This window comes from Thermobia domestica, unplaced genomic scaffold (assembly GCF_964235325.1).
Source record: "Thermobia domestica unplaced genomic scaffold, izTheDome1.hap1.1 HAP1_SCAFFOLD_850, whole genome shotgun sequence".
Lineage (NCBI taxonomy): Eukaryota > Metazoa > Arthropoda > Insecta > Zygentoma > Lepismatidae > Thermobia > Thermobia domestica.
Genome location: NW_027656560.1, coordinates 19,991 through 81,005, shown reverse-complemented (window position 1 = coordinate 81,005; position 61,015 = coordinate 19,991). Strand labels below are relative to the sequence as shown.

At 35.8% G+C, this 61,015-nt stretch overlaps 1 protein-coding gene across 1 annotated transcript; it reads right to left on the bottom strand.

Annotated features, from left to right (window-relative positions):
* Positions 1-330: 330 nt before the first annotated feature.
* Positions 331-30,390, bottom strand: LOC145677414 (alpha-1-antitrypsin-like; the record flags this gene model as incomplete). The annotated part of the gene is made up of 3 exons (XM_081747912.1): positions 30,208-30,390; positions 2,656-2,969; positions 331-516 (listed from the first exon to the last, which is right to left on the bottom strand). Coding segments are annotated over exons 1-3 (561 nt in total), but the record flags the coding sequence as incomplete, so codon positions are not given.
* Positions 30,391-61,015: the final 30,625 nt, after the last annotated feature.

Below are 61,015 nucleotides of genomic sequence, written 5' to 3'. Positions count from 1 at the left end.
CTGGCGTACAAACATTCGGTATAGAATCTCTGGTGCAGTTATGTATCATGCGTTTAACATGTCAAGTGAAGATAACTTTTAAGTATTTATGAACTAACTCCCTAGCTCCTATCAATATTCCTCTGGCAAGTGTGAAATTCTTTCCCCCCCACATTCGAAGCTATCTAGCTCCGCCCCGGACTATAGATCATATAAAGGTTTTTTTCTTGTTTTGTTGCCCGGACTCTGTGGCTTCATTTTTACTATTACTTTTGGAACATCCTATATATATATTCATTAATATCTACATTGCTATCTTTTCCTATAAAATAATATTTCTGGAATACTTACATGTAATATGTCGATTAGTTTTTGATAATTCGCGGCAACGACATTTTTGTCCATGTCTAGCGTGAGTCCATCAGCCAATTCTGTTGCTGTTTTCCTGTCAGCACCCATATACAACAATGCCAAGAGTAGTCTTACGTTAAATGGCGAGACGAAAATATTTACTGTGTCATCCTGCTTCCTCAAAGCCTATTGAAATATTACGCAGGTAAGTTTGTTTATGCATCAGTCATAATTTTTTTTTCAATCAATAAAGCAAATTGAAATTAGTAACCATTTAATTTTGCTTTAACAATAAAACCTTGTTCAACCGAACGTAATTGAAGGGCTCTCTGCAATAACAAGGTGAGTTACGAAGCTTATAAAACTAAAGTGCGACGTGATACAGTGGGTGGCAATTTTAAATGCACCACCCCGGATATATATACTGTATATACGCATCACTTTATAATTACATAGAGAATTTTGTTGTATTCTTTGTTGATAAATGTTCCAAAACTCGGAACTGTGTACGAATAAATTACTTGCAAACTGTATGCTCACTGGGTTGTTAACGACCCACCCCGAAAACCCGGGAAAATATTTTTTTTTTTTAGTAAATGAAGCATATTTCTTTTCTGTATGCCATATTTGAAATATTCACTCAAAATATGTACAAAATTGGGGACAAAAAATTATTCTGGGCATATATGGGTTAATAACGAAAGCGAACCCCTTCCGGCATTATGCTTGTCAATTTCCATGTCCATTTGGCTTAATCTTGGACTTAAATTACATGAGGATTTTCACCAATCAGGTTGAAGATCTCGAAAACTCTCGATCACAATATCAGTATCTTTATATGTTATTTTTGACCTCCCTTCCATAATGACGATGTGGGCTAAAGTTGAACTTGAACAGCATCGGGCATACTAATATTCAGCTCAGCAATCCGGAAGCATTGGATTTGACATTAATATCGCCGGAAGCTCCCTCATGGCTATGCAACTAGCATATGCATCTATCATATGGAGATCTGGGTTCGATTCCGTTTTGAGCTGCTTATATGATTCGAAACGAACGTTGGTTAAGCTACAGCTCTACGCAGCATATAGTTTTGCTGCTGAGAAGGACACTAAAGTCCAATCCACTACCATCCATAGCCATGGTCTCTGGTATTCATCCTCTTCTTCTATGCGTACATTTTCCTCTTTCCAGTATCCCTTCCACGAGCTGAAAATTTAAAAAAAAATCGAATCTATCAATATACAAACTTTCGTGCCTCTTAATAACTTTTCCTGTGCTAAAATTTAGCCAAATATACACATACCCACATGTTATTTTATATGCAAATATCGAATGCTCTTCAATTTTTTGGTGATGAAGAAACGTAAATATCCAACCAACAAGCAAGCAGAAAAGTTTACAATAAGTAAATCCTAATATGTAGTTTGAGGTTTAAGACCGTTGACCTCTACCTGTATATGCTTCGAATATGGATGCTGATGAATCAGAAGTGAAAAGAGTATAATAACAGAAGACATATATTGTCTCATGAGATTATAGACACCGCCTTATTATAGTCTTTATGCACATCATTATATTCATGTCACATGGTTATTTGCCTTCAGATAGGATGTGAAATTCCGCGCATCATTTCAGGAGTGATCACAACAAATGCATTTTCAGTAGTTTCTTCATGATCATCATTTAAGGAATACTGGCAACTTCTTTTTCATATATGCTCACGATAAATGATAGTATGATACGAGATTGGGACTTCTTGGAGGCCAGTTGAAAGTTGTTGGTAACTGTGCAGATCCCTGATCAACTCATTTATTGGGAAATATTTCATTGAAAAATTCTTTCACTGCAGACTACTAACATGCTGGTGCTTCATATTGTTGGAATCGTAGTAAATCGGTACATCCTCGAGTTTACAGTTAAAGAACAAACCAGTCTTATAGGAGTTTGCCTCACCTTGTACTAATCTTAAAGGATTCAAATAGGAAATAAAGATTTGAATCTAAGAACCAAAACATATCTTGGTAACAATCGATAATTGAGTCGTCCAGTTCAAAACGGTTCTTTGTTCTTTTCCAGAAAACTTAAAAATAATTTATGATCTGCATGTTTTATAAACCTGTTAATGCTTCAGTGTGTTTATGTGAAAAACCTGAATATCCTCAAATATTGCCAGTTTTACAAAACGCATTTGTCCTATATTTTTCTTGGTTTTCTGGATTGTTTTTTGTAAATGGACAAGAGCCCTTTTGGAGCTGGACGGATGAATTACAATGTTTAGCGAAAAAGGAAACTTAACCATGAAACGTTTTATCATGTATTTACCTCATAAAGCCTAATAGAGAAACGAGCATTCCCATCATTTGTTAATGGTTCGTCTTCTTCACTTTCACTGAGGTCTTCGTATTTGAGATACGAAGGTACTTGTTGAGCTCTATATTGAGTTGGGGTTCTGCGCCGAATTATCCCATATCTACTATTATATCCTACCGGTATTGCATATGGAGGTATAATTCTGTATGAATTAGGTTGTTTGTATACTGCCTGGAATTTCGGTGCTGCCCTGCTTGCATAGACTCTTCTGCATATGCCGAATGGTTTGTACGAAGACGATGCTGTTATGATGAGTAAAATAATTCCTAAGAAAGGAAATAAAAAATAATATTAAATAAAATATAAGTGAGATTAATAACAATTCTGTTCAAACAGAACTTCATGGTGTTTGAAACATATCGATCAGTCAGGATCATTTCCATTATAGAACAACATAGTAATATTATTTTTGAAGAGTAAAACTGGCTTATACAAACAAAAAAATTGTTGGTTATACGTATACACGAAATGAACAAAACCATTTTTTTAGAAACTTCTGTATGGATGTTTCTTGGAGATGTCTCGAGTATATTGGGTTATTTTAGTTTTGATAAATGGAACTGAAGTAACTTGAAATAATTGTATATTTTCATTTTATAGGATATGTTAGTCGGTTTCGAATATCCAATATTCTTCCCGTTTCACCTTACATTTCTTAGTAACGTTTCTGTTGTATAGGTTTTGTTCTTATTCTTATAAAGTACAACCCCTCAAATCCGAACCCCGGAAATCCGAAAACCCGGCAAATCCGAACACGTTCTCAGGAGGAAAAAAACTACAGCTGGAAAATGAAAAAAATAGATTTAATCACACAAATTTAGTTTTTTTTAAGGTTTTAACATTTTTAGACTTAATGCTTATTCTAAATCATTATCTAATTATATTCTTACAAGAAGACAGTTATAGATATGTGACAATCATTTTGGACATGAGTGTACACCCGCCAGTCAAGGTCACTGCCCTTTCGACCACTGGGCCACCCTGTCTTACCTCATTCATTGTTTTACCGCCAATTCAGTGACGAAATAAGTACGTAATTTATTTCCCGGGTAATCCGAACCGCCCGAAATCCGAACAAGCTTCAGCCCCAATTAGTTCAGATTTGAGGGGTTGTACTGTACTTCGTGCAGCACATTGTAACGTCCTCTTCGCTAGACGATATAGTATATAAAAGCGACGGGCATGAATAAAGGGAGAATTCGCGGCATTAACAATGTATTACTTTCATCGTTACACGACTATGTACTGATAAAGGATTTCAAACATAACCAAGTGTAGTCGGATCTACCAACCTATGAACTGTTCATAGAATAGATATGTGCTTCACATGTCAACTTCTCACATCCTCCGCGTAATTTACGAAATCTTTCACGCAGTAGAAAATGTGACACATGTATCACTTTTGAAAAGTTTGTGTATCACTCTACTAAATTCAAAACTTCTATAAGCTCAGTTTTGAAAAACTTTCACGTAACAAATATGCTGATTGACTTTGAAGCCGTTTATTTCTATATGAAATAGGAATCACTAATTTATTAAAATCAAAAGTGTATTGTTATATTTTTAATACTCCCATGCGCATTGATGGGCTACTCACATACACCCACATCGAATAAAGAATTTGAATATTGTTTATACGGTTTATTTGCCTGTTTGCATCAGTTTCTTTTTAGCGTATAATTTTAGTACGATTTGAAACCTCCTCAAGTCTATGGCAATATCTATGGGTGGAATATCAATTTCTATGTTGCCAGAAATAAGTTATTTGTCAGTACATGATTGTATTCACGATCAGTGTCGACAATCCCCACACTGCATACTTAAATGTTGTGCAATATGGGTTACGCGCTTTTGAAAATAGTGCTTTTCATTTTTTTTACAAGTACACTTGTTTCGCTACACACTTTACAGAATGTTTTCTACACTTCAACGAACTTGTAAATTCGTTCCATTCAGTTTGTGACAGGTATACAATGTTACTATGCACAAGCATTGCAATTTTCTTAATTAGTGATACTATTTTACCTAATATCGTAAGTAGCACTACTTGATTGTCTGTGCATGTTTTCACAAATGTTACATCCACTTCATTATTGAGGTGAACTGGTGTAAATAAGTCATGTCCAACTGCACACCAAACAATTCTGTTTTCCTAGGCTTATTGAAGGTTCAAACGATGTAGCACTCATACCAACAATCACAGTTGTGCATTAGACGTATTTTCTGGATAGTAGTGGACATACAGGAATTCTTCTTAAGTTTTAACGTTAGCGGAACACATCTTTCCAGTCAGAATGATCTTACTCGAGTGACTACATCATAGATAGTTATTGCTTTAATATTGATTATATCATATTGATGAGAAATTACAGTCATTGCCATTTAAATGACAGTTTGATGGCCAGGTGCCTTATGATGAGGAATTCTTTTTCTGAAAACTGTTGCCACATTTCTTTCAGTTAAAATATTCCAGTTCTTCTTTTACTCTTGTGATACATTTCCAGTCAGCTAAAAATATTCAGATACACAAAAGCTTTAAAACACAATTTCGAACTGAAAGAACTTGGAACGTTTTCAAAAAGTTCATACAATTTTCAGACAAATATTTAGTCAAAAAATTTCAATAAGTGCAAAAATTTTGCAACTTCAAAGTATAAAGGAAGAAGTTGAAGCAAAACATTTGAAACAAAAATACGAAATATTAATCAAACTTGTCAAACCAAAATTTTCTAATTAAAAAATTCAAATCAAAACTATATAAGTAACGTTTTCAGAGCTAGACGTTCTCACTTTTGTTACATGAAAACGTTCAACCAACAAGTTTTAAACTAAAGATTTCAAAAAATCAAACAAGTAATCAAAATATAACCAATATTTTTTAACTTAAAGGATTTAAGCAAGTTTTAAAATAGATCATTTAATGAATTTACTACAAGAATAACTTTCCACTGATCAGCCAATCAGATTTCACCAAGAATAACTTTAGATACGTGGTGTTGTTTTAAGAGTGGTACATACATTACCAAGGTTCAGAAACTTTCAAACTAAAGTTTACAAAAATATTAAACGGCAATACAAGAAAATAAACCAAAGCATTAAGAAACTTTTGAAAAAACAAATAAACAATTGAAAGTGATTAGTAAATTAAATTGCGTGATGGATAACTTTTCACCAATGATCTTAGGCTTATGAGTTGTAAATAAATTTCAAAGTGCAAAAATGTTGTTGTAGCCAATCAATCGATATTAGTAATTATCTATCAGGTACTACAAAATATTTGGTTCTAAAATCTCAAGGACTTTCTTTACAAAAACAAACATTTACCAGGAGAAATATTGTAGAGAAATATTTCACCGTTAATTGTCACATTTTATCCGGTTGTCAACTATTAGAGGAGACAATAAACGATTTTCAATTCTTCAGCTACATCTGCGATCTTAGACCATCAGTCAAGGTTGCAAATCCTAAGATTAAAAGTGTGAAATTTTTGTTGTATACCAATAAAATTTAATAATTATCTATTACGATACAAGTCTTAACAATTCCAATTGAAGATCATAGACTATGAGGCTGTAACCTTCCGAGACGTACTAAGATTTAAAATGTTTAATCAAAAAAGATTTTGATACAGTGATCGAAAAACATTGAAAGAAAATTTTCAGAAACTTTGAAGAAAAATAAACAAAGATTTGAAAGTGATTGCTAATCAATTGAAACTTGGCACGAAATTCACCGAATCGATTCTTTTTCTTTTTTTTTTTTCTTTTTTTCTTTTTCTTTTTCTTTTTTTTGTAGAAAGATTGAATCGATTCAATTTTGTTTGGTAAACCAACTTAGCTTTCCCAGCTCAGGAAAAAATAGTCACCTCTGAAACGCTTTACGACCCTGCACATAGGTGCTCATGTGTCTTCTGTTGTAAACAACTGAAAACTCGTATAGAAAATTGGAATTATCCGGTACACTTGGCACTCAATACACTAAAACACATGAACATGTTTTTCAATCTAAGAATTTCAAACCTAAAATCTCCAGAATGATACAAAATGTACCTGGCACTGTTTACGTTTATAACCTATAATGTTATCAATTAGATTTCATATATGTATGTGGCGGTAGAAAACGTTTCTAACTATAGACCATCCGTCTATATGTTTAAAAATATATAGTATATATCTTTTTGAACTATTTCTTGTTGTCGCATATCAGTTACGCATTGACGCGTTTCGGTTAATTGCGTACCAATTTTTTGTCGATTTTTCTCGAAATAATTACAGCTGATGGCGTCATAGAATCCCTATGTAATTACACACCTCTAAGTGAATGGTAAATATTACAATTATAACCACTGGGTTTCTTGACGTACAGAACTTAAATTTCAAAACCTAAACGTTGATTCAATTCGACAAATTTCATGCTAAGTTCGAAATTTTATCTCGTTTTTGTGAAAAATAAATGCACACTGATGACATAATGTTTTGTTTTGGCAAAAATCTACTTGCAAATATTTCGCAACAGCTATTTTCTTCCAAAGTCAATCATCCTCTATCAGTATACCAAGTGGTAATTGCACCCTAAGAATGGGAGTTTGGGAGTTTTTTCCCTATTGGTTCACAATCTATTTGTATAGAATTCACTGTTTACAAAACATAGCTATTTTTCTTACATATGTCTATTTCAAAACTCTGATTTGATTCTCGATACTTCAGTTTTTGTGTTTTATGGCTTCTTCTCTGCAAAGAAGTTATGGGCCATTTGGTAGGTACGGGCCACTATTAACATGAAAGTTTGCACCAGCCGCAGTTGGCGAGTGTACTTGCTATAATGTAAGTTTAACTTCCATACTAAATATCATTCCCAACCTTAATACGTCTGCCACAAGATTGGTGAATTGCAAAGTCAGGCTACTTGTAGCAGCTTTTTTTCCCTGATAGTAACATTCCAAACACACATTTGATCAGGTATCACACACAAGGTTGATATTTTGCTGCTCAGAGGGATTTCAACCCGCTTTTTAGTTGCACGATCTAGGTATTTAACTTACAGCTACTAAAATATTAACTTCGAATGATATAAGAAGTTAAATTGTTCACACACACAAACACAACCATGCACAAAATAAACTGTTGATACGTTTCTAAATAAAAAATAAAAATTACGCACTACAACCATGATGATACTTCATGAGCACCAGCAGCAAAATTATAAAACTTGGTAGTATCTCTATCAAATCACACTTTTTACAGTACTTTTAAACTTCCAATTTTAATTGTTTAAACCTGGTATTAACATGGTTCGCTTACTTAATGGTTCACTATATCAAAGATTTTATTTAAACAGTTTTAATAGTTAAACACACGATTAAACAACAATTAAAAATTTTTAACTTATCATTTATTTGTTTTATGGAGAATTTATATAGGTGCTTTAATATGCAAAAGTACTTTAAAATCTAACACTCCATTATGTTTAATAACCAGTTCTTTCTAAGTGTGTGTTTATATGTATGGAATAAAAAAGCAATTAAATATCTTCTCTTCTATGTAAAATTCATTATGCGGCAAGTTTTACTAATATACATATATATATATATATATATATATATATATATATATATATATATATATATATATATATATATATATATATATATATTGCCAAACAGTAAAAATATTTAAAATTATTATTCTCCCTCTCTATTTTTGCTCTATACGTTCGACGTAACTTGCGTAATGTTGGGCTTCATTTTCAGATCTACGTATTTGCAAATATGTATGAACATATTTTATAAAGTAGATGAAAATATTAGTTTTAATCGCAAAGAATCTGTTTTATATCCTCATTTTGGAAATAAAACAAAATAAAATTATATTTGTTATTGTGAATAATAAAACTCCATAAATTATGACTTTTTATAACGCTTATACATATCAGTATTTATATTGCTGACACAATAATTTTATTTATTTATTTATTTATTTTTTTGCTAGGTGAAAAGTAATTCTCTTTAATCCATATGCTATACGGACAAGAATTTTTATTACTTTAAAATATTCTTTTTTTAAAAAAAAAAACTACACTTAAATATTATAAAGTGACGTGGTGAATTGAGATATTTTTCCTTAGAAAGACCTTCAATGAGTAATTTAATATAAAATGTTTCAACTATATTTTTCAACTTTTTAATTACATTTTAATACTATCAATTTCATTTGCACTACTTCTTCTTTTTTATCAGATCCAACTTGTTATTCATCATAACGATAAATCCTACTTACGTTTTTGTTCGCATAAAAGATTCACTCTGTTAAAGGAATAACTCCAAAACTAGGATGCGTTTTAAACATCAATAGGTAGATTTTGAAAGAAATTCAATTAGTTTTTTCTCCTTATTACATTGTACTGTTTGGTTATTTTGTGCTTTCTTGCTGAAAGCTAATAACACCATTCCGCACAGCAAAAAACAAATGTTAATACAAATGTGTTGTAATATAGGCATTCAATTATGGTTGTTGCATGACTACTCTTTTACTATGTTATTCCAACACGAAGGGTAGTTATTTGAACATTATTTTAAAACATATGACATCGTAAACATATACAAGACTATAAATATAGCATGCTTATTTTTAATAATCATCGGGTTTACTTATTGAATAATTTTCAAACGACTTATCCTAGTTTAAGAAATCGAATATTTAGAATACGATAATATTAAATGATATACATTTAAATATACATTTAGAATTTTCCTAAATATATGTATTACAACTAGTAACTAAATTATTATTAATATCACTACACCCAAATATAAGCTACTCATGTCACAACATGAACGACTAATTGCTGTAAACGAAAAGTTAGTGAAATTGCATAAATACTATTGATAAAGGAAATTTACAAAAAATTACGTTGATATAATAACACTAGGAAATATAAATAGGACTCCTTCATAGTTTGCTCAATCCTTCTAACCAAATGACACACATTCTTTATATTACTACATGTAGAAACTTTAATTCTTGATGTATTTAATATTATCAGTATAATATTGGATTACCATTAATCATCTAGTCGATATATATCAGATTCTCTTACCTTTATATTGACATTTTCAATTTTCTTTCTCATTTTAATACATTTTCGTTTATATGTCTTACGTTTTTAAGTTCCTTTGCGCAAAGATACCGGAGCCTTGCAAGAGTGTCAAGGCATTAATGCCCTTATTTGTTACATAATGAACAATAGTGTTATCTTTTATACTGAGTAATTTAGTATACTAGTTGGTTTACTTTAAAACATTTTCAAGTTTGGTTTGATTTGCTTAGATTACCTTTGCAACTTATTGTGCAGTCTAAAACTTTGATTCGTTCTTGGAGTAAATTAACTTCAGCTCACATCTGTTTGAGGCAGAGCTGATAGCTGTATGCACTTGTGGGAGAGAATTCTATAACTGTCAGTTTCTGCTGAAAGAAAGTAGCTATGCTGAGAAGAAACAGGTATTTCCACTGTGTGTTTTGCTTATTTTAGAGGAAAATTAGTTCCGAATGTGATAAGACATGTACCGAATTAAACCTGTCATTTTAAAATTAATGTAGTAACTTTATTACGCATTGTACAAGTTTATGTTTTTCATGTATTGATAGCACGTATATTAACTTAGAAATTGATAAACTTTTCATTGTTTTAGGTTGAAGGGTACAGGTACAGCAACGAATGAAAGAGATCGCCGTCAACGAGTCGTCGACAAATGTCTCCAAAATCCATGTCGCTCGTGGAGTTTGATTGCGAAGGATCTGAAGATGTCGCACAGAACTGTTCAAACCATACTGACATAGTACATTACAACTCAGTCGATCGAGCGACAACCACATTATGGAAATCCTTACGGCCCACGCGACCCTCGACTTCACAAAGGATCGTGAGTGACATAAAGAAGGATCCCAGTGCTTCGGTCAGGGATGTTTCCAGGAAGTGCAACACAAGCGTCAGCATAGTGCAGAGATTGAAGCAACGCGAAGGTATGAGGACATACACAAAACAGAAGGTGCCAAGAGTTTCAGAAAATCAGCGCACCGTCATCACATTACATGCTCGCAAACTCTATGACTACCTCGGACGCAAAAATCGCCACATCATTATGGACGACGAAACCTACGTCGATGCCTACTTTTCAGCTCTTTCTAGCCAACAATTCTATACTGTCCCACCTGGAGAGCATCTCAGCGAGCAGGAGTTTCAGCGAAAGTGGATTGCTGCTGCCAGGACAATCAAGAATGTGCCTGTCGAAATCCTCATGAAGGGAATCCGCAAGAAGCTGCGCCATGAATACAATCCATGAACTCTTTGCATTGTTTCTTTGAGCATACTTTATATCATTGTACTTGCTCTCAATAAATGTAAAACAGAAACTTGTATAATGCGTAATAAAGGTACTACATCAATTTAAAAATTTCAGATTTAATTCGGTACATGCCTTACATTAGTAAGCATTTAAAAGTGAGAAGGAAATTTAAATATATAACCGTTCATTTCTGTCCAAAGGTTTGACGACTGTAACTAATAGGATTTCTATTAGAGATATACTCAGTCTAACATTTGATTGTTCAGGTGGTAATCTGGATACTGTCCTCAACTTGCATTTAATTAATATTCATACCTTGTCACTAAAACATAAGGTATTAAGATACACTGCGCACAAGGAAGGAAGTGAAGGTTGAATAGAATCAATCCTTCTGGCCGTGTTAAGAATGAAAACTGCATTCTAGTATGAGGCTTATGGCTTCGGGATAGAGACTTAATAAATCATAACTTCGTTAAAATTATCATTTTTGCGGCAACGACAAGAAACAAATTTGCAATTAAGAAAAAATAAAATATATTCTCTAGCTACAAGTACTGCAGATTCGTCAATAAACCTTTCAATATGGCACGATAGAACAACTAGTGTGCTGGGAGAAGTTGACTTTACTATATACAGGGTGGTTCAACCCAACACCAGTAACGTTTGGGAGATGATTACTGACACCAACATAACACTAAAAGTATAGACCAGTTTGGGTGCTGAAATGCTTCCTTTCGGAGTTATAAGCAGCTGAATCTTGAAAAAAAGGCAATTTAAAGGTCCAAAGTTACAAAACTATAGAATCTATCGTAGTCGGGTCAAGACTTCACTTACTAGGGATGATTCCATACCGGGACCAAGTACCTGGAGGAAACCTATATATCGTCTGAATGTTCTTGCCATGCGAAGTACGAAACCGTTTTCAAATCACGGGCAAACCGCAACTTGACCTTATAACGGTCCGCTTTGTTGGTTTTTGTGACCCTATGTATGACATATTCGACAGAATAAAAATAAATGTTTAGATGTATCACTCGTAAGCGCCTGAGCCCATCATGTTCTTTTTTGGCTTATTTCTAGAACGTGACTTGGGCAAAGGTTTGATAATATCACTTTGCACCCTGACGTACCCATTTGGTCAGTGTTGCCAATGAACTGTAAATGTGGAAGATGGTTTCTGTATCACTGGATGTATATCCAAGAAACGTGGCATAAACATCATTTGATGTTGGAGAAAATATTCTGTGGACGTATTCCTCTCCCAAGTACTCCACTTTGTCAGTGTTGCCAATCAATTTTTCTAACAATGATTAGTTGTAAATCAGGATCCGTACAATGAAAAGTTTATACGCCAAGCTTGGCAGAAACATCACACGACACTGTAGCAAGAATACCTTGTATTTTACCGTCTTCCAGCCATCCTAGGTTGTCAGTGTTGCCAACAAGGTGTAAACATCATAATGTTGCAAAAAGTGTGCCATTGAACGAATATAAAACAAATGTGACAGATGCAGTATTGGACAATAGAAAACATAGTGTGAATGAATGTCTCCCTCTCTTCCCCCAAAAAAACAGTTTGGCAGTGTTGCCAACCAATGCGAAAATTCAAGTTTTTCGCATGAAGTCGACAGCATTGGCGGGCATAATTAGACTGCAACCCATACTAGTAGTTTGAAATATTTTAGTATAAACCCATAAGCATTCATAGTGTCAGTGTTTCCAACCATTTTAAAAAACATTTTCTTAAAAGGTTGCCTGACCATTGCATGCATAGAAAGAAAACTTGAAATAAACATCATTTGACACAACAGCAAACATACTGTGGTTGGTATCATTTCCCAAGCACCTGTATGTCTGTATTGCCAACATTTTCAATATGAAAGTTCTTCAAATAGCAGTATACGAGCTTGGCGGTATTTTTATATTGTCTAATAATGTGACCATGTGGCTGAACATATATCATGGAACATGACTGTTGACCATGTAGCAACGAACGGTACTGGTTAGAAGCTCATGTAGAAAGAAAGGATTGGATGAGTCATGCATACATCTGGTCATAGGAGCTTCATTATGATATGGTGAGGCAACCTTTGGAGAAAATGTATTTTAGAATGGTTGAAAACACTGGTAAGCTAGGATGGTTGGGACGTCTTTTTGCTATAGTGTCATCTGATGGTGTATAAACGTCTGATTGTACGGAACCTGTTTTACAACTAATCATTTTTACAATTGGTTGGCAACACTGACAAACTGGGGTACTTGAAAGAGGAATAAACCCACAGAATATTTTCCCCAATGATAACGATGTTTATGCCACGTTTCATGGATATACATCCAATGCTACAGAAACCTTCTTCCATATTGTATTTACAGTTCGTTGGCAACACTGACCAAATTGGTACTTCAGGGTGCAAAATGATATTATCAAATCCTTGCCCAAGTCACGTTATAGCAATGAGATAAAAGAAAAGAACATGATGTGCTCACGTTCTTACGAGTGATACATCTTAACATTCATTTCTATTCTACCGAATGTGCCCACAAACCTGAGGGCACATTACATAGGGTCACAAACACCAACAAATCAGCCCCTTATAGGGTCAAGTTGCAGGTTTGCCGTGATTTGAAAACGGTTTCGTACTCCTCATGACAAGAGCTATCAGACGATATATAAGGTTTTCTTCAGGTACTTGGTTCCGGTATGGAATCATCCATAGTTAGGAACTAATATGTGCCCTATCCAGAAATACATGTTTCAGAATCCTAAGATACTCATGCAGCACTCCTCATATAGGCAGTTTGGCTGCGTGCGTATAATTTGAAGTACTCGCCAATTACCTCTATAAAAACTGCTGCGGAAGTACCAGAGGATTCTGAATCATGGATATTTGGATAGGCCACGTAATAATTCCTAAATAAAGTCTTGACGCGACTACGTTAGGTCCTATAGTATTCGGGCTATGTCCGTTTAAAATTCAATTTTTCATGTTTTCGGCAGTATATAACTTCGAAAGGAAGCATTTGTGCACCCATGTTGGTCCATACTTTTGTCCTATCTTGGTGTCAGGAATCAACTCAGGACTCAGGAGTGTCGCTTATTTTGGGTAATTCCGTGTTACGATACGCACACACACCAAATATATTCTATGTGACCGTAAACACGCATTAATGAAATACCAGCTCTCTACGAGAACGTTAACCCTTGCCGACTTGTCGACAAAATCATGAAAAGACGTTTCCACATTATAATATAATTTAGAATTTCCAAGCGTGATAACAGACAAAATAAAAGAGAAAGAGAAACGAAACTGCGCAAAGCAAGTACAGAAAGGACATCTGCCCGTGTATTGACAAACATCGCCGGATGAACAGTGTTGAAAGTATATCATCATTGCAAGCAACAATAAAAATAAAGACAAAATAGATGATAAACGCAGATCAGTGCAGCAAACTTTTCGAGAAATAACGTGAAATATATGTTAAATTCCAACACCGTTTGCGCACACAGGAAGTGAGATACTAACGTTTTGTACACCTTAAATCAGATATTGACAAGAACTATTTACGCTGACTCTAAATCTAGAAGGATCCGCTGTAGTGTTACTATTAACAGAAGAGAAAATTGACTTTGGAAAAGGTACAAAAACTCGAAAAATGTAAGTACTAATGTATTGTTCAAAACCTATAATACAAAGCCGTAGAGCATGAAGAGTAGTACCGTGGTTATGTGAGATCGATTAGTCACGTACTGACCGGTAAGATATTCGGTATCTTGTTATAGCTAACAAGTAAGGTTTGTAAAAAGTGGCAACATTGCACAACGAGTTGGAATCCCAACAACCTGGTTAAAATATGAAAACAGCGTGCAATTTGCATGGGTTTATGTATTCGTGGAGTTTTGAGGTCGCTGATAACGATGATGACGTACAAGAGAAAAAAAGCCTCTGTGGAGCGTTGTCATCTTGTACAAACCTTACTTCTTTGCTTTAACAATATACCGAATATCTTTGTCAGTACGTGAATTATCGAGCTCACATCCGTTACTACTTCTCATGCTCTAATGTCTTGTATTATAGGTTTAAAACCATACAGCACTAGTGACTTTTTCTGAGTTATTGTACCTTATCCAAACTCGACTTTTCTCTTCTATTGATGGAAACGCTGTATAGCGGACCCTTCTAGATTTAGAACCGGCGTAAACAGTTTTTGTTACTATTTAATTCAGAGTGTACATAACGTTAGTGTCTCAATCTCTTTGTGCGCCAACGGTGTTTACATTTAACACATGTTTCAAGTTATTTCTAGAAAAGTTTGAAATACTGATCTTTGTTTACCATATCTTTTGTCTTTATTTTCATTGTTGCTTCCAATGATGATATCCAATTAAGATCATTCGATTTACAAAAACAAAACTTTCTTTTAGGTTGGCAACACTGTTCATCCGGTGATGTTCGTCAATATACGGACAGATGTCGCCCTTTCTGTACTTGCTTCGTGCAAAGTTTCGTTTCTCTGTCTGTTTTAGTTTGTCTGTTGACATGGTTGGAAATTCTAAATTATATTATAATGTGGAAATGTCTTTTCATGATTTTGTCGACAGGTCGGCACGGGTTAACGTTCTCGTAGAGAACTGCTATTTCACTAATGCGTGTTTACGGTCACATAGAACACATTTGGGGGGGGGTGCGTATCGCAACCCGAATATAAAAAATATATTGATGAAGCTTTTTTCCATGTTAAGCATGTCACACACTTATTGTATGAACAGTGCCAACCGTTGAATGGTTATAATGGTCTAGATACTAAGTTTGATGATAGATCCTCATTAAATTTATATGACACGCCGGGAAGAACGTGAAAGAACAATCAAAATCAGTATTCCTTTGTCAAAATTATGGGTGAACATATGCATACTTAAATTGATTAATTATGGTTTACATATGGCTCTTATTCAAATGTTTCATGGTGTAGTTTCGAAGAGTAATATCATACCTTGATAAAATGTATATGGAACTGCCGGGAAAATATGCTCTTTTCAACATATGAATGAGCATAGACTTGACATACAAATATATAGATAAGTCGAATTGAGAAATCCCACTTTTTGAAATCGGTTAAAATCTCTTGCCCATAGTGAGAATAACGACTTTATGATTTATGATGCTGAAATCTCCAGACACACCATTGTATTCACATTGATTTACAATTACATGCTCTACGTTTTTCTGTTTATTGATTGATTTATTTATTTGTGTTGTTATCATTTGGTTATGTATGGTCCATTATAGTATTTTTATCTAGAGTTCTAAATTCTGTCTCATCATGGCTGCCAAGTAATATGTCAGGCTAAGTAAGGTAATGCATGTATATACTAGTAATACAGCAATAATGTGCCAATCGTTTCGAAGCACTTTGGAATTAGCCCTTACGATACCAAGGTGTTTTCTATAACGTAGCATACCAAGGGGAGGGTCGTTGAACCCATACAGGAAAATTCAATTTCAAATTAAGTTCTCAGATCTTTTATTAACCAATCAGTTATAAATGAAATAGTGTCCCCAGTGGATGAATAATTAAGGTTGTCGCCTTACAATCAAGGGGTCCCGGGTTCGATTCCACAAGCGGGAACATAAGTGGTTTGGATCCCACGTTAAAACTCTAGATCCCGTCCTCTGGACGTCATAATCATCCCATGGAAGAAAATGGCAAACCACCATCGGTTCGTCTCGCCCAGGGACATTCGGGTAGAACACAACATCATCACAATCATCATCATCATTATAAATGAAATTATACATGTAGGTTATACAAATAGGTAATATTATTTTAGGCTACAAATAACTTATTATAGGGTACAATATTCGATTTCACAATATTAGCACTGAAGCTACGAACACACTGCAATGCTATAAATCAAATCATCTAACTCGCAGGATGTTCAAAATATTAGTTCCATTCCCAGTACTGCAAAATCTCCGACCACGTTCAACAATAACAAACGAAGTGACCATCATCAGGTTGCCAAGACCTTCAGTGTTGCAAAACATTAGTGTTCGTCAGGTTAAGACATGCCATTGTTTATTTGTAGCAGAAAACAAAAACAACAAGCCACAACGATAACTTAAGTCATAACGAGAAAAAGGTAACATGCACCACCAAGGGGGGAGGGGTGGCTTGTTGAAACCAGTTCGTATTATTGCCCTATACAAAATAAACGAGAACCCGTTTAGAGCAAAATCAAGCAGGATTCTTTTATTAACATACCATTACACAATGTTAATTTTTAATTAAAAAAATCGAATTACTACCATCACGTTATTCACCGACCTCCTAGTATTATATTTACGAAATTTCGTCCAACTTGGACTCGGATTACGTAGTTGTCTCATGTTTCATTTCGTTTTGCGTCATCCTGTATATCTCGTAAAGGACGCAAAAGCAAATCGAATGACTAGTCATACGTTATTCAACAACCTCCAATTAGTGTCTATACAAACATTTTTCCGACTCCGACTCGTCAGGTTGAGACCATCCTCGCATAAATAATGGTAATGATATTTAGAAAATGAAAGATTAAATGTATTTCACTATTATTATTATTATTAATAATAATAATAATAATAATAATAATAGTAATCGTAATAATGGTTTTAACTGTGACGTATTTTATGAGACATCTACCGCCCACAAAGACTCCGTGTTTGATTCCTGTTGCAAGCAAGATGTTACTAACACCTCACTATACTCAGGGGTCATTCAAGTTTTGTCAGATAGATGATAGGGTCAATAGAGGCGGAGGTAGCCTTAGTGTTTGGTGAACCTATCACCTCTATAATGCGCAGAAACCTTGGAGGCATGAACGCATAGCTCTACACCGCCTGAACGATAGCAGAAGCTTTACATCTAGATATTATTATTGTTATTATTAATAATATTACTATATCTTGGTGCAAATCGATTTTAACTAGATAATTTTACAACTTTCGTAATAAATGCATTTTATTGGAAGAATTCTTTTTATTTCTGAACTTTTTGTCCAGAACCATTGTTTTTCCTAAGTTTTTGAAAATATGTTTTGCATTTGTCTGTTCTGGTTAGGAATAATATATGTAGCTCAGATATTGATAAATCTTACTATAATTTTATGACGTTTTCATATTACCTTAATTCGTTTTCCAGGCTGTTATACTCACTAATAATTGTAATATATGTTGTATGTGTATTATGAATCAGCGGAACTGCTCAGTGGCGTATTTAGGAAGGCTCACCAGGCTCGAGCTCCCCACTGAGTACAAACGATTTTTCTAATGTACTTGCAGCGATAGAAGAGAAAAATACGAAATTATCACCTAACGTCTCTTGCCGAAATGCAGAACAAAATGCAGCATATCTGCAGCAAAATGTCCCATCCCTCTTCACCTCCAGCCCCCACCACACACACCAACAAACGCTTTTAACAAACGAATATGTTATTGCAGCGGAACGCTTTAAAACACCACTTCAATTCGGCTCTCTCTGTTTTTGTCACTTTTCTTCTGTGTATGTTTATATATATGTACTAACGTATGGTATATATATATATATATATATATATATATATATATATATATATATGTGTGTGTGTGTGTGTGTGTGTGTGTGTGTGTGATAGCCAAACTTGCATATTGGATTAATGTTAAACACAAAACAGGGCTATGCTGTATCAGTTTGCCCCAAAATTTTCAGCGCCCCCTTATTGAATAATTTTTTAGTACACCCCTGGAACAGCTACATTTATGAGAGTTACCTTTTGGCCAATCTTATTCGTATTAGTATTGTCGGGCATGTTCACAAATACACCGTTCTCCCCACTTTGATTTTTCGATCCCAATGGTAATCTACCATCGATTGGCAAGTCGTAAGGGGTTGCCTTTGGTGCTTTGTATCTATCACAGTCTTTCTTTTATGAATCATACTAGTGAGTAACTAAACCGACAGCTCTGTTTAAACTACCGCTAGCGGTCTAAGTGCCAATTACTCGTTGAAGTATATAAGATCTAGCTTCTTGTAGATCTTCTGGCATGTTCTACACCTTAATCTGTCTTTTTGAGAAAGGAAGACTTTAATTCTGTTTGAAGCAGGCTTGAAGATGGCTTATGTTAACCACATTGTTTTCCACTGTCACACAAAGTGTTGTGGAAAATGTTTCTTGTGAGTAACCAGTCTTCAAACGAAAGCGTCCAACAACAAATTGTAAGAATGCTGTAGTGTGGATCTAATATGGGGGAATGCATTTAATAAGGACCATTAAACTACTGACTTATAGTTCCCAATATTAATTTATTCATATAGCCTGTGACACACACATGATAAAGAACAATGCAGTCAGTGCACTGGTTCTCAAAGGTACGGATTAAAGCAGTCGGAGAAGGTTGATAAATAAAATAAAATGAAATATTTCAGATTAACTTCCCACGATTTAGTCTTTTAGGCTAAGGAAAACAAATGATAAAAGTAAGTGAATGATGATAGAGGAATCGTTAAAATGGAAATATGGATGTAAACCAGAGTATCCTGAGGAGACCCACTGACAAGGTGTTGTCCACCACATGCTTACCAGGTCGGGGTTCGGGTCAGGAACCCATGCACCAGAGTTAAGGATTCTATTACTGAACCACAGTGCCCTTGGCGGCTGTTTAATACACAACTTACTACGGTATATGTTACAATTACTCAGGAAGATGTCCCATAGAGCACCCAATGTGCAACAACCAGCACTCAGGCCAGTTCTGGCTCACTGAAACTTTTCATCTGGCTCTCCTGACTCCTAATTGAAAATATACTTGACACATAATCTTCAACTGAATTGAAAATATTTCCTGGATAACTGGTGTCCAACTTCAAAAATATTATCCGCACGGGAACATTCAGTCTACCACAGAACATAGAGAGACTATTCAAAACAAGAAGAATCAAATTTGCACATTAAAAGGATAACAATTTCTGTGTTCTTGTGATGTTAGTATACGATGAACGAGTTTCTCCATTATCTATAACCGGTGGTTGAAGTGAGGCAGTATGCGGTGGTATACCATACTATCTCTGTTTTTCCAATTAAGACGTATCGTCTCTGGTTCTTCAGTAGTCAAGACATGCCGTCACTTGAGAGTACCTCTAATAAATCCATTTTTATACACAGTAATTGACGAATAGCTTTGCACGTATAAAGATATTATTTCTTATGTAGAAATAATAACTAACTTGACAACACCGACATTTTTCTCTTTTTCCTACTTTTCTTCTTTTTAAAACGATATGTCTTCTAAGAAGTTCATCTATTTATATTTTGATATCCCGTATTGAATTGTTTCTTTCTTATTAATATGTTACTAATAATATGATACTAAATATAGCAACAATCAATTGTCACGTTAAGTAGTCAGAATTCTAATAAAATGACAAGTGTCATATATTTGTGGTATTTATTAAAACCGTCACCATAAATGCAAACGATATAGATACAAACAATATTTACAAAATCATGATGTGAAATATAAGTAGTACAATGGTAGGGGTCTATCAAGGAGAAATCCCTGATACTCTCGTGTGTTTATAATGTCGCGTAGTCCTCCTTTCACGACATTTGTGTCATGCAAAAGTTCATCAGCGCAAAGCTTATACTCACAAACACAGGCCTTCCATCACCGCTGTCAGTCCTGGGTGGATCCTCTGGACGCAGAATAATTGTACCATACCACACTCTTAGCAGGTGTAGGTCGAAAGATCATAATTTTTTAAAATGCCTGGTTTTATAGTGTCACAAAAACTGTTTTAGTTTTAGCAAGGCACTGTTTATTCTGGAAAATATGTTTTTTTCAATTTAAAATAGACACCTTGAAAGATTTTAACTTATATGTTTTGACACCATCACCTTGAATAAGCTTGATATTATCACTTTGAAGGTTTTTATGTTTTGATGCCACTGAAAAATCCGTTTGCGTAGGACGTGTTGTTTTTCGTGGTTGTATCGTATTGTTAATCTTGATCTTAAATAGAATTTTCACAAGGAGAAATCACGATGTATATGAGTGTTTAATAATTTTAAACTTTTCATCGTTTAATGATTTTGGGAATATAATAATCCCCCTTTTAATAAAGTACAATGGTCAACTGTTCATGAGAACCTGTGACATGGAATCCCTTAAAATTTTTCATCGTTTAAGACCTTTATAACCATGGGGCTGGTGCACAAAAGAAAGAAAAAAAACACTAGAGGAAGGAGGCACTAGTAAACACACACACAAGAAAAAAAATCACTAAAACTGCTAGGTCCGTGTAGATGTCGAGCGTGATCCCAATAGTGTATCCGGGAAGGCTGGAACTCGGGAAATCCTGATCGTGGTGGTGCAGCACGTCGAGAGTCAAGGGCTATCCCCTGGAAGTCTGCTATCTGGAAGGCTTGATCCTTGAGCCAAAATGGACAACATCATGTGGTCTGGAAGTCGAGAGGTCCTTCATCCAGAAAAAAACTGCGACTGGTAGGCATTATCCATGGAAACGGGTAGCAAGATGATGGGTAGTCCAGGTGCGTTTGTGAAAATAGGCCGGATGCGGAAAAGAAATTACATGACAGGAGGCACTGAATTACTTGTTAAAGACCATTGTGAAAACATTTTTTTAAAAAAGAAAAGGACTAAAAGAAAGAAAAAAGGGAGAAGAGAAAAGTAGGAAGAAGAGTAATGCTATTGCAAAAGGAACGTACAAGGAACAAACGGGATAACGTAAAAATACTTATAATGACGTACTGAAAAGAAGAAGGCACCTGATCAATCTTTAGGGAGATGCGGATATTCCGGGGTGTGTGAAAAGGCGAGACCCTTATGTTTTTATTATTATTATTATTATTATTATTATTATTATTATGATCATGTTTACTATTACTGTATGTGGTGTGGACGGAAGTATGGTCGTGGATAGCGAAAGATTCCGTTACAGTAGAAGAAGTATAGAAAGGAAGAGTGAATTTGCCATTAAGTAGGACAGAAAAATATATATATATATATATTAGTGAGACGTAGTTTATTCCTGGCCAAGGTACCGTAAGTTGACCTGGAAGACTAATGATTCGGTAGAAACTGCGTGAGGTTTGCCAGTCGGAGCAAAAGGAGCTTGTATACGGGTGGTGAGAAAAAAAATGGAGACGCGAGTAGCAATGGCAATTAATGTGTACCGTCCGCGAATGTGTGGTGGTGGTTTTGTGTTTTATTATCATCATAATGAGAGGATTTGTTAAGATATGTAGAACGAGGAATGAAAATGGCGGAGGACAGAGTACGAGGTAAGTACCGAAAAATTGTGTATGGATGAGAGAAAGCATTTCGTCCTAGCGACCTTAGTGATATCATGTGGGGTCGGACCAGCCGTTCCCAAAAAAGGACGCAAGAAGGAAATGAGATGGAGAGTCTTTCCTTGCGCGCCTAGGAAAGAAAATGACGAGAATAATGAATGATGCCGGTATATTGCTTATGGGGAGAAGGAAAAGCGTAGAGGTTGTTATGAGCGTAACTAGGAGTCGTTGCACGGGAGAAATGGTGTGTGTACAGCGGGTTGCCTAAAACAGGAGACGAAGCATATGCAATAATAATGAACTGCCGGAAGAAAAAAATGCCGCACGGGAGAAATATTGCCTGTAACGTGTGTTGCCTACCTGTATCTGTAATTATGGCATAACGAGAGACAAAGTCGGAAGTTTTGCCAGTGTGGTACCACAGAAAGGGATCATGTTTCATTAGGAACGTTAAATTAGATAATCAAAACATAACGTGAAATGTAATTGGTAGTTGGGTTTTGAAATAATGTGTGGTCGGATCCTATTTAGAGGTACTGAGAAAGCGCTTGTACTTATACTCAAATTCGGGGTCTGGGTTTGTAGGTGGGATGTACAGTTTCAAACGGGTCTTAGCAATGACCGTTGGCTTCCCATTAATATCTAGAAGATACTCATCAGCCGAGACATTCGAAATCACTTTGTAGGGTCCCTTATAAAGACGGGATAATGGCTTACAAGTGTTAGGTTTTGTTGAGGTGTCTAAGACCATAACTAAACTGTCAGGGAAGAACTGTGTTGGATTTTTGGCCTTCTCAATGCGCTTCTTCAGATCAGTGAAAACTTGGTGTTTTCGAAATTCAACTAGATCCCTCATTTCTTTGAGTGCAAGTAGGCGATCATTAGTATTTAAAGTTTCTTGTTGAACATGTAGCAAATTGTCTAATGGTAAAGTGGGATGAACGCCATAGAGGAGAAAATGAGGAGATAGACCAATGGAAGTTAAGGGTGATTTATTCAGAGCCGCAGTGGCATGCGCAAGGAAGCGAGGCCAAAATTTCTGGTTGTCTTGGCACAGAAATTTGAGACTCGTTTGCAAGGAGCCTAATCTTTGTTCGACTGTGACTAGAGAACGATGTTGATAGGGTAGGCCGTACTTAACTGTTATGTTAAGAGACTTGAGGAAGTTTAACGATACTGTAGACCGGTGTGAACTCTGAAGATCTAAGTAGATTGTGCGAGGAGTATTATATGGAAGAATGATATGGTTTGTGATGAAATTGATGAAGTTGTCGCTGTTTGGAGTTGTTATGGGATGAGTAATGGTGAATCCAGTGCAGTGGTCCGTAGCTGCATAAAAGTATTGGAAACCTTCGGGATCGCTGGGTATTAGCTTGCCTGCTAGGTCCAAAGAAAAGGTTTCAAATAGGCCTGACTGAGGAAAACGCTGAATTGTGGGGTTATTAGGCATGTAATTGCGTTTAAAGATGGCGCAGCCTTTACATGATTTAAATTTCTGAGCTAGCCATGATTTTAGGCGCGGAAAGAAATACTTGTATCGCAACATCCAATACATCTTGGTGAAACCTATATGAGTCATTGAGTCATGATACTCATCGAATAAAGCTGGTTTAAGACTGTCGGGTACGCAGAGCAGTAATCGAGAGTGAGGTACTCGGTACAGTTTTTTGTAAAGTATGCCTTTCTGAATAACGTATTGTTTGTTGAGACGTTGGAATGAAGGATCTGTCTCGTCTCGTTTGTTGAGAGTCTCGATAATTTTGGAGAAGAATTTATCTTCACCCCGTAGGCGAGATAGGTCCAAGTTGTTATCGATAGTTAGAAGTACAGAATCAGGCACAACTTCATTGTCCATGTCTATCGTGTCTTGCGTAAGAGGAGCAGGATGCCTACTAAGATAATCAGCTATGGGGTTCTGATGGCTTTTTGCATGTTTGATTATAAAGTCAAATGTATTAATGTAGTTTAACCATCTCAAAATTTTTGGGGATGGAACAATTGTTTTCCGAACAGCAAGAAGAGAAATATTGTCAGTAACTAGGGTGAAATGGTGGCCTAACAAATATTTTTCTAATTTCCGGAGAGAAAAGTACACTGCATATAATTCTTGATGGAAGATTGGAAGGGGGGAAACGGTTTTGGGATGTCTGGAAGAGACATAGCAAACAGGTTGCACAACGTTAGTAGTGAGATCTTTCTGTAATAACACCGCCCCGACGCCTACTGATGCGGCGTCTGTCATGAGAATGTGGTGTGTATTGCGGGTTGAATATAGAGCAAGTACGGGGGGTGAGGTTAGAAGTTTCTGCATTGTTTCAAACGCTTGAACGCGCTCAGGAGTCCAGATGAGCTTTTTAGGATTGTTTGACAGAGCCTGATAAAGGGGTGCAAGAATGATGGAAAAATTTTTGAAAAAACGTCGGAAAAAATTTGCACTGGCTAACCAGCTTTTGAGGCTTTTGAGAGTGGCCGGTCTGGGTGCCTGAGCTAAAGCTGAAATCTTATCAGGGTCAGGTTGTAGAGTGTGATTGTCAATAATATGGCCTAAACATTTAATTCTTTTTGAGCCGAAAACTGATTTTTTAATGTTAAAGGGCAGAGAATGTTTGGCGGCTTGTTGAAAGAAGGCACGAAGCACAATCATCATCTGATCGAACGAATCTGCGTGGACATACATGTCGTCAACGAATGATGTAATATTGTTGGGGAAGATGTCCCTATAAATGGTTTCAAGAGCTTGTTGAAGTAAAATGGAGGCATTTTTGAAACCCTGAGGAACAGATGTCAACTGAAGGTGATTGAAAGGGAGAGAAAGACCCTTAATGGAGAACGCAGTGGCCGGTCTGTCCTTGGGATCTAAGTCTAATTGATAGAAACTGGAGTGTAAATCAAAGGAGTTGAACCAAACTGAGTCAGGAAGAGACTCTAGAACGTCCTGTATATCTTCTAAAGGAGAAGCTATTGTTCTTGAACGGGAGTTAAGGCCCCTGAGATCAAAAACGGCCCTTAGCTCTGTTTTGGAATTTGGTTTTAAAACAAATAATATGTTATTTCTATACTGTGAATCTGATTGTTCAAACACTCCTTGATTAATGAGGCGCAGGACGAGTTCTCTTGCTCGCGGTCTAAGTCTGTGTGGAATGACGAATTGGGGGGACTGAAAGGGAACGTCCGATTCTAAGTCTAACGTGGCCGAAAATGTGGGTATTTTTGTAAAATCATTGTCGTGCCATTGAAAAAGAAAAGCATATTCAGAAAGTAGCGCCTTCATTTGAGCAGTTTGATGTTCGTTCATGTCAGGAGAAAAGTGAAATTTGTTAATGTCAATGAGATGACCGATTTCTTTAAGGCGTTGTGCTTTGTGTCGTGAAGCGTCCTCGTCCGTGGGAAAATGAACCTGTCTGACGGTGTAAGCGTTAGTGTTTTGTTCCGGTGGTGAAAATATGGAACCAATAACAATGGGAGCATTGGCCTTTATAATCTGGGGACGAGACGAGACATTTGCAAGTGGCAAAACAAGGTTATCTATGGAAACAATGGCATGCGTCATATAGCAGTTACTTAAGTTTCGTAAGATAGGAGTATGTAGCCGGAAGGATGTATTTGGAAAGTGACCGTTAACCTTGAGAGGAACTGCTTTAGCTGAACGGGGTGGTATGACAAGTCTCCTACGTGCTTGAAAAACAATGTGAGGAGTGGGATGTTTTTTGAAAAAGTGAAATGTGTTTGTATTTACGCTGTGTATTGCATTATCGGCTGGAGGCATGCGACCTAGATGACGTAATGATAGGATGCCTTTGTCAAAATCAAGGGTTGCTTGATGGTCTTGAAGAAATTTACTGGAAAGGATAGCAGGAAAGTTTTTGAAAGGAACCAAACGAAAAAGTACAGAGTATTGATGACCATTAAAATTCAAGTTGAGGATGGTAGCACGGGAGAGATGTACCGAAGATGATGAAAGACCATTTAGAACCGTGTGAAGCTTAAAAGTACGAACCGAAGGGTCGAGTTGGTCGGCTGGAAAGAGACTGACTTCAGCACCAGAGTCAAGGCAAAAGAAAACATCCTTGGTCATGCAACGGGCTTTGACGTAAGGTGATTTGCCTTTGAAATGCAACGGTAATTGGAGGTATTCTGAGGAAGAGGGAGGGGAAGAAGGGGATGAAGAAGAATTAAGCGCGAGGAGACTGGTGTGCTCTCGCGCTAATTTTGGGCGTTTTTTGGTTTATTGGTACGAGAGTTTGTGGAGACAGGGGAAGGGGAAGGGAGGGAGGGTAGGTGGGTAGGGGTAGGATATTGAAAAAAGGGATGATAGAATGGATATGGGGGAATGGGTATGGTTGGCTGTTGTGTAGTATAGACGTTTTGGGGTTGGGAAGAATGCTTATTAAAACGCTTATTGTTACGAGTTGGGGGAGTCTGAGGGACAGTTTGACAATGAGAGGAGGCGGTACATTGACAACAATGAGATGGGTGTGTGGAGCAATGAGTACACGAGTTAGAAGAAGAAGAGGTTGGATTGGTGGAATGAGAATGTTGGAGACAGGAGGACGGCGGATGGGGTGAGAGGGACCGTGGAAAGGGAAGGGATTTATGGTTAGGAGAGAGGGTGTTGTGATTGTGAGGACTAGGAGAACGAGAACGGGTAGGAGCGAAATGAACAGAGGTAGGTTGAGAATTTGAAAGGGTGTTGAGATGAAGCTGTAACTGTGAAACTTGATGAGTTAGTTCTTGAATGGCGCTAGAAGTTGGGACATCTGAAGTTTGGCGTGAAAAGGAAGAGTCCGTTTCTCGCTTTTGGGCCATGAGCTGAGTGCGTTCTAAGGTTGTAACCTCATCAATAAATGTGGGATAGTCAGATATGGTGCGAGTGCCAAACCAACGTATGTTCTCGGGTGTCATACTCGACACGCATTCTAAAAGAAACTCCTGAAAATCTAATTGCGTGTATGCCTGATCTGCCAGAAATTTCTTTGCGAAAACGTAATGAGAAAGTGGTTCATTAGGGAATTGAACTCGAGCCCTATACTGATGAATGCGAGATCGTGGAGCCTGTTCGTCGCCAAATTGTTTTAGGAATTTTTGTTGGACGGTTGACCAGGGAAGAGTAGAGAGATTTTGGGTGGAGAACCAATGTTGAGCGGGTCCAGAAAGGGACTTTTCGAAAATCTTTATGCATTTTGAGTCATCCCAGTTATTGACCAGTGCGATCTTCATGAAATTTTGTAAAAATAAATCCGCGCTTTGTTCCTTGGACGCACTGTATATATCGGGAATGATGGAAGAAATGCCTGCCATATTGTTTGAATTTTGAGCTTGAGGTGTGTTTAAGGGAATGAAAGAAGCCTGACTGCGAGTCGTGGGCATGACAAGAGAATGTGAGAAATGAAATGACCACAATGGAGTTAACAAAGCAAAAAAGTGCCTTATATGTGTGAAAAGAGGAACACAAACACTAAGAACCACACGAGAGAGATTCCTCTGGGGGAGCCATAATATGTTACTAATATGTTACTGATACTAAATATAGCAACAATCAATTGTCACGTTAAGTAGTCAGAATTCTAATAAAATGACAAGTGTCATATATTTGTGGTATTTATTAAAACCGTCACCATAAATGCAAATGATATAGATACAAACAATATTTACAAAATCATGATGTGAAATATAAGTAGTACAATGGTAGGGGTCTATCAAGGAGAAATCCCTGATACTCTCGTGTGTTTATAATGTCGCGTAGTCCTCCTTTCACGACATTTGTGTCATGCAAAAGTTCATCAGCGCAAAGCTTATACTCACAAACACAGGCCTTCCATCACCGCTGTCAGTCCTGGGTGGATCCTCTGGACGCAGAATAATTGTACCATACCACACTCTTAGCAGGTGTAGGTCGAAAGATCATATTTTTTTAAAATGCCTGGTTTTATAGTGTCACAAAAACTGTTTTAGTTTTAGCAAGGCACTGTTTATTCTGGAAAATATGTTTTTTTCAATTTAAAATAGACACCTTGAAAGATTTTAACTTATATGTTTTGACACCATCACCTTGAATAAGCTTGATATTATCACTTTGAAGGTTTTTATGTTTTGATGCCACTGAAAAATCCGTTTGCGTAGGACGTGTTGTTTTTCGTGGTTGTATCGTATTGTTAATCTTGATCTTAAATAGAATTTTCACAAGGAGAAATCACGATGTATATGAGTGTTTAATAATTTTAAACTTTTCATCGTTTAATGATTTTGGGAATATAATATTATGTATGTGTGTGTTTTCTTGTCTTAATGCATATAAATGTCGTGTTTTGATCATGGGCCAGTATTAGGGATTTTCTGCTGTGAAGGACGGGTCTTCCGGGGGAATCCGGGAGGTTTCCCGCAGGAATTAGTTTACGATAAAGACTTGGTTTTGAGCATTTTCGTGCATAATTCTCTCTAATACAACATAAGGGGATATATTTTATTTTTTCTCAAAACATCGCTGGCAGGGTATCAAAGTCTCTCTATGTCCCCCGTAACTACAGAGAAGCCCACCAATACTTTTCAGTCATTTTGTAAACAGAAACGTAATCTTTTGTACAACATACCCTCACTATATTTAGATAGCAGGTATGTCGAGTCTAAATCGTAATAAAACATACCACCTCTGCTTTTTTTCCACTTCGAACACTGACTATAATCATTTGATTGTTATGGCTACATTGTCTTGTACGGCACTCAACGTCACAGTCCGCTGTGATTGGCCCACCATATATCTGTCAAGAGCCTGCAATAATGCCTCATACTTCCGTCTATTAAGAGGTATCGCAAGTATGTTGTGAGTGTCACAGGTACATCTATAAATCAAGTTTAGAGGAATGAATACACTTACATATAGATCTCTCATTAGTAACTGTTATTCCTTTGTTTTTCAGTAATCCTCAAATGTACAGACTTCTATAACATTTTTGAAATACGTGTACCATTGAGTTTGACCATTGTACATAACTTATTCCCATATTACTGCTTGTCATTTATTGTGTTCAGACTAGTGGTGGACACAAAAACCGATTTTTCAGGTTTCCAAAATTTTCCAAAAACCGGTTCGACTTTCCACCGAAACCGCATTCAGCTTTCTTCAAAACCGGTTTCGGTTTTCTTCAAAACCGATTTGGTTTTCACCGAAACAGGTTATCGGTTTTCTTCAAACCCGGTTCGGTTTTTCACCGGATCCGGTTTCGGTTTTCTTAAAAGCCGGTTTCGGTTTTTCCAAACTTTGTTCTATTTCTGACCAGAATATTGTTTCGTTGTTCTCCCTAAACCGATTCCGTTTCCACATAAACAGTTTTATGTGTTTTCCAAAAGTTTTAACCGAAACCAGCTTCGGTGAAAACTGAACCGGTTTTGAAGAAAACCGAAACCAGTTTTGGAGAAAAACCGAAACCGTTTTCGGTGGAAACCGGAATCGGTTTTTGGAGAAAACCGAAAACAAATTCGATGGAAAAACCAAACCGGTTTTGGAAAACCGAAACCGAATTTTGGAGAAAACCGAAATCGGTTTCGGTGAAAAACCGAACGTGTTTTGGAGAAAACCGAAATGTCGGTTGTTCGGGTTTCGGTTATTCTAAAAACCGGTTTTGCTCATACCTAGTTCAGACAGAACAAGTTAGCGTAACTTCATGAAAGGCTGGGTTAAGTTTAGTAATTAATTAAATGAGTAGTTATTTCTATTGGTAATATTAATTTCTATTCCACAGGGATCAACCTCAACACCTCTGCTACTGTCTGCCTATGATATGTACTCTGAACTAACGATACGGTCTCTATATACGTACTGCAGCTGAAGAAAAGTACTTACCAATGTGACACGTGCAAATATAAACAACTTTTAAATATGGAAAACGTGTTATCTCATCCATTCTTTACCCAAAAGGCTCTTTCGGATAGTTTGCTTTCACAATTTCCATTGATAACGACCAACATTTAAAAAACGCACAATTATGGTTTTGGTTTGCAAGTTTTCATCTTTAAAATTACTCATTTCAGCAACTCAAATGTATTTTTCCTGTATTAACACTCTAAATATTTCAATAAGTAGAGAGAATGAAAACAAAGTGTTTCAGAAAGGAAAACAACACAAGTATTTCATATTAAGATTAGAAAAGTTTGCTACATATATGTGTCAAAGCTATCATTGCTTTTTTATAACGTTAGAGTAATACGTACATGTAAAAAATTAACGAATTATTTTAGATTAGTTTAAACAAAAAAGTTTACACTTCGGTTACTAACTGCATTTTTATAAGTCTTCTTTGCAAAGTCGTAAACTGTCGAAAACAATATAAGTATTAACGTAATCAAATTTAAATGCAACAAGCATTACTTTTTCGTTTTCATTTATTTAGTTGAATTAATTTTTTTAAGTGTGTTTACTTTTTGTTGTAAAATGCCTTGATGTCTTGTTGTAAAATTCTTTGGTTGTAGCGCACAGAACGTGGTGATAAAATATAATTAACTATTAAGAGCTCTGTTGCACTTAGTTATAGATATGTAATAAAAAATATATATTTTCTAGTTTGCACACGAGCTTTTCAAGCGAAGAGTATAAGTACTATTTTCTTTTTTCTTTCTTTTCTTTCGAGGTATGTTTTTTTTTTTTTGTTTTTACATTAAGGGTTACGATTGAGTAGAACTTATTCCACAAAATGAAGACGATACGGACTTACATTGTGATTCTCCTCAGACTAAAATAAAAATACAATTGTTTGAACACAAATTATACAAAACATTAATTAAATACTTCATAGTCCCATCACTTAAAAATTGATGCGTTGATATATACACTATACACACAAGCAGTATGTGCATAGCTCCAGAAGTGCCCAATCTTACATACAGATGACGCTTCTTGTTTGAAAAACTTTACTATGCTCGAAAGTACCAGCTTTATAAAGTTTACATTTGAAGTTTGAAGACGCTACCTTGTTTAGTATTTCTTGGGTAGCATCAATATTGAACGCTCTCAATGAGTTTATAAACATGAAAAAATGGGTTATGGTTGTATGATATTTTCATGTGCAATATGTTCATATTTTCATATACAATTTCAAGGCTGAGCTAGATTCTACTGTGGAATGATCCTGTCCCACGTTTACAACAGTAAAAGTATTTTGTGATATAGTGTAAACGAGGCCGTACTAGCTGCAAAGACGAAAAACAATGTTCGACTAAATGAGGTGACCACACCAAATAAGGTGAAGAAAATCCACAAAATGGTATTGCATGACTGGATTGTAAGTGCGTGAGCTACCAGGCATAGTACGCATTTCAAAAGGTGCTGTACATCGCATGAAAGATTGGACATGAGATGCCTGTCCCCAAGAGGAGTTTTGCGTTAACACACAATAGAACAAAAACAGTGTCATAAGGATGTTGCTATCAAGAATTTGGCAATTTGTTACAACAAAAAAGCAGAATTTTTGCCTTGATTCATAATCCTGGATGAAAAAGAGGTGCATCACTTCACATCTGAGACGAAGGGATGGTGGAAATAATGGACTGAAAGAGGAAAATCAGTTCCAAGGACGGCGAAGACAGCTTCATCTGCTAACAGGTCATGCTGTTAGTTTTTTGAGGGGGATACGCTTGGGATAACTTTCATTATCATGAAAGACGAAAAACAATTAGCAGCGAGTATTTTGCAAATTTTATTGCAGCGTTTTAAAGATAAAATCAAGAAAGAAACAGTCAACTTTGATGAAAACAGAAAGCATTGTTTCAAGTTGTGTCACCCATCCATTATCACGATAGACAAAATCAATTAGTTAAAGTTCGAATTTCTTTCTCACGCACCCTATTCGCCAATTCAGTACCCTCAAATTATTTTTCTTTTTTTCCGAACTTGATAACGAGCTGTTTTTAAAGATTCGCCAACAGCGAAGAGGTAGAGACTGCGGTTAATGGCTATTTTGAGGAGCTCGACAGTTCACACTATAAACTGGGCATTGAAGGTATTTGAATATCGCTGAGAAAAGTGTATAGAGCTAAAATGAGACTATGTTGAGAAATGAATATATTTTTGCTCATTTTTTATTTGTTTTCTTAGACCGGGTGCCTTTGGGACTATGCCAGTGTAAACTCTTGCACTTAGTGAATGGATGCATCCGGCCACTTATTGAAAAAGAAGAGTTTAAATTTGAAAGTGTTTATACTTCTTGAAAATAAATTAGGTAAATGATATTTACATATCCATTACGATGTTTAGTTGTATCCGGACCACATTGGGTCTGTTATCACAGGTGACGATTTATCTCGCGTCACAGGTTTGTCAGTAAAATCGTGTTAAGGGTCTAACTGCTCTTCCTTTACTGTTTTAAATCCGTGATAACAATTCACAATTCGAAAAGTATTAGTGGGTTGTTGACGTCTTTGACACTGACTACGTTAAAAGTGCCACAGTGGAAATACAGGGTGAGTCAAAATAAGTGTTACAAGCCAATATCTCGCGAACTATACATCATATAAGAAAAATATTAAGAGAGAATGTACAATATAGAGGGGCCTAAAAAATGAGTCAAACATTAGGTTTCCCCCGCCCCCCATTTTTGGGGGAGGGGGGTGAACGTGAAATTTTTAAATGGGAACATATTTTTGACGGTGAGTCAGTTGTTAATATGTTTATGCAAAACAGAATCTCATTCTGAGAGCAGATCCTAATACGCCCAGTAAAAGCAGATACAACTTATCATAGAAGGGTTATTGTCCGACATTTTCAAGGGCGTCATTCGTAAAGAATACACTACGGTGGCTGCGTTATTGAGTGATTTAGTAGTGGAAGAAAAGACTCTACTATTACTCATTAGGAAAGAGTTAGAAAAACTCTTTAAAAAGAATTCTGCGGTCTTGCACTCCTCAGTACTTCCGCCCAGTCAAGTTGACAGTCAGATATGTAGAAGTGCGGAGTCAGCAGATCAAAGTCCTCTTTACAGGCAAGGGAATTTTGTGCAGTCAACGGCAGCACGAAAAGAGCAAACTCAGTCAATTAGCGATCAAGTGAATGACTTGCAACAGCAAGTAGCAAAAATGACTCTACAGAAATCCGCTTTAACGTCAAGTAATGAACATCAAGCTAGCGATCAAGCACAAAATAGTAGAAGTCAGCAAAGGAATTTAGGTCAGGGTAATAACGAAAGAAGTGGTAGTCGTCAGAACCATAGGAACAATAACAACACCAATAAGAAAAGCAATTCAGGTTCTTCCACGCAATCGTCTTCACAGACCTAGGGTTCGACTCCTAGTAAGGGTCATATTGTTTGTTATAAATGCAACATGCGTAACCATAGTGCAAGGTACTGTAGGGCATCTTTAAACTCAAAAACAGAGTAGATGACATGGACGAATCTGCTCGTACATGTGTTATAGTCAACATTATATCTTCTAACCAATTACCACATGTTTATGCTCTTTTAGATGGTTAGCAAATCAATATGCTGATAGATTCTGGTAGTCAGATAAGTTGCCTTGGGGAGAATCTAGTTCCAAAGAATGCGAGACGTTTCGTCTTATCACCAGATTAAAGGGAGGTACGGGAAAAAGCATTCAAGTATCCGTAATTGCCTTGTTGAAATTTTCCGTAGTTAACAATGTTGTACACACGTTTTAGGATAATTCCGAATTTGATTATGGTCCTCTGGTTGAGGCGGATTTCTTAAAAAAACATAGAGCTATCATAAATTATGATAAGCTGAATTTGACCTTGTATCGCTTTGGACGTCGTGTGTCCAGGAAATTACCACTTAGGAATTTAGAGGTTAATTTATCTGAAGTTTTAACATCGAGAATCGCTCGGAAATCTAGAGCTATTTTTAGAGTCCTAGAGAATACTATTTTACCACCTCTTTCGCACACTTTCGTAAAGTTACGTTCCTGTTGGGACATTATCGGCAAAAAGGCGTTAGTCTTACCTTCTCAACGTATAGAGGAAATGTTGGGAAATTTTATCCCGAAAGTAATAGTAGATTGTGAATGCCCAATGGGGTTTGTAATAAAATCCCACCGTCAACACCGTAAAATTGCGCCTCGAAACGAACATAGGCGATGAGGAGGAGTGCGAGGAAGTATCCGATGAACCAGAAAGGATGACATTGACAGTATCAGAAGATTCTTTGCCGTCCCCAAAGAGGTTGGAGCAGTCCAGAAAGATGCGTTCCGAAAAGAGATTTGTCTCCAAAAGACCGGGAGCGTTTTTACGACTTAATCTACTAGTTGGCCGATATCTGGAGTTGGTCAGAAGACCATGTGGGACTCGCCCGTTGTTTTGAGCACGAGTGTCGCCTTTCCCACACCATGTCGGTCAACAAATCAACTTATTCAGTACCTTACCACCTACGTGATATCCCCACACAACAGCTGGATACCATGCTAAAACAAGGAATTATTCGTATCCATGGAACCACCCGATTCTATTAGTGAGAAAATGCAATGGACAGTTCAGATTTGTATCAGATTTACGTTCTCTGAATTTCCAATCGTATCCGTCGAATTTTACGACGCCATCGATTGACGACATGCTTGCCCGCATGGCTGGACGTCTTTATACCTCTAGTGACATGAAGGAAGGTTTTTTCAAATTCCAATTACAAAAGAGAGTCAGGAGTGTACAGGATTCTCCGTACGAGGTGCTTCGAGTTATGTTTACCAAGTTCTGAATATGGTCATATGTCCTCGACAGCAGCTTTGAATAGACTAGAGATATTGACTCGTGCAGGCGTCCCGAGTTCGAATATAAAGTATAACGTCGATGACTTTTACCTATTGGTCTCTACTGTGACGAGATGATACACTGGTGCACCATCCTTTTCCTAAAACTTCGAGAACGTGGGTTGAAATTGTCACCCGAGAAGACGAAACAAGCTCATCACTCTCTGGTAGTTTTAGGCCATAAACTTTCAAAGTTTGGGTTACAGATCTCTGCCCGAATGCTGGATCAAGAACTACCAACGTCCAAGGACAATGATGAACTTGAAGAGTTTTCTCGGCATTTGTTCTTTTCTGAGGAGGTATGTCAAGGACTTCGCCCAGATAGCGTACCCACTACAGAAACGGATGAAGCGTGACGAAGAATTTCTATGGGGTTCCGAACAGCAAAAACCATTCGAGGCATTAAAGAAGGCGTTTTTGGAAAGTCCAACTTTAATGGCCTACAAGCCTGGTGGAAAGCTACACATCTTTCTATTGCATGCAAGAAAAGATTGGTTTACCATTTGGAGCTCTTAGCCGTTCTCTAAGCTCTGCGCTCCTTTCGTTACTTTATCCTTGGACGTCATTTTCACATTTTTTCGCCATAGTAAGAATTTGATAGGAAAACTGGCTCGTTGGTTGTCAGAGGTTGATTCTCATTATTTTGCGATTTCTCACGTTGCTGGTTCCGAGAATTTAGAGGCAGACGCCACAGCCGTTTTGTGAAACATCGAAGAGACGAGAAGGACGAAGAAGCAAGGGCCTCAGATCAAATGTTCTTTATGATTGAGTACTTGCATAGCATTGACTTTAACAGGGAGCAGAGAAATGACGGATTTCTGAGTAAAATCATTGCGTATTTGGAGGATAGACCCGAAAAAGACCCGGAGTATGAGGAGAGCATCGCATTTTACTTGCGTTACAACATCCTATGTAAAGTTAACAAAACACCTCTACGAATAGTTTTTCTATTAGCAGTGCCCACCAAGTTAAGGGATGTAGTATTTAAAAAGGCCCATCCAGAGAAAATGGGTGCCAATCACGCTGGCTTCAGTAAGATGTATAACCTTCTAGTGAAATCTGTTTATTTTGTAAACATGAAGAAATTCGTTTATGAAAAATGTAAAGAATGTATTAGCTGTCAAGTATTGAAAAAGCGTAGTGACAAGCCTTACGGAAGTCTGTAGACACACCCTTGTGTACTAGACATCTGCACGGGCCGGGCTGGAGCGGGCCGACTTTGTTATTTGTTTGGGCGGCCCGACACTGATTTCTCTTCAGGTCGTGCCGGGCTGGGGCCGATTAATTGCAATTCTTAAATAACTTTTGACTTTCCATAAACCTTAATTAGACTAAAGGCAAACGTTTAAGAAGTGTGCCCGTGAAAAATGTTACAAAATAAAACTTTTAAAATTTATCGAGCCTCGGCCAAGAATTTTAAAAAACTTATCGGGCCGGGCCGGGCCTAGGTACATTCGCGTTAGTCGGGCTCGAGCCGAATAATTCGGCCCGTGCAGATCTATATTGTGTACCACCCTTCTACAGAGTTTATATTGATTTAGGAGTTGTGTACCCCTGTAATAACATTTTACGAGGTAAGTTTCTCATCGTTGTCGCCGATGAATGAACACGGTTCTGTATCACTGGATGTTTACCAGATGCTTCGGCGGCATCCGTTAGTTCTTTTCTATATGAAAACGTTATTCTGAAGTATGGATTAGTAACAGACATCGCATGTGACCGTAGAGCAGCTTTCAGTAGTGCTAAGTTTAAGATTTTCTTGTTTGAATTTTTTGCGTATTATCATCTTTTACAGATATTTTCCACACACGTTCTCCACACCTGATATGTAAATAAATAAATAAGAAATTATGGCAAGTTCAATATCCAAATCTTTCTTTCTTGATACATGTAGATTTATGGAAACTACTGATAACTCCTTCTCTTGAGCCTTCAAAAACACTTACAAATCTTAAAATCAATTCAGTGGCCCACATAACGTAGTCCCTAACGCTTTATCCCTCGATATGGGCGGTCCCGGTTTCGATTCCTGGTGGGAACACTCGGTGGAAAAAGTATAGTAAGCCTTTTCAGGCCAGATATACTCAATGAGATTTTTCTGTTGTTTCCTAATACATACCAGGCAAATACCGGGATGGTATCTAATATATAGGTCTCATGACGCTTCCTTCCTTTCGTTTGCCCGGATAGTGTGCTCACCGAGAGACGTCATCCCTCAAACGTGACAGGATAACATGACTATAGATGCTAACAGCCCAGAAATGTTAAATCCTAAAATGTTAAAAGAAATTTAGTTCTTTACCTCTTAGTTTGGAACACACTAAGGATCACATAATAATTTGAATAACTGAATTATTTCCGTATGTCAATAATGTGGTCCATTTTAAAAACGTTTTAGTAAAACTAATTTATCGTCATTAAGTTTGTCCATTATACTATCCAACTACTAAGATATTGTTTATATTTTAATAGTAATATAAATAATATTATTCCTCCCTCATCCATCTAATTTTAAATATCGATTACAAAGTTCTTTATCACAAAATATAATGTTTTTGATGGATAGAAATAGCACTTAATTTTACTTTCTTTTGTTTAGATAATGATCAAATAGGACATGTATTCGGTGCCTATAAATACGTCATTAATTTTGAAGAATCTATTATTATCGGCAAAAATCATTTTAGTTAAGAAAATCAATGAGGAGGAAGCTTATATTCATCGAAAAAGAGACAGATCTGTTACAGATGTATTGACAGTAACAGATGAGGTAAATAAAGTATGAAAGTAAATAAGGAACCCACGAAACGAAAGGAATTAGGATATTGAACAGGCAATTTTCGGGAGAATAGTTGCTATTGTCCTAGAAAGAGGTACCTTGAAGGGTTTTCAAGTATAGAGTTTACTCCACATAAGGTAGATATTGCCATGAAATAATCAGTGACTGGCTGATGAAGCCAACTGGATAGTTGGTGAAACTCTTACACGTTAATAATTTTTACAATACATATATTGTTTTGTTCAGCAAGTAGTTTAAATCGGATTTAAGTCTACTAAAAAAAGGTTGTAGAATCGAAAAATACTAGCTGCATAAAATCTCCTTACAACACTGCTACAAATAAAAACATATTATATGTGACAGAAATGTGTTGGTTAAAGAGGTTCAAATGAAGTAACATCGCGTATGTTTCATTACCGTATTAGGAATGCCGATTGCCGTTTTATTATTCTATTTTACAATACCTACACAGGAAGGAAATGCAGTATTATCATTTGCGCTATGTTCCAACATGCTATCCTAACACTGAACATTCCTAAACAAAACAATGCTTTTCTGAGCCAGGTTTTGCATTAATGAAGTGCGATTCACTTTATGTAAGTATTGAGAGAACCGGAAGGAACGTTAACATTAATAACCCCTTTGTATATGTTACTGTAGTCTAGACAACCTGAAAGAAAACACTGTACGAAGTTGTTAAAAATTAGCCAGAAAGATTTATACGATTGAGGAAATTCAAAAAGAGGTATTAAATAAGAAGAAAAATGGCGATGAGGCACGTCAAGTCCAATGGCAGGAAGTAACCCTCTTTTAAATCCGTAGAAGTTATATTAACAATGGTTTCTTCAAATATTTTCACGAACAAGACTTTATATGCCTTCAAATTTTGACAAAATCCCGAAATAAGAATGTATTCTATTTTGGAATAAAAGCTTTTCATTCAGGATTGATATAAGAATTGTATCATACTTATATAAAAGTTTGCAAAGTGCAGTCCGTTCATCGCTGTTATATTGATGATAATAAGGATAGCAAAACCAATACTGTAATGATTATGATATTAATTGAGTGCCTTTTTGTGTTTAGAACTCAACGTTTAGAGTTTCTAATTATAGTTTAATAAGAAAATTGGATGACGTAATAAGCAGAGCACATGTCCACCAAAAAGGTCTTTGTTAGACAAGTTTTGTTCAGAGATATAGTAACATATCTCAATAAAACAGCACGTAGCCTGAAACTGAATCCTCAAATTTTTAAGCAATCCGGTAATTTGAGTGTTACTGAAATTCACTTTGGCATGCCTCGATATAATGTTTTTACCCTCAATAATGTTTATACCCTTTTATTGAAAACTTTCTTTTGGAAAAAGATGTTATTTTTCTTCTTCCTGTAAACCAGTTCAAATGTATTTAAGTTACTCTGGTTCTCATGTGACGGAACATATTACATATTTTATGATAAAGTAACTGTCTATATTACTATTTATTTGTCTTATAATATTTATGTAGGCATATATATGATATCATATTCTCATTATAGACAGTGCACACTTGTGTTTAAAACTTGAGGATAAAAATTAGTTTTACATGTCGTTGCACTTCAAAGTAGCATGGATCGGTAAAACATAAACCATACATAGAAAGCAATGCTACAATATGGAACGGAAATACAATTTTAGAAACACTCAAAGAAGACAATAAGAGGAAACACGTGTTTAGAAAAGCACAAGCATAAATTTACTATTTGCATGAGAAGCAGTAATATTTATTAATAAGAGTAAAAGGTATTTTATTAAATTTTACTTTAATAAAATATGCGTTCAAAATCATAGGGTTACCACTTAGACGACAATTGAAGAAGTCTTATTTTTGCAAAGTATCCTGAAATTGTCTCTGTTATTTGGTTGAATGCAAGTTAAAGTTTACTGTTTAGTAAGCAGGACGCATCCGCCTACACCTTTATGTTCAATACGAAGGAAAAGTTGAAATTCTTAATGTTCTAGCTACCTCTCAGGTGATAAATGCCCTTTCAGGATATTTTAACGAAAAATAAATTGGGCTTATTAATGAAATATTTGTTTTTGAAACAGAATCAAAATTGACACTGTACTTTTTATTGATAAATCGCAAAAAAGAATTTAACGTGGTTTGTTTCTTGTGATTTTTAAAGAGAAATACATGACGCCACACACAGTTTACTATGAAACATTTTTATTAATTGTAAACATAACTGCCAGAGTCGTTTCTGAAAACATCGCTTGATAAGAACGTAGTCCAGTAGCAAACAATCTTTTGTCGATTTTTCCCAGGGAAATGACTTATAACACTATATAAGATTATTATTTAGGTCACTATCTGTGAAATATAAACAAAATCATCAGCACCACATATGTTTTCAGATGATGTATTGATGTATGAAATATAAATCATTTTGTTGCAGCCATTTGCGGGCAAGTTCAGTCACTTATTGTTATCCTCCAGCAAATTGCCCTTTTCATAGACTAGGAAGATCAAAATCCCATCTAGACAAATTTGGAGATATCTCAAATTTCAGAGTTTGTATGTATATATTGGACGGTATTGCTTCTTAGCTCGGGTACACACATATGAACGAAATTTCTCACTTAAACAACCTTTCCGGTATGTAGTTGCTATGAATTGTGTAAATTCGTTCTGTAAAAAGTAAGATCACCATACTTTTTTCTCTCCTATAGATACTCGAAATTAAAAATCTTCTAGTATAAGCTGCGTCAATGAATTCCTTTTACACATTTTGTTAAATCTACACTAAGAAACTAATTATAATTAAGATATATATGTATGATCATAACTGTGGAAGCTTAAGGGAAAAAATATATTTGCTTTTAAGGATGATAGTGGAGGTCCTCTGATGATGAAAGATTATAGTAAGGAGTACAAGCCTGTGTTAGTTGGTGAGAAAAGCATTACGTTTTTTATATTTTAATGTAAAATAAGTAAATCTTGAATAACATTAATATAATAATAGCAATTGTAGTATTCTTTTATAGAATAAAAAATCTATTGTTTTGTAAATGTCGAATGTAAGTTCCATAGTATAACAAATATATTTTACATATAGTTTTGTTTATGTAAATACTGAATAGGCTATAACACAGTAAATAATTACAAACATATAAAGACTTCTTAAAACCTGTACATTTGTTGAACGAGTATTTGATATCATTGCAAATTCTAAACCCATTACTATACATTTGGAACCACCAGAGAAATCTTTGATCTACCTTTAAAATTTACGGCGAAAAATATTTTGTGAAACTTGGAAGTATCAGTAGAATAATATAACATTTATATTAACTGTAAAGGTTACCGTGAACAAAAAAATATGAGACTGCGTCTAACAGCAAATAGACTCACATGTAACGAATTAGGAAAAAGTATTTACTTCATTGTTAGAAAAGAATCTCTCACTTTGAAAATGGTAGTAGTACTTTCCACCAGATTAAATCGTTTATTATAATACTGGATACTAAAAATATTTATTGACGAAACTCCTCATAGTTTAAGGTCAACATCACGTAACTGTTGGATATGAAGTTGTAGCAGAGGAGTAGCTGAAATACTTTGAGGTCGTGAACATCAATGAATATGGACAAACATATTGTGAAGAGGAATTCTAAAGAGGAGAATATGCGCTAAAATGTGCCATTTATGTACTGCAAGATGTCAAGTGTAATATTAAATATCTAGATAAACTTCAAAGTTGCACAACGTCCCAAATATTTGAGATCACCTAACTAATTAAAGAAATTACTCCTCAAATCATCTGAACTCTATCTATGTATTTATGTCTTAGAATCCAGCAACGCATGTGATGGAAAAATAGATTAACTTATATCACTAATTTGAATTACTCATCAATGATAATTATGAGTAACAAATAGTTAACAAGATTTCGTTTCATAAGTAGATTTCCAATAAGAAATAATGTAACCAACTGCCATTTGAAATCTATAACGTTATGTTGAGCTTGTACTACCAATAACCTTATGGTATGACAGAAGATACTAAACAATTTCCCCTGCCGGTATTCCATGTTGCACAATTTTAGCTTTCCTGTCTATTTTAAAATTGCAAAGGGGTATCAAGATTAACGTTCCATCATGTTCATGTATCATACTAATAAAATTGATAATAGTAAACACTAAACAATATCCTTCAAACGAATTTGTAATTATTTGTATATACAAGTTTATTGTTTATTATATACTGTGTTCATTTATTCACTCCTGGAAGTATGAATAATTTTAAATAGCAATTTATTGCTTATAGAACATTTAAATCCAGAATTATTTGTGCCTTTAAACATAAAATTAGTCGTACATAATAAATTGTAAAGTTCTATTTAGTATATTTTTACACCATACATTCATAGAATGTTGAAATTTTACTTAACCCAATAGAGCTCATTGCTCACATTTGTTGGTGGTTGTTATTCATGTCCTAAATTACATACGAAGTAATTGAAAGAAATCACATCTAATAGAGCGCACATGTTTACAATAGACGGAGGAATGGAAAAACAAATGACTGAACAAAAGGTCGGACAGAATTTTAAAAAGAAACATTTTCGGCATATAGAGACCATCAAACATGTAAATCCTTCGAAATCTCTAATTTGATTATTTTCACGATTACTAAAATTTCTTTTCTTCTATAAGCGCCTGAAAGTAAATACGAGGGGGGCTGGAAAATTCATGAAATCACCAAAAGAAATAAAAGTTGAAACATATCATTGTAGTCATTAGAAACTCTCATCCCGTATATGATCATCTTATCATTGTTATTTTCTTTGTTACAGGTTCTATAAGAAGATATGGCGGAGGATCTAAGGAAATTCGAGAAGAATGAGCTTCGCTGTGTCATCAAGATTTTGTGCTGCAAGACAAATATTCTATGGAAATTCATAAAATTTTGCAAGATACTTTGGGGGAACACGCTCCTGAATACACAACAGTAGCGAAGTGGTGAGGTCATCGTGAGTCTGAAGCTGGACCTCGCACAGGTAGGTATACAAGTGCAGTGACAACGGAAAACATCGACAAAGTGCATGACATGATCATGGAGGATAAGCGCATATAGATCAAAGACATTGCTGCGTGTGTGGGGATATCGCGTGAGCGTGCGGGTGTCATAATAGCAGAATATTTGGACATGCGGAAGGTCAGTGCCAAATGGATCCCAAAATGTTTGAATGCTGACCAGAAGAGAACACGGGTGGAGTTATCACAGGAAAAGTTTCAAAATCCTCGTGAGTTCTTGCGCTGTGTGATGACAGAAGATGAAACATGGCTGCACTACTATGATCCAGAGACTAAACAGCAATCCATAGAATGGCGCGACAGTGGATCTCCTCGACCGAAGAAGTTCCGAAGCCAAAGATTAGCTGGGAAGGTGCTTGCATCGCTGTTTTGGGATAAGAATATCTTTAAAAGGGTAAAACCGTCAATGCCGGGGTTTATTCCAACAATTTGATTCAGATGAAGGAGGCTTTGAAGAAAAAACAATCGGGGAAAAGTGAGCAGTGGTGTTCTGTTTTTCCAGGACAATGCATCCTCCCACAAAACTCATCAAACCTTGCAATTGCTGGTGGATGTGGGCTTCACCTCTGTACCTCACCCACCCTGCTCACATGATCTGGCCCCCTTCCGACTATCACCTCTTCCCACATCTCGAAAAACATCTCAAAGGCAAATATTTTCCATCCAATGAGGCACTCATTGCGGAGGTGGAGGACATTTCAGTAACATTTCACTGATACTAAAATCCAGACTATAATTTTATTTTTTATCTAGTTCATCCGAGGTTGAATTCAAGTATATGTAATTTGAAGTTGTGCCTCACATCCTGGGAAAACATGAATACATTCTTGCAAGAAGAGTCACAATGCAGCTTTCTAGATGTTTATACGGTATATGTATTTTACATAGCTGAAACCAGGATCATTCTTAAGCTTTACCGGCCTTTAAAGTGTAAGCAGTTGTGTCTTATAGTGTAGAAACACTTTAAATTAATCATTGTAGTATCCATGTATAACATTTTTTTTATTGTATGAATGATTGAACATATAATTTATTGTCCGAACTGAAACTTGACCATTCAAATGCTGTAAACTGTAATGACAAAATGCTTCTTGTAACATCCAATTATGAAAATAATATTTTCGAGAATATCTCCCAACTTCATTTGAGTGACATTCAGCAGATAATGTATTATACTAATGATTTGAATAAATCTTAAGAAACTTCAAAAAAAATTACTATGTTGTGCCCTGAAAAATTTCTTGAAGAAGGTTTTTATTCAATGACATGACCATCAGACAAATTCTTAACTGCGATTGTTATATGTAGGTCTTCATATTACAATCAAGAGCTTTCGGATATTGTATAAACTCAACATTCCGTCATGAATAGCATTCTTATTTTGAATAATGGCAATAAATACCTTGAATTGCCACTATGTTTAATATTTATAATTCATAACATATGTTTTATTTACACACTTTGCATTTTCAAATTTCATTTGACGCATCACATGTAATTAATTTCTTCTAGTATTTTAGGTTTACTTTCCTGGTCCAAAGGGGAATGCGGTGAAGGTTCATGCTCCTGGAGTGTGTAGCGTTCCCATCCGCCGAGTAACACTGTTCTTTCACAGCACTTTTTTTCAGAAAATGACACAGAACAATAGCACAGCAACAACTTACTATTCTCATTCCTATTATTCTTCCACACAGTGATGAAAGTCAATAAAGCCTTTGGTATGAATCGAAATTTGAATCAAACGTCCCATTAAATAAAGTCCACTTTCAACCGTATCGAACGCGAACAGGACATAGCCATTCTCCTCCTTCGGACAACAAATTCCAGACATCTACCCACACCTAGCACTTCATGGTCAGTTCGCCGTCACAAGGAACGAGCGAACCCACCAAAGCACTTGGCGCTACCATCGCGTCAGGTGAGACAGGCGTAACACGTCATCGGCGTTGAGCCAATACAACAGAATTCCTCCCCTCTCTCTCCTTAACTACAAACTCAGCTGATAGAAACAGCTTGCAATTTACTCTTTCTTTTTCTTCTTTTTTCTTCTTTTATAAAGTAATCACAAGAAGGATAAACATACATAGTTATAGGCATTCTCTTTCTGGAAGAGAGCATATTTTACAATAATAAATATTATTTTAATCCTTTTTCTTCCTTTTTTGTCCTCTCTCCAATGCTCATCGTAACGAGATCGTTACAAGTGTATAATAAGCTTGCAAATTTTGTAGATTGGATAAATAAAATATTGAAGGAAAATCATACTAAAACATGTAAACCATAATAACTTAATCAATATGAGGTTGCATATTGTAAGAACGTTATCAATACTACTAATTTGAGATGATAATTAATTGTAAGAAATAAACTTCTTATTCAATTCAAATTTTATATATATAGTTCAGGTTTTCTCCTATATCTATGTATTTTATTTTCTGACAATACAATAATAATAAATACAATAGATGGAATTATTTCATCGATACGCAAAAATAAAGAATGTGAATGTTGTAACAACATTATTTAGCTTGAGGCTAGAACTAGTAATTGAATAAGTTGTTATGCCGTTGAGAAATATATATATCTATACAGAAATGTGTATATATATAATATATAAGAATATACATACAGACATATTCTTAGGTGAGTTACACATAGTGAGGAACTATATAACTTCGAATATTGACATGCTTCTTAGTTATGACCACTTTGTTCAACTGAAAGTGCTAGGTTAATAGTAAATTGTTTATTGTTCCTACTTAAAATTAAGTATTGTGTTAATTTTACGTGCTTGATAGTGTTTGGCTAAAAAAGATATTTGTTTTCAACTATCCTTAAAAGACGTTCATCACCAGTACTCCAATGTTAAATTATCGTTGCAAATACACTTCTAAGTCACAAAATGTGTAACGGTTTTGTGCAGAGGAGACAATGAATTGTATCCACATATTATGTAAAGAATAGAAAGGGAGATCCATCTAAAATATTCTGTATCGGTGGTGTGCAGAAAGATAAAATCCCTATTTCTCCATTGTCTGTTAAACGAATATCTTCCTATAGCTTAGTGAAGTTTCTGTCATTCATGCTAGAAGAAACTATTTTACATTACGGCTATAATGTTGCAAGAATGAAAGTCATGTAAGACTTCTTAGTACAACGATACTACGTTGTAGAATACACAATATAATAATACTACCAAAGGTATTTGGTCTAGGAATTAATTCGTGCGGTCGGTACGCACACATTGAAGCTGTAGTACAAACACGAAATACATAAATACCTTAAGAAAAATATTGTCCATCGCTAGCCACCACTTTCGCCCATCTGTCAGGCAATGTACGGATTCCGTGGCGAAAGAAGTCCTCATCCTTGGAAGCGATCCAGTCAGAGACCCATGTTTCGATATCTTCTGAAGAAGTAAACCGCTGTCCAATCAAATCGTTGTTCATGCAATCGAACAAGTAGTAGTCCGAAGGAGCAACGTCTGGTGAATACGGCGGGTGGGGTAAAACTTCCCATCCGACATTTTCTAAATAGGTTTTGACCGGTTTTGCGACATGTGGGCGAGCGTTATCATGTTGAACAATAAGTTTATCATGTCTGTTCTCCCATTCTGGTCGTGTTCTGGCCAGAGCTTGCTTCAAACGCATTAATTGTCGTCGATAACGTTCTCCATTCATAGTTTCACCCGGTTGCAGCAGCTCATAGTACACCACACCTTTCATATCCCACCATATGCACAGCATAACCTTTGCACAGTGAATATCTCGTTTAGGTTGTGATGGACCTGGTTCACCTGGTTCCATCCAGGCCTTTTTTCGTTTAGAGTTCTCGTAATGGATCCACTTCACATCACCCGTAATAATTCGATGCAGAAACCCCTTTCTGCTCTGTCGTTGAAGCAGCAATTCGCAAATGGTTTTTCGTCTTTCAACGTCTCTGTCTTTCAATTCATGTGGAACCCAATGTGACATCTTTTGAATTATTCCCATGGTTTTCAAGCGTTTGGAGACTGTTGTTTGACCAACGCCTAATGCTGCTGCAAGTTGTTCCTGCGTTTGACACGAATCCTGCTCGAGCAATGCTGTCAATTCTTCGTCTTGAAATTTTTTTGGCTGTCCAGCTCGCTCTTGGTCTGCCAAGCCGAGATCACCACTTCTAAACCGTGCAAACCACTTCTGACACGTTCGCTCAGCTAGAGCATGGTCACCATACACTTCCACCAAAATACGATGACTTTCAGTCGCACTTTTCTGCATGTTAAAGTAATGCAGCAGGACACCCCGCAAAAACACTTTATCAGGCACAAATTGCGCCATGTTCACTTAACTACAAACTGGTGTTGTTGACGCTTTAATCCACTGCCCTATACTACGAACGATACGCGATGACAGGGGTTTGCAATACATGTGTGGATACACGGAACTGTGGGACTATGGTCAAAATATGGTTCGTTGCGCCATCTCTTGTCCACCCGCACGAATTAATTCCTAGAGGGTACAATGATATTAGTTACATAGCTTTAGGGCAGCTTAGTTACACTCCAGATTACCAGGGCAGTAAAAGTTTAGTAATGTAATCTGTCACGCTTGAATAATTGTTTAATTTATAAACTACGCATCAGGATGATGCAGGTCACTTAAATAGAAGATAGAAAAACTAATTTTTATTTTATTGCAAAAGGGTGATGATGAAAAGATGAAATGAATTTGATGACAGTTCTAAAATAAAAGGGGATAATTCTAATTTCTGAAGCCCGTCAACACATTGACCGTGAAGGATCTCGGTTTTTGACCGTTTGTCTCGTTAGCTGAAGGCTAACCAATGAGACTAATAAATTAAAATATGTCAATGCAAGGCTATGTGTGTAAATAGAATATCAGCTTCCATTTTCCTCAAACGAACCTCTTTGATAACGAATGGTTATATGGTCAAAATATGGTTTTGCTTACTCACGTTTTTATCTGCTTGATCTTGTCCAAAGGCACTGTGCTGGCTACTGACACTTTTGGCTGGATATTTTACGACGCATTTAAGCACTTGTACTTGAGTGTGAAAGTCCTTACTTCGGATCCACCGGAAAACTCTTCCTTTTCTTTCCTAGGCGTCGCCTCGCAGACTCGCAGGATCTCGCTGCTCGGCACGGGACGTAGTGGTCCTGGGTTCGAACTGGCTGATGGCTGTCCTCGTCGTCTCCCTCTACGGAACTGGACTCGTGAGCTTGAAGTCCTCCCTGGAGTTCGTCTTATGTGGTGACGTCTTTCTAGACTTGGACGTATGACGGCTCAGCTTCTTGGACTACAGACGCTGGCTTCTACATCACCAAAGTAAAGAAATCGGGTCCTCTTGAGCGACGCTTAGCACGGAGTGGCGGCGTATACACTCTAATGAATAGTTAAAGACTGGACGAGTAAACTTTCTAACATTTTGCTTTTATACGGATAAGCATCCTTGTTTACTCATATGCGTTTTAATTTTAAGTTGTTGAGAGTGTGTTACTGTGACATTCGTGTGCTTGTTTCTGGAAATAGGTTTGTTGTTTCCCTTGACTAACAGTCTATTCTAGAATCACAGAGCTTTTCCGGATGTTTATTGTTCCAACAAAGAAATACTAATTTCTTAATAATAAAAATTGTTTTAAAATAAACTTATAATTTAGCCCATTCTGGATGCATGTTCGCTATATTCCTCCGACCAAGACATGATACGGGCGACATTTGTATGCGCCATTTGTCCTGTATAATTTAGCCCATTCTGGCTGCATGTTCGCTATAGTAGCAAGTTAGTATTATAGATATAACTGGTTAACTATCACAGTTAGTTGCGTGTTCTTAGTGAAATACAGACGTGATTATTGAAAGTGATTTTTCAAGGGCTATTTCTCAGAGGCCAAAGATCCGGAAAAAAATCTGAGTCCCGTGAAGCAAAGGTAAGTGCCGTTAATTACCACTTTTGTACAGAGCCTGTGGTATGGTGAGTAGTGCCGGCAATGTCATTCATAATGTTTTTTTTTTTTAACCCGGTAAAAACGTTTCTGCAAGGAAGCTTGATTATAAGTTATTTTACTTCCTTAAGACATTTCTCTTTGTAAAAAAACTTCAGCGTCTACACCATTGCTCTTGAATCATGATTGTGTCTTCTATCCTGTGTTTTCTGTGTTTAATAATCGCATTGAAGAGTTAGTGTTCATTAATTTCTTATTATGTAATTTAAACTTCTGGAGAGACATTTTCTGAACAATCGCCTTTTGCCTGGATTAATATTCAGCTTCATATTTTCAAATATTTATTTTAGAGGTTACGTAATGCACGTACCGTTCATTTATTTAGAATTCCTGAAGCATGTTCAATAGTATTTGGTAATACCTTTCAGGTTCGCAATCGATTTTCTGTGAATTTCCCATGTATAAAATTTAACAGTTCCTACAATTTACAATCTATAAATCTATTGTTCTTGCGTTACTCTTGTGTTCGTTAAACTGTGAGAATATTACGGTACTTAAGATATGTAATTTTTTTATAGCTGTCGATAGTATAACTCGTTGTTATCTAGCCGTTTCTGTTCTTCATTTACATGTATGCATTTCTCGCCAAAACATATTTTTATGCATGCTGATGTTTACACGTCTTATATTTTCCTCTCTGTTACTTTAGAAAGTTTAGGCGGATAATTTAATGACTGAATATCGATTCTTGATTAATCATTTCATTCATTTGCATTAAATACAGCTTCCTAATGAATTTCAATAAGTTATTTAATTAGGAATATAAATGGGAATCTTATCTGAACTTTCGTATTATAATATCTTCATCAGTTTCATTCTGTATATTTCTTCTGTGTTTATCATAATTATCTCCAGACTATATTCTGATATCCAGCATGTTCCTTCATGTTGCTATGTGTTTACCATCGTACTGTCTTTTCAATGATCTATCCAATTGTCTTGTCAATTTGGGTTATTGTGCAACAATTATGAGATATCAACTATCAACGTTTGTAGAGGATGGAAGCAAACTTTAAATATATAATCGTACCTATTGTTTGTGGAAGTTATTAAGATTCATCTCATATCATTTATTTCAATTCACTACCCATATATCATTCCCAGCTCGTCGCAGAAACACAACCTGGTACTCATTATTTGGAATAGCTTAGCGATAAACAGGGATCTGGCAACATTTTAGAAAGTGACCTTTTGGACCGAAAGCAGATTTTTGAAGTGGAAACTTACACTGACTAGGGAAGGTTGCGGAGTGTGACTCTGACTTCATATCTATCCTATGCTTAATTGACTCCTTCTTACATACGAAACAATTACGAAAACGGAGAAATTCTTGATCGCAAGCATGTTTGGATTACGAGCGTTAAAATTCAAAATTGAACAGATTTTGCTAAAAGTCTCAAGTAACCATTTTTTTGAGATACATGCTTCATTTTTGGTATTGAAGGGTTTGTTGGGTGCGGGCGAAACACAGTGGTCAGGTCGAAACTTACGCATTTTGCAAGTTAGTTTTGCAAAAGCTGTTACATTTTGTACTTTTAACGCTCCTAATTTAAACACGATTGCGATCGAGGATTTTGTTTCCATCTTTTCTGAAGTGAAAATATGAAAAAAAAAAAACAAATGACTACTTGAAGTTTACCTTTAATGGGTTAAGATATGTGAAATTTCATACTATTATCTAATAATTTCAAATGATTGTATACAGAGCTATCCCTAGAAATGGTCAAATGATTAATGATCAGAAATATTAAATTTATAGGTATTGAAATCCATTCTATTATTCGAGAATGACGTTATATTCTTAAAAAGCGTAATGAGTTCAGAATAGATTATTAAATGTGAAGATATAATTATCGTATATTCAATGTGCTTAACATGCAGAATATTGATTGTATGGAGGACCGTTTATTAATGAGAGGTTGTTCTGATCGTGAGATTCAGTTTTCTATTAACGCAAATCTTACACGTTCCTACGTTTCAAAAATGACCACGGAAAACACTTTGTTATTGAACTAAGTAGCTAGATAAGTATTCGATTGGAAAGGCAGTAGATTACATAGTAATTTAATTAAAATATATTCTTTCAAGTGCTAAAACTAGCTGTTGCCTATAAGCAAAAATACCTTACAAACAACTTTCTAACTGAAATTAAGTAGCCTACTGTGACATTTCGACTTTAGAGATAGAATAGTCCCAAGTTTAAGTCATTGGTGAAAAAAAATGTAACTTCTGATAAGTTACAAGTAAAGTATTCAAAAGTGAGGCTGAGGAAAATGTAGTACGTAATTAGAATGTACAGTCACAAGCAAAAAGATGGATCCATGATTAGAAACATTCAATAAGTATATAACTAGCACGTTTATCCGTGCCAAAACGTCTGGACACCGTCAGCGTACACGAAAATAAAGAAAATATTTTTTTTTTACATTTCAGTGCATAGTAGTAACTAAGAAGACCCTATTAAAAGTATATTTCTTAAATTAACAATTTGGTATGTGTTATAGATGCTTGTGCATGGTAAATTTCCTCTCTTTCTCACCATTTTTTTTCAGTTTTCTTACCATCTCTGCACAATATGAATGGCTTAAGCGAGATAGTGCTATATCTTCTCTGTAGGTTAGAAATATCCCACCAGCATTTGGCAAAGAATAGAGATAAGGATATAATTTATATTTGTACTAGCTCAAATGGAAATATATTCTAGTAAAACGTACCCAATATTGACGTTGACATGTGATATTTTGACACTGAATGATATGGTTTGGGTTTGGTAGTATTGACCCAGTTACAAAAAAAATATCACAGGCTTTGCAAGAAAAATCTATCAGTAAGCAAATCACCCAGAATGGAATTAGGAACTATGTTTATTGTTTCTGTGCGTTTTATTAAAGTCTTTCTTTTTTATTGAGTCCTATTTCAGTGATTTTTTTTATCCCGGCAATATGATGTTGTGTGACTGTGACCTGTAGAAAACAACGCTAATAATCTGGTGTCTCACTTCGTACCGGGTTTCGGTAAAATTGATCCAAAATTTCCATCTAATTCTCCGACATTCGGGTATAGCTTAATATATTCGTAATATAATGCCAATACCGAAAAATCTACATATTGATATCATCCCTAATTACTAACTTCTCATTGACTTATCTCCACAACCTATGAACATTCGTAAATAAAATTCCACGTCAGTATCATATCATTGACAAGACCATATTATCAGTGCTTTGTCCATTGTCCTTGAATTCTAGAAGAATCTAAACTTTTAGGAGGAAAGCCATTATTCACCTGCTACATGTTGCAGCTATAACTTGAAAAGGTTTAGTGTGACTTGTAGAGACCGATGAATAAATTTTCTCCTAACAGTCTGAATAAAACACTGTTTTGTGCTATTTACACTAACGATTGTCTGAACCAGATATAGCTCAATGTGTCATCCATAAGACGGACTCTGCCCAATTCAGCACTGGTGACTTTTCACTGATGAAAGCATGCTTACTTAGTGAGGATACATTGTACAGTATTTTATCTAAGCGAATGAAAATGTATCTTGTGTACATACCAGTATAATTATTATTCATAAATGAGATGAACATAAATGTTCAACATGGTGTAGTATACATTATTTCAAATTCAACTTGTGTGTAAATTAAATTGTGTTGGACAACGTAAATTTGAAAGCCACTGATGCATGATATTTCGACACCTGCCTATGATAACTCTGATTCAAACTAAGTTGTTGGTGGTGGTGTAAACGACGCATGAAATTCGCAGTAAGGAATGGTAACCAATATCTACGAATGTTTTCCAAATGCTTGTTTACTAGTATTCTCTCTCGTTCAATTCGGCGTGCATGTTTCTTTTGGAACGTTCGGCAAATGAAGATTGCGTAATTTTAAATTGATTTTGATTAATAAGATGGTTTGTTTATGAATTAGTTGTACTCCTAATATTGATATTCATGTATTTGAACTTATTACCTGGTATATCTGGATTAAGTCAATTAAACGAAAAATGAGATTTTCTGAATTTGTTGTCATCGAAGCTTTAAATATATAACATGCGGTTATTTTTGCTGGAAGGTATCTTATTTAGTGGTGATTTTAGAACCTACTGATTTCTACTAATTTGAAACCACAGGTATAGTATAGAATGTTTAAAATATGATGTTTTCTTTTGTTAAATTGGTGACAAATTAGATCAGTACTTTGGTTACTAATCATTTGATTACTAATTGCTAATATATTATTTAGGAATTTCGGTTAGAGTTTATTAGAAACATTTACCCACGATTGATGCTAAACAGACCTTTGTCATGGACCTAGATCCCATAATAAAGTAATTGCTGAAATACGTAACCTGCGTTAACAATTTTTTTCATTCGAACTTTTGAAGATTTTTTTTTCTTTTCTTATCTTGAAATGTAGATTATTGTTGAATCTAAAGTTTCTTGAAACAGTACTGATTTTTATACAACTTCCATGTTTCTTATGCTATGTAAGTATAACTTTTATATTTTAGTATTGGTGAAAGTGATTCACATGATATTTCTAATATAATTGTTTTAATATAGATGATATATGTTTGTATATTTGAAAAAATAACTCCTACATTCAGGCAACCCTGCTTACTTCACTGTGTGGTTGGTTGTCCAACTTCACTAATTGTACGGTCACTCGTAAATGAACCACATGGTATAACATTTTTCAATGTATGAATGATTTGATCAGTTTGATCAGTTGAGTTGATCACGGAGTTTTAATGTTTCCTTCCACCTTATTCAGTCCACTACTCCATTCATTTCTCATCACCACCGTGTCCTTTGACCTACCTGGCACAACTGTCGGATGTGAAACTTAAAAAGATTTCATTTCATGTAGACGTCATGAGACGCGTAAATCCACTGCAATTTTTTTTCGCGGTCACCATATTTTCTTCTGTATTAACGTCGCTCGAAAGTAAATATGTGCAAATGAGGAATAGATATTTATCCGTTCTGTCCGTGGTCTCCCGAACAAAATTTTCTACAGCGGAGGCCTATTTCCCTGGTCGCTATGTTGCGTTTGGTATTTTTATTTGTATTAAGAAAATCTGAAGAAACTTAATACATTTTAGTAAACCAGGGGGCGGGTCCTGTCTGCTTTAAATTTCTGTATCCATGAAACAGTCAGCATTATAGGTTCAAATGTATTAGTAAGAGCTAATGAGGGAGAAAACTGGAAGAAAACATATGGAAGGGTTGTTATTTAATAAGCAAGAAAGGGCGTATTATAGACGCTTATGAATTCCATAAATGGTATCTTATACAATGAAAAGTTTGAAAATTTACAGGGGTTCTAGTGCCTAATAAATCGGACATCCTATTGCCAACCGCCAATATACCCTTGTTGCATGTTGCAATAAAAAAAAAAACATCGGAATTATGGGCCACTTTCTATAAAACACCCGCTGGAACTCGTGGCAATTTATCTACTGATAAGTTTAGCAGTCAGTATTGATTGTAAAGGGTTTATAGTGGTTCGTATGCGGTTAATAAGAACTCTATGTTAGTACACGTGTTGAGCGGCAGATGGTAGTGCGTTACATACACGACTACTTACACTTTGATCGCTAGATGGCATGTTGTTTGAATTGGAGAGGAGGAGTAGAACAAGAGAGCGTTTGTAAATTAAATTTTGTTTGAATCCTTATTGTGTTGCATTATCATCCCACATCAGAAAAAAAAAACATTATTTAGGTACCGTAAAGTTATTAACAATTGCTTTCATACAAATGAATTATAGATTAGGTCAGAATGTACAATCTCATGTATAATCAACATTTATTTTTCCGTTTCACTTTCATGTGACTTATTTTTCAACTTACGCATCATGTGGAGCACGATGAATCTTTCGATTGGGGTTACACCAGGCCCGTAGCCAGCCCCAAAATTTAGGGGGGGGCGGTAGAAGTTAGGTGGTCCCGACCCAATCATATTCACCATATTATAGTTCATTTGCAAGCCTACAGTGAAATTTTATGGGGGCCAGCCAAAGTTAGGGGGCGGTCCCCCTTGCCCCCCGTGGATACGGGACTGGGTTACACTATGGTGACGAGACGACCTGTTTTTTTAAACTGGATTTTGCATTTCTTCAGAAAGTCGGCCGGTTTCCAGAGAAAAATGCAAACTTCCTTTCAAAGAATGTGTAATGTTTTTGGATTGAAGTTAGAGTATAGTAGTATGGTCATCAACAGCAATTTTGGTCCACGGTGGCTCAGTGGTAGAGCGTTCAGCTCTGGTACATAGGGTCCTTGGTTCGATCCCAGCTCGAGTAAAGTGATTTTTGTGGTAGATAAACACCGTGTGCGCGGGTTATCTCGGGGTTCTCCTACTTCTTTTCATTTCATTCATTTCTCATCATCACTGTGTCTTTTAGCCGAGTCGGCATAACTATGGGACGTGAAACTTTTAAAAAATTGATTTATTATCATTATTTATCAACAGTGTTTCGAAGGACAGATCAAATTTTCTACAGGAAATAGTTATCAAGAAATATCAGTTCAGGGGATAATAGTTGCCAATTGTCGTAGTTACTGTTAAATTTTATTTTAAAAACTTAAAAATGGAATATGTGTACCAGAATTAGTTGTTTAGGTAAGTGTCCGTCCCTAAGCTTGTAACGACAGAATTTAAAGTTTTACTGATGTGACATTCCTGAAGAGCCGCCACTTCTAGAGACAAAAGCATTATAAAGCTCATAATATGAAAAATGTCACTCCTGATGAGACAGTGCAACCATTTGAGGAAAACTAAGAGACAGAAAAATCGCCTTGATCATCCGTCCGTCCGTCTATCCGAGACTAAAGTGTTTGTCCGTGTGTCCGTCCATCCGAGAGACAAGAAAAAATCTTAAGAACTACTTGATGGATGACCATCAATTTTGGCCAGGATAGAGTGAAAAGTTAGGTATCCAGTTTCCTTGATAGAAGTGATTCATAAACCAGGATAGAGTGAAAAGTTAGGTATCCAGTTTCCTTGATAGAACTGATTCATAAACCAGGATAGAGTGAAAAGTTAGGTATCCAGTTTCCTTGATAGAAGTGATTCATAAACCAGGATAGAGTGAAAAGTTAGGTACCCAGTTTCCTTGATAGAACTGATTCATAAACCAGGATAGATACAAATAAACCATTTCCGGTTTTAACGTTGATCACTATAGAGGAAAAATGGTAATTAATAACCATAACCGGAATCTCGCAATTGATTATTCATCCCAAAAGTACCTGTCTTTTCCATCCTTAACTCACTACTTAAACCAGAAGTGTGACCTCGCGTGGCGTAGTCGCTAACACTCTCGCCCTTTGTGTGAGCGGTAATAGATTCGATTCCCGGTGAGGGTACTAAGTCGAAAAAATGAAAATAAAACTTTTCCAGACCAGCCATCCTCAGTAAGGTGTTTCTGGGTCCAGCCAAATGCCGAGATAGAACCTAACACACAGGTCCCACGCCTCTTCCTTCCCTCCCCAATCCTTTCTTCCTTCTCTTTTCTCGGATCGTTTGATCGCCAAGCAAGGCCATCCTCATACGTGACTTGCTAACATGGCCTTAGATGCTTAAAGCCCAGAAATCTAATTCCTAATTCCCTTAAACTAGAAGTGTTATAAACCTACCACAACTTCTAATTTCGTTATTGATCTACATAGAGGAAAAACGCTTTAGGAGGTGAGAAACTTTTGTTTTGAGTTTGGTAACATATTTCTTAACTCTATTCAAATCACAAGTGGTAAAAATCAACCACTTCTACTTTTGGGGTTGGTAGCTATAGAGTAATAGATAGTGTAAATCGTCATTTTGTAATAAATTAATAGTCTCAAGAATATATTCCATTCCCTTTCCAATACCTCTACTAAAATTGAAAGTGGTATAAATTTATTACTTTTTTGGTATTCAATATTAACTGACAAAATATCACGTCATTCAAACCGAACTCCACGTGGTCTATTATAACAAAATACTTTGGATAGTGTAATAATTACCTGTACCTTGGGCAGAAAGTGCTCATACATATGCACTATACTTCATAGAATGTTAATTTAATAATAACAGAAGAAGAATGTTTTTAAGATATGTAAGATATTATTATGGGATAGTTGTTGCTATGTACATGTTTATGGATACCGAGTCAGCAAGTTTGTGTGCTTGACAGTGTTCAGGAAAATATATTATAAAGTATATCAACTAATAAACCATTTTTAGCACCGTTTATCGACGTTATCATCCTTATATAAAAGGTGAGAACGATAGTATATAATTATTAAAGATTACTACCACTCGAGATTTGTATATCATATTTCGCCGAACCAGGTTGACGACTACCCTTGGTGAGTCGTTATAAAAATTTTGGTTTACCTCACCCGGGAAATACTGCAAATTCACATCCCGAAGCAGAGTAAGGTTGAATTTACTTTTTGTCATATAGTTAATGAATACAAATTTGACCATATTACGAAGTGGTAGAACAATTATAAGAAAAATGGACAATGAAACAATGGAAAAGGAATCCCATAATAGTGACAATGGTGAACATAATGTAGCACCAGAAATGACATCATCAGAAGATCGAATCTTGCTAGTATTACAGCAGCAATTGATGCAGATGTCTACTGAGTTAAAGCAGACGATGAAGCATAACTCTGAAGAATTAAGTAGACGAATAGAACAGAAGTCGGATGAATCTAACAAGCAATACGAGGAATTAAGTAGACGAATAGAACAGAAGTCGGATGAATCTAACAAGCAATACGAGGAATTAAGCAAACGAATGGAACAGAAGTCGGATGAAACAAAACAATTAATTATCCAGATGATGAGCGATATCACCTCGCAGTTCGAGGAAAAGTTAAAAGGAATATCGGAGCAATGCCAGAGTAATCACAACCACCTGAGCCAAGAAATCAGTGATATAAAAAAGGATTTAGAAGTAACCGAATCTTCTGTTCAACAACAAAAGATCCAGGTCATCAGTAATGCTAACAACATACGTACAAATACGCAATTGTTAGCTACGTTACAGGAAGAAATTAGAATGCTACAGGTTAAGGACCACACATACCACAATAACCCGTGTGATGGTCGCTTGGAGTTTCCACACTCACCAGAGATGAACCCACCTTCGCCGGTATCTGATGAGGATATCATTTTAGAAGAAAGTCATCCGAAGAGTACAGATGGACGAAACATAGATGGTGTAACGACACATCACGTCATGAATAGGAACTGTCACCCAATGGGTACATGGAATGATAAAAGGAAGGTAAAATTAAGTGTTAAGATGAGTGAAATACGAGCCATGAGTAAATTCAGTGGTAAGTGTAACGAGAATGCTACTTCTTTCTTAGAGAAATTCCAGGATGAGTGCAATATAATGTGTATAGATAGATCACAATATATGAAATTAATCCCTCATGTATTACTCCCACCTTGTTCACTATGGTTTAAAGCAGTACGTGATCACATCAGTACATATGATGAATTCAAAGCGGCACTGATCGCAAATTATGAAAATGACTTTTTGCTGGCAAATAGAGATGCCACCATTAGAAATCAACACTTCAATCCTCGATTGCATAAATCTGTTGTAGAGTTTGTTGTAAATACATACAACGAATTAAAGGTCGTTAATCCATTGCAATCGGAATCGAGAATAATAGCATCAATTCGAAATTTGCTTCCATTTAAGTTACAACAGATCTTATTTTCCACCCAGTGTATGAGTTTCAACCATTTATTAATGCTTGTCCAATGCTATGAAACTCAATACCATGCTATGAATCAACAAGCAGGAATGGGTAAAAATAAGAATAATTCAGATCATTTTGTGCCTGTTCGGAATTTGAATATCCGAAGTGTGAACAATACGGAACATAACCTAAGCCGAGTAAATTCTAGCAGTCAAAACGAGCAAAATAGACAAAGTTATGTAGGGAATCCGCCTAACCTAATTAATCGTAGCAATCCATATGTTAGACCATATAATCAAAATAGGTTTAAAAATAGACGGAATGTATGGCGAAATTCCAGGAATACAGCAAACTACGCGGATAGACGTAATTGGAGATCAAGAGATGGCACTTCACATCCGGATCCAGGTATTGAAGTAATTCCTGTACAGAACAGTAATAGGGGACATAATAATGATTGTGCAGTACAATGTACTTTATTAGATTCATATGCAAGTACGAACGTAACTTGATTACCGTTAATGAAATTAGGTTAAATTCATATCAGTTATAGATTCTTGTGAATTTTTATTTTTAAGTTTATGTGTTAATATCAATAATGAAAACGATTCTTATAAATACTTGAAGTGCTTAAATAGAGTTTTAGGTAGACTGAAAAGCTAATTTTCAAATGATTTTTATTCTTTCTTGTTAATGTTAAGAATCATAATTCGATTTATAATTAATTAAAAGCAAAGGTTATTTATATTAGATTGACTTGCGTTGAAAACTTAATTGTCAATGATTATGTTAAGAAGAAGATCTATTCTATAAAACTAAATATTCGACAACTATCTTGAATGAGATTCTTCTATGTTGTGATGCCTTATTAATCTAATGTTTATTTTAAAATATCACCTAAAATGATTATCATATAATGCGCCCTGACTATTTGTAACTCATGTTTGTCCCTTACGATTTTTGAATTCGCACCCTTCAACGATTAAATAAATGAGCGACGACATTTTTAATAAGAAAATATAATAATAATATAATGAATGATAATAAAAGAAATATAATTAATGTAAAAAAAGATAAGTATTAATAATGTGAAAGATTTGTTATAAATGTATTTATATATATATGAAATGTAATGAAGATATGTACGAGGTGTGATCAAAATGTGATGAACATATGTAGCGTAAGACTATTATTGTAAACGGACCAGTGGTTCTTGAAGATAAAAGCCAAGCTCACTCATGACTTTTATATTCAGTCCAATTGTCGGGCGACATTTTATATAACAAAATACTTTGGATAGTGTAATAATTACCTGTACCTTGGGCAGAAAGTGCTCATACATATGCACTATACTTCATAGAATGTTAATTTAATAATAACAGAAGAAGAATGTTTTTAAGATATGTAAGATATTATTATGGGATAGTTGTTGCTATGTACATGTTTATGGATACCGAGTCAGCAAGTTTGTGTGCTTGACAGTGTTCAGGAAAATATATTATAAAGTATATCAACTAATAAACCATTTTTAGCACCGTTTATCGAAGTTATCATTCTTATATAAAAGGTGAGAATGATAGTATATAATTATTAAAGATTACTACCACTCGAGATTTGTATATCATATTTCGCCGAACCAGGTTGACGACTACCCTTGGTGAGTCGTTATACTATAAGTGACCCTGCTAGTTATTTCTCCAAATAATTACTTAAAACACAAAGCGACCATGCGCTAATGATTGTCGGTGCCAATAGTCGAGTGGTCTAAAAAAAATATACATTTTTTTAGACCACCCGATAATTCAGGTATACAATTTCGGACCTTAAGACTCAATCTATCATAGAATCGAGTCCCTGAGTAATGTACTAAATAAAATATTATATGAAATAATTGGTAGATCTTGGACACAAATGTCTTGGTGCGAGCATTTTTTTTTAAGTGGCTAACATTCTTGTTCATAATTATCATTTTATTCGGCTGGATGAAGTATATTGACTGCTGCAAGAGCTTTTAAACAATCCACATAATTTTGTTCACCTAAGTGAAATTCATCGATTGATATAGTTTATGTCTCGTCTTTATATATATTTCACGGGTTTTTTCTCCTCAATTTATTCCATTATTACAAGTAGAATGCTCATAACTGTTGGAAAATTTGTGATGTTCTTAAGAGTATGTATGTCATCGTTAGAATAACATAGAATTTTCGGTTCGATTCCCAGTGGGGACACTCAGAAGTCAAAAAGATGTAACAGCTTTTTCAGGCTACAAATCGTAAATGGGGTTTCTGCTGGGTTTCCCTTATTCACACCAGACAAATAGTGGG